Source organism: Mauremys reevesii, linkage group 2 (assembly GCF_016161935.1).
Source record: "Mauremys reevesii isolate NIE-2019 linkage group 2, ASM1616193v1, whole genome shotgun sequence".
NCBI lineage: Eukaryota > Metazoa > Chordata > Testudines > Geoemydidae > Mauremys > Mauremys reevesii.
The window spans coordinates 31174125-31245798 of record NC_052624.1 but is presented as its reverse complement, the minus strand read 5'-3'; the positions used below and the strand labels follow the sequence as shown (position 1 = coordinate 31245798).

Here is a 71674-nt window from a genome sequence, read left to right as displayed (position 1 = left end):
GGTTTGGGGTGCAGGAGGGTGATCCAGGTATGGGGGTACTCAGGGCTGGGATGGGGGTTGGGGCATGGAGATTGGGGGGCAGGTTTATCTCAGGTGGCTCCCAGTCAGCGGCGCAGTGTGGGGGCTAAGGCAGGCTGCCTGCCTGTCCCGGCAGCGCACTGCATGTGTCCCGGAAGCAGCCAGCAGGTCCAGGTCCTGCGGGGAGGGGTCAGGAGACTCCACGTACCCCTCTCACCCGTAGGTACCGCTCCCCGCTCTCATTGGCAGGTTCCCAGCCAATGGGAGTGTGGAGTCTGTGCTCAGGGTGGGAGCAGTGCGCGGATGCTGGGCCACCCCCCACCCCTCCCCGCCCAGGAGCTGGACCTGCTGGCCGCTTCCAGGGCACAGCACGGTGCCAGCCTGGACAGGTAGGGACTTACCTGCCTTAGCACCGCAGCACCACCGACCAGACTTTTAACGGCCCGGTGAGCAGTGCTGACGGGAGCCACCAGGGTCCCTTTTCGACCGGGTGTTCCAGTCAAAAACTGGACACCTGGTCACTCTACTTCATAGCCATGGGAGGCGTCTGCCTGGGCTCAGGGCTTCAGCCCCACTCCTGCTGAAGCCCCAAACCGTGGCAGGCACACCCCACATGGCTGAAGCCCCAAGACCCTCCTCCCCGCTGTGCAGAAGCCAGAAGTGACATATGGTGGGGGGCACATGAGTACACTTGTCCCCCCAGATTTTTGCCAGGTTTTGCTGACCCCACTCGGTCACATGGTGCCACCAGGCCCCCTCCCTGCACGGCAGCTGCTGGAGCGGGGAAGCTGGGAGCTGCGGCCATGGGGAGAGGCAGCAGCAAACAGCTGGGATCTGCAGGGAGAGCTGCTGCTTTTGCTGCTGCCTCTCCCCACAGAGCTAAAGTAGCAGCCTCTGTCATCTCTGGCAGAAGCCCCAAGTGCCCACCCCCCCATCTCGCAGGTGGAGAATGGGGGGACATGGAGGGCTCCGTGAGCTGCACTTTAACTATAAAAGACCCTCAGTTTGGCCACCCCTGATTTGTACAATCAAAACAAACAAATTCCTGCGAAAGCGACACAAGACAATAGATGGAATTCTGGGTAAACAATATTATAATTCATTTAAATGAAGCTGGCCAGAGCTAGCTTTTGCCTTCTGCCCTTACAGAGGGAGCAGAGAATTCCATCGCTCTAAATCTTCTGACCATGGGTCTTACATATGGAGTCAGGGCTCCACATCACATTGATTTTACCTCTCTGTTGTGATGGCAAACTGTGAACCTTGTGAACACGGTAGAAACAAGTGTCCAGGATCTGATATGTTTCTCAAGTAAACTAGAATATTTCACATGAGTGGCAATGCTGCTCTTTCCCCTGTTCCCATGGCTTTCAGTGTCTGGGAGTATACACAAGAGTTATTTCAGCCCAGGACCCAACTATTCCACATGCTTCTGAGGCCTGCGTATGACTAGGGTAAGTTTTGATCTAACATGGCTACTTGTGCACTTAAGATACACATGAGCTTTTGTTCCTTTGCATACTAGAATGTGGGTGCACATGAAGAAAAGTGCAGTTATGGAGAAGTGCTCTCCACATGCAATTGGTTCTGTGCAGAGCTCACCCCATAATTTAGATAATAGCTGAAGTTAATGCCCATATTTGTATTACAAAAAAATGTTTCTAGCCAGCCAGCCACTATTTACATGCAATTCAGAAGGAAGTGCCACATCTCTCTCTTTCTTTTTCTCTTTCATGTAACTTTTTATTTCCTGGTTCTTATCAAACACATGCAATGTCTTCATACCAAAAGGTTAAAAGAAAATTGTTTGTAGAGCAAACAAAAGTGCTGAGTGTGCTGCACAACCTGGAAGATGTGGTGTGAAAACCCCACTAGGAGTATTACATAGCCTGGCTTGCAGAGAGACCTATGGTCCTGCCGGCCAGTGGACAGCACTTGTTACAGGCAGGGAACCTGAACCAAAGGTACGAAGGCAGAAGAGAAAAGGCATCCTCTGTGGCTGCCCAGGCCACCGCGCAAACGAACCCCATAGAGTGTCACATGGAGAATCAAATTAGTTTCTTGAGGAGTCAGAATGAAAATCAATTGAACTAAATTATGAAAGTGTATACACAGACGAAGGATAATTCCTGTTCCACGTGATTCATAGAGCCCCCAACCCCATCATAGCTCTACAGCAGGTATCACATTGCATCAGCACAATATGCTCTCATTGGCTGACCCTGGCCTTGATTCTAAGCTGTACTAAACTCAGCTCAGTGCAGTGCAGTCTGGGATGGACCCAGGTGGCTGTACACCACTTTTGAAAGCTCCTGAATGCTAGGGCTGGCAGGGATCCAGTCCCAGGTGTAAGCTAGAGAAGCCAGAGGGCTGCTCTAATTTACATTTGGTTGCACTGGTCCTGAAAGCCTCCTTGGACATCAGGGGCAACCTGCTCCTCTCTGCAAGAGGAAACATGGTCACTTCTGGAATGTGAGTGGAAGACACTGAAAGATTAATCTGGCCCTGTGGGTGCTGAGCACCCCCTATTTTTTTCGGTTGGTGCTTGAGCCCCAGAGCATCCACAGAGTTGGCACCTTTGGACAGAGCAGTTAAAGACTTCCTCTTTGTACAAAACTCATGAGGGGTTGGGTTTTTTTGGGGGGCGGGTGGGAAGGAATCTAGAGTTGATCTTGAATTACTGTAAGTGAGAGTTAAAGAGGAAGGAAATCTTGCTTTTCCCTCCTATTATTGCTGTTTCAGCCTCCTCCCTGTCCTGTGACACAATCTAGCCACTGAGGGTGTGAGAGCTCTCTCCTCCCGCAGTTCCTGTCATCTGGAAAAGCCTTCCTGTGTATCCAACAGAGGGACTCTCCATCTCACTTCAAATGAAAGATTAATACATGTACCCTGTCCCCACCACACAGCTATTCTAGCTCTCTGAAATGTATTATTTCATTGTGTGGCATTGTGTTAGACAGTTTATATGAGAGACACTATCCAGAGTAAAGCTGGATTTTTTTTTTTTTTATTTCACACATCACAGTCAATTTGTATGGTTAAGGTTTTGCCTCTTTGCTCTGGATTAAAGAAGAGCTATCTAGGTAATACTTAGTGTTACAGCCCACTACTGAGAAGCTATGGAGGGCCATCTCCCATGTGTCACAGTTTCTTCACATCACCAGAACAGCAAACATCAATCCAAATCCTCCTCAGCTAACTATGTGTATCCTGAGGTGCAGATCAGGCTGCAGGAAGGTTTAGGAATGCCCTCCTCAAATGCATGGTCACAAGAACTATAGGTCTATTTCTGTGGCTAGATTTAAGTGTCTGCTTGTAGTATGACATGCTGTGTTGTGGATACCAGGCAGAGACCAGGCTTCCTAATTATTCTCCAACAGGAATGGTGGAGTGTGATCATTTGTGATGCTGGTGTTGGGTGAGACTGATGTGATGGGTAATGGATGGATTTACTGGAGATACCTGAATACATTTCATTGAAAAGTTTTGAGTGTGGTATTTCTAGGGCAGGGATGGCCATTGCTTTACTTGTCTGTACAGCTCCTGGCACAACGGGGCTGATTGGGACTTCTAGATGCTATTGCAATATAAATGATAATACAGAATCCTGACAACCATACAGTGTAACCCTGAGCTGTATAGAGGGCAAATATAAAGCAGGCATCTAACAGTAATGTAAACAATGTGGACTTCTGGGGCCAGATTATGATCTCAGCCACTCTGGTGTCATTTGGCCAAACTGGCAGGCTGAGGCAGCCTAGACAAAAGCTTCTGAGAGGCTCTCAGAACTTTGCAAAAGATCCACATGAAAGATACAGTGTGTGACCATAGACAATAATTATTTCTATCAAATCCCGCTCCCTCCATCCCAACCACCACAAAAAATCACCAATTCCACCCCCAACCAACCACAAACTCTGCACTTCCCCTACCCTGTCATGCACAAAAACCCATCAGCCCCCCAGCCCACCACACACAAACAGAACCATCATTTTTCTCTCCCCAAACAAATCCATCTGTGTCCAATCCCCCTTCAGACAAATGCATCTGCTCCAAGTCCCCAGCCCCCTTTCATCTTCACACACACACACACACACACACACACACACATGTGATTGAGGCAGGACTGCAGAGGAGAGAGTCACCAGGCCTGGGGATCCACATCTGGAGAATGTTTGGGGACCAATCAAGAATCAGGCTGCAGCTGAGGCTGCTGATCAATTGTTCTCCTTATGTGAGGAGTCACAGAGTGATATAATAGCAGCCAGTAGAGGATGCTATTTCTGTGGGTGCCTCCTGAGGCACTTGTTGGGGAAGAAGAGCCAGGGACTGCAAGCATGAAGTACACATGTGAAAGAGACTAGCATAAAGAAGGGAATGACCTATGGGGACATGCCTGAGCAGGGCCGGCTTTAGAAAGTGTGGGGCCAATTTGAACAGTTTCGACGGGGCCCTGGCAGGGATCACAAAAAAAACCCCCAACACATAAAAAAACACATGGGGCTTGGACTCACCGGGCGGTGCTCCGACTCTTCAGCGGCAGGTCCTTCACTCACTCCAGGTCTTCGACAGCACTGAAGGACGTGCCGCCAAAGACCCAGAGCAAGCGAAGGACCCGCCGCCGAAGTGCCGCTGAAGACCCGAAGCGCCGCCAGGTGAGTAAAAATTAAAAAGGTGCCTCTAGCCAGGGAAGAGATTCACACTGGGCGCGGGGCCCTCTTAGGCGCGGGGCCCGATTCGGGGGAATTGGTGGAATTGGCCTAAAGCCAGCCCTGTGCCTGAGTGGCCAGAGACCCAGTCCAAGTTGGGAGTAATTCCATTGAAATCACACTGGATTTACGATGGTGTGGCTAAAAGCTGAATCTGGCCCCAACCAATGGGGTTCACAAAGATATTGTTGCCTTGGCCTGAATGGTTAGCCACTATTCAGGCATTGCCAGGTTGTTTCTGTTAAGATGATGGAGTCTGGTATTTTCTTTGGTGCAACCCTTTTTATTTACAAAGAATGTACAAAGTTCTGTTTCTCTGAACACAGCAGGAGGCAGTTTCCTTGCTCACAATTTCCCAGCCAGCCCTCTGCCTAAAAAAAGCTCGCTCTCTCAGTTTCTCCCCAGGGACACATTCACACTGTTTCTCTCACTATCTGATCACTTTCTCTCTTCTTATGACACACTCCGACTCACAGGGCTTTATCTATAGTGCCCCAGTCTCTGCATTTGCAGTCTGTCCCAGGGAAACCCTTCTTATTCTTCATGAGTTATTTTTGTTCAGGCCCTCCCATGTAGTCCAATTATTTGGGTGGTAGCTTCTGTTGTTTCAGGTACCTGTCTCCATAAAGGAGCTTAATTGCTTCTTCTGTTTAGCCAGAACAAAAAGTGACTAGCACATCCATCAGCTTCAGCAAAGTCTGTGATTGCTCATAGATCAAAGACTTGCTTTCTGATAGGTAGCAACATTCTCCAGCATATGATGTTAGGAGAGTTTAATTTGCATTTTTACTGTAGTTCTTCCATAACTTCTCAAAATTAACCAGACAAACCTCCAGTCCTGGGTATAGCTCACTTCCCGACCCCAGAGCATAGAAACAGCAGTAGTTTTGAAAAAGGAGAAGGAACAAGGGTGTAACAGTTCTGTTCCCCTCCTCTGTTCTGGTAAGAATTTGCTTACTAGAATTTTCTGTAACACTGGGAACTAAAAATTTCATCTTTGTCAAACAAGGAGTACATACTCTCCAGCTTCACAGGGAGAAAGCTTTATTCCTTTATGCATAAAAGAGTGTAAGCACTATAAATCTGTTACAGGTCAGATATTTGGATAGTTGGGATTTGGAAGGCAGAATCAACACACAGATTAGGATCCAACAGAGAGAGGAGCTCACCTGGTGACAAAAAGAGCAGGAGTACTTGTGGCACCTTAGAGGCTAACACATGTATTTGAGCATAAGCTTTTGTGGGCTATAGCCCACTTCATCGGATGCACAGAATAGAACATATAGTGAGGAGCTATATATACATACAGAGAACATGAAAAGGTGGGAGGTGCCCTACCAACTCTAAGAGGCTAATTAATTAAGAGAAAAAACTTTTGTAGTGATAATCAAGATAACCCATTACAGACAGATTGACAAGAGGTGTGAGAATACTTAACATGGGGAAATAGATTCAATGTGTGTAATGGCTCAGCCATTCCCAGTCTCTATTCAAGCCTAAATTGCAAAAAAGAGAAGTGCCATCCCCTGCTATAAATTATGAGGGGCAACAACAGACTTTGGGTACTTTCATAGCACCTGAAGAAGGGGGATGGCAATGAAAAAAGGTGGCCCTAACAAAATTAAAAGATGGAATAGGGGATGATCGGAATGGGTGTTGCAAAGGGGACACTGGGAATGACCAAGTAAGTACGCAGGAGGAAAAAGTAGCAAACTAGACTTTCACTAAATTGGTAAATCAGAGGAGGGTAAAAATAGAACAGTTAACAGACCAAATTAGAAGACAGGACCTGTGATTTGATCAGAAGGGAGTGGATAAAAAAGAATGTCAAGGTGAAAAACCAAGAGTGAGAAGGTTAACACCTAGAATTGATACATTAACACGTGGCTTTGCCCAGAAATGGTTAACAGCAGCAGGGAAGGGCACTCCTGCAATCCGTTTGGCATGCAGACAAAAGCAACAGACACTAGGGGAACAAATTCAGGTTTTGCAAGAGCAGATAACAACCTCCACTCTCCTCTCAGAGCCATGATAAAAACCAGGAATAGAGGTTTCTAACCGCCTGCTTTCACCCACTGAACCCCCTTCCTAGCTCAGAGTTAATAATATAATCTTCTTTCTCAAACATTTTTACATACCAGTTAACTTTTCTTTTATATCCTCTCTCAGTTTACTAAATTTGCTTTTGCTGCCTGTACTTTAAGATAACTTGACAGAGTTCATTTCTCTTGGCTCATGCTTCTCTCCCTTCCTAGGTTGTACTTCTCCCTTCCCCCTGCTTTTTTCTTTGTTTTAAAAGTTAAAAGTGATAGTTATTACAGAAACCTCAACTGCTGAAAAAGAGGAAGCAACCAAAAACAAAATAACAAATAAACAAAGAGAAAACAAGGTAAAAACTTTACTTTAAATAAGCCCAGTGAATTAATTATTTTAACCCTTCAGGAGTGCAACAACTGGAAATGCTCCTAATTTTCTTGAAGATATGGTTGCCAACCAACTGAAATGTTAACTCTAACTCTAATCCTAATCCCTGATTTATATTTGAAATATGGGCTTTTCTTATTTCATTTAATAACATTTTTAAATAATTGTATGTTTGCTTTGTATGTCACATATGTTGTCCTGTGTTGTATATGTCAGATGACTATTTTTGTCTGTTTGTTTTAATTTTGTTACAGAAAAAGTCAGTTATCCTTTTTTTTAAATACAAGTGGTATTGCACTATTTTAACATGATAGTTGCAATATAACCATCATAATACTAATTAAATTTTTTGCAAACTTAAAATGGCCTCAGTTATAAATATATGTGCATATATTTTTGCCTCAACAAATAATGCAATTACAAACAAAAATAATTATTTTATTAATCACAGGTTTTTTTATTCAAAGTTAAAAATGTAAAGGAAAACCTCAACATTAATGCAAAGGTAATAGTAACAAAATGTTGATTTCTTGTTTGGCCTTTACTAAATATAACATTTTTATAACTATATTTTAATAACAAAAATGTCAAAATATAACAAAATATACTATGTCTGGTTATGTTGCAAAATGTTAAAGTTGACCAAACAATTTCAACAGGTTTCCACCTTTGAATCCCAAACACAACCAAGTGTTATGAAAGTTTAATACCTTCAAAGTGTTTGCATAGACCTGTATTTAAAATTCACTCTGATACAGAAACTACAGAACCCAAACCACCAAAAAATAAAATCAACCTTCTACTGATGGCATCTGACTCAGATGATGAAAATGAACATGTCGGCCCACACTGCTTTGGATCGTTATCATGCAGAACCCATCATCAGCATTGAAGCATGTCCTCTGGAATGGTGGTTGAAGCATGAAGGGATATATGAATCTTTAGCGCATCTGGCACATAAATATCTTGCAACGCCGGTTACAACAGTGCCATGCAAATGCCTGTTCTCACTGTAAACAAGAAGCCGGCAGCATTATCTCCTGCAAATTGTAACCAAGCTTGTTTGTCTTAGCGATTGGCTGAACAAGAAGTAGGTCTGAGTGGACTTGTAGGCTCTAAAGTTTTTACATTGTTTTATTTTTGAATGCGGGTTTTTTTGTACATAATTCTACATTTGTAAGATCAACTTTCATGATAAAGAGATTTCACCTCATACAAGTACGGTAGTGCATTGACAAATACTTTTTGTTATTTACAGTGCAAATGCTTGTAATAAAAAATAAAGTGAGTGCTGTAACTTTGTATTCTGTGTTGTAACTGAAATTAATATATTTGAAAATGTAATAAACATCCAAAAATATTTTAAATAAATAGTATTCTATTGTTGTTTAACAGTGCGATTAACCACGTGATTAATTGCGATTAATTTTTTTAATCGCTTGGCAGCCCTAATTACTGAGCAAAGTAAGTTTATTTGCCTGTGACTTTAAATCTTTATCACTGAAATATAGATTAATTTGGCTACTGTGTAAAAGCAACTGTATTATTGCTGTATATTTCTTTGTTAATTGATATACTAGGATCTTAGCGAGATTGTGCATAAGACTCAAGGGCTGGGGAAAAGTCTATAGTGGAGTCTGGTGTCTTTCAAAACAGGACACTCCAAAATCTAGATGGAAAATATTGGGTATATTGCAAGATTATCTGAATCGTAATATCCATTTGGAACAGGGGTGATATGAGAAACATGTTTGTATTTATGGGCGTGTGTGTGTTTATATACACACACACACACACACACAAACAAACATTAACTATTTTGACCACCAGGCAGCGGAAACTGTCTCTGAACCTGTAATTCATAGTATTAAGGGCTGACTAGCGAAGAAACAGTACACCATTTACAATGTGCATGAGATTGCCAAACTGTTTAGCTAAATACAAGTAAAAGATGATAAACTAATTGCAGCAAACAATATAAAGGCAAGGAAAAAAACAAATTGGTAAAGAAAGGTTGAAGGTTGTGGCATATACACAATACTGGGTGTTTTTCTAAGGCAAAACAATTGTACTTTAGAAGGCCCAAAGTGATTGGATATGTATGTAAATAAAACCCCTCTGTTTTGGTGGCAAATAATAACACCACATGCAATAAATAACAGAAAACTCCCAACCCGCCCTGAAGTAAGCACCTCTACCATAAACTCTTTTAAAGCGAGCCAGAAGGGACACGGTGGCAACCTCAGGCACTGACTTCCAATTTTCCCCTGGGGTGCTCAACCTCTGCTTAGCCCCTTCCCCGAAGACCCCACCTCGCCTCTTCCCTCCCTCTCCCCTGAGCAGCCCCTGTCCCTGCTCTTCTACCCGCCCTCCCAGTCTGCAGATGAAGGATAATGTGACAGAGGCTATGACAGACTGTTACCTGCACAAAATTATCTGTTACTTGCACACTCTAGGGGCACCCATCCTTGCCCTGTTCCTACGGGTCAGGCATAACCCTGTTAATTTAGGCCCCCACCCTTACCCTTCTGTGGGCTCAGGGCTTAACCTTACACTCTGCAGGTTTGAGGGGTCTTTTACCAGTGAAAGAGCCTTGCACAGTAATATCCTGATCCTCTATTTATTAACAATTACCAAGCAGAATACACATGCTAAGCATACAATGCTATACTCACCAATCCTGATCAGGCAGGTGGAGTTTCCCTGTGGGCCAGGCAAGGTCAGTCTCATCTGAATTCTGGTTGTTGCATGTCATGGTTGTGCAGAGGATTCTTAGCAGCTCTGATCTTAGGCTGTACCTTAGAGGTGAGTTTTTTTTCTTCTTCCAGGCCTTTCCTTCTTCTTATTCTTCTGTTCCTTCTGCTGGTCTCCGCCTTGGACCCCCATTTATATAGTGAAACTTGAGTCCTGCTTATCTGTACTTTAACCAATCATTTTACTAAAATATTACTAAACAATTCTCTAACCAATCCTACCATATTGTAGAACAATTCTTTAACCAATCATACCCCACCACCTTAATTGATTTACACCTAGCAAAATTAAATATGTAACAGAGAGAAACAATCAAAGAACCAATAGAGAAGTGGGGACCATAAAGACAAAACAATAATGAAATGAGGCTTTCACAACCACGGCTATTGATAAGTGATTCCTTGCCACACAAATGCTGTCAGACTAAGTTTTCTTTAATCACCCTAAGATCTGTTCCTTTGTCTGGTGATGGCGGGTGCTATTAGGACAGAATCACCTTCTTAACAGCCCAATATTACATTGTTTTAATGTCATTTAGATGGAATGTGAGGATGTGACTTTCTGCTTCTTGGCTAATGGCTGCTGCTCTCCAAATATGGCTGCAGACAAAGGCCTTAGGCCTTACAATATGGCTACAGGAAAAGGCCTTCTCCTTACAAGACAATACCGAATGGGAGTCACTGGTGACTAACCTTTTTTGCACCCAGACCTCCCTTGTCCATTAACATCGCTAATTTGATACAAAGGAAAATAGGGCAAATGGTGCCCATTGCCCAACTAATAGCCAAGCAACAAGCAATTGGGGATAATATTGTTTAGGGAATGGAGACACTCTGGTGGGCTGCACCAGAGGAGGTGAGCTTGCACATCCTGGTTCGTACTTTAAGCCTAATATTAATGGTGATTCAAATTATTACAACCACTGTGGTCTTGGGAATGTGCTGCTGGGTAATAAACTTGGGGGTCGGGGGGGGAAGCACAGAAAGACAGGAATATAATGCAAATGAAATGAATACTAATATAAAAAGAAAGCAGAGGAATGTAGCTGTGGCCTGGCCTGACATGAGTAATTAACACATGGTGGGAGGCCTCATTTTTTGGAAGATAGGATTAAGGAAGGAAATAAATGATTAGGCTGAATACAGAACATTTGTGTTAAATAAAAAAGTAAATAGGTCAGTAGGCTAAGAAGACAGAACGCCTGAGCCAACTCAGATAAGAAGGAGAACACCCAGGGGACTATTTGCTATAAATTCAATAACAAGGGACAAAGAATGTAGAGATGAGGTAAAGAGGAAGTCGAATCATGGTTACTGTGTGGACAATGCATTCCTGCAAAATAACCAAACCAAAGCAAAAATGTGTGATGCAATGTATACCAAATGCAATGAGAGATGTAACGTATATAAAGGGAGAAGGCTTATGTGTAACTTTAGAGCTGTGATGTACCCTGCACCCATCCCTCCCGTGTTTGAATTTGATCAACTCAGCATAGCACTGCTGTATGTAACTTGCCATTAATATAAACAGATTTCCTATTGGTTTCACTCAAAATTTGGGGTCAGTGACACTGCATTCTAACTAAGGCACATGTTAGTCAAAACAATTTTGTTCAGTGCCAGGTTACCAATATCGAATCCTGACAGCAATATTTGATAAATTGGTTACTGTCCATTCAGTAGGTCATCTGGAAGACAGCATCTACAACAAACAAATGAATCTACTTTAACTACTGGTGTATCAGAGAGCAATGCAAACCTAAAGAGCACCACACCCAGCTTGTTATACCAGGAATGTTGTTAACATTGCAACTCCAGTGTGTGGCCACAATAATTGAGGCCAATCCAATGGAACAGAGAAGCTTTCAAGATGGTAACCAGCAGTAAGGGTAATCTGTAACATGGAAGGACAGTCCTGTGTAGTAACTAATTACAATAAATTTATATATAAAGTCCTTATTTTTTATGTCACTATTCCCAATTCCTGTTTTACTTCTCATGTACCTAGAACTGTGGAACATATTGTACTAGTGCCTAGCCCAGTTTTTCAAAATGAATTTAAGACTACACCTCTCAACTAAAGTCTTGGACCTAACATTCCCAGGCCCACGTTATGGGACTAAGATTAAATGACTGAAGAAATCTGTCCACATGTCATATGAGGGAATGTGCAGACTTGGGGCATGAATGTATGGCTGGATAAAGCAAAATGGACAAGAAACAGTGTTTAGCCCACTGGGTCATTTTCAGTTCATGCATTATGCTTTTCTGGTGGGTAAATGTCCTGCTCATAAAAAAAAGACCAAAAAGCAGGGGAATGTAGTAGAGAGAAAGAGAGCCTGGAACACAGGGCCTGATGCAAGCTTTGAGGCCTGAACCAAAGGCTGTGAACCAGAGTAGGCCTGGCCTTGGCTAAATAATAACACTTGTAAATTTGAAATACATTTCAGAAGGCTTCTAGTACAGATACACCACAGTCTAGTACAGGATAAGATGGTTTGACAGAACAATGAGTAGGGAGGTTGTTGCCGAGATATCAGGAACAAGGGGAGGTAACAAACAGATGTCCTGAAACACCTAAGGTGGTATGTAAGTTGTTTATCCCAGTTCTTTATCTCAGTCTATAAATGTTGGGGTACCTTGCCTTGATCCTTTGTGTGGCCTAGGGCAGAACTTCCCAAATTTTTCTTATTGCATACCCCCTTCCAGATCTACTAGCTGCCTGCATACTCGTACCCTTCTCATCACTGATACTTTGTGCATTCTTCTTAATGCTACCTGTCTTTAGCTATCTATCCCTATTTCACAGTTAATACAGATATAGTTATAGTGCAACGTATACAACTGGGAAAAAAACAACCCTAAGTTCTAAACTCAGTTAGACTTGACAGTTCCTGGGCAACTGAAGCCATGCTGGACGGTGATTGGAGGTGAGGGTGCTGTACATCAGCAACTCTATGTATCTGTGTTCTCGTTGGTACATCCTGAAGTAAATTAACTGCCGTATTTTATATAATAAATTCCCACAGAGTTTTAAAGCTTTGTCTCAGTAGCTTATTATGAAAATGCAATAAATAAAATCCACCATTACACAATTTCTCCTGCATACCCCCCCAGAGCTGTCTTGCATATCTCAGAGGTACATGTACCACAGTTTGGGAACCCCTAGACTAGGGGACAGCAGAGACTCCTGCTGTTGACTGAGCCACTCCTTGCCACTGGGCACTCATGGGTTAGTGTACCTGTAACCACGGAGCCAGGGCACTAGGGCTGTGCCTTGAGAGCAAGAAATCTGGCCGAGTGCCTTTGTCACCAAACTGGGCCCGTGGTCTTTATGAGTAACATTGAGGTCTGATGAATTAGTAGGCTACATTATATCCTGTTAGTACAAAACCACTGAGCAGCCTGAACAGCGTCACCAAGGCAACGACATTGCAGCCTTCAGTAATAAACCAGTACTGGGCCTTGCCCTAGGACTTAGGCGAGGGACAGACATCTAGATGCCTATGGGGAGGCTGCAGTGTGCATGATCAGAGGCTGAAACGTAGATGTTTAAGGAACTTTTACTGCAAAAACTTGGGCTCTTAGGGACTTTGCGTGGCTACGAAGTTGAACGGCAGCTAAGCAGAAGTTTTGTGGATTGCAGTGATGCCTAAACAGGTGTTTGAAATAGCAGTGTTTTAATGCAGTAGTTCTCAACCAGGGGTACATGTACCCCTGGGTGTACTCAGAGGTTTTCCAGGGGGCACATCGACTCACCTAGATATTTGCCTAGTTTTACAATAGGCTTTTTGTTCTTTAGTCAAAATTAATCCAGTATTCTGAACTCTGTGGGTAACTCCACTGAAGATGGTAAATTATTGTATATTGTTCCCTTACAGGGTCAACATACCTTTGTTATCTGAACAGTCCAGGAGAGGGCTGGACAGTGCCTACAGAATACACATTCCTGGGGGGCAGAATTTGAGATTGGGAGTATGCTGGGGTCACCTTGCAAGTAATAACCCAGGCTGGTGGGAGCCAGAATTTGGTTGGTGTCTTGCTGACAAGTGTCTGTAGCCAGAGTTGCTGAACCAGAGCTGTGGTCCTACATGCAGGGTGTGACCTGCATGCTGGCAGGCTGTTTGTGAGTGACCCGGGAGGGAGCTACAACAGCAAAGCATTGTGAGGCACCCAAGCTCACAGGGCAAGGGTGACACAGCCCCTCGCTAGTCTGGATTGCACTTCAAAATGTCACAGGTTGTCACTGATGGTCATGAACCACTCCAGACAGCATGATGCAGAGTAGGGAAATTTTGCATACACCAGCAGGGTCTACATAGGCCAGTTAGTGCGCAGCACGTTGGTGCGCTTTAGAAATCACGCCCCTCTAGTGCATATAGCTGTACCGCACAGACAAGCCCTGAGTCAGTTATACCAACAACCTAATCCCTGTTCATTTTGTTAGCCACAGCCAATACGAATGGAATGCCCAAATGCCATCCGTGTACACGAGTTTATTAGTGATGTCACACAAACTGTCCAATGTTGCAGTGTTATTCTCACATCAACATTTAGACATTAGCAAAATGAACGCTGAGAGGGGATATGATTGTTATCTATAAATTCATTAGGGCGGTAAACACCAGGAAGGGAGACAAGCTATTTAGACAAAAGGACAATGCTGGCACAAAACCAAATGGATATAAAAACTGGCCATGGACGAACTGAGGCTGGAAATTAGAAAAAGGTTTCTAACCATCAGAGAAGTTAGGTTCTGGAACAGCCTTCCAATAGGAGCTGTGGAGCAAACAACCAACCTAGTTTTAAGATGAAACTTGATACATTTATGAACAGGGTTATAGGATAGGGTTGCCCTGCAGGGGACTAGACTTGATGACCCCAGGGCCCACGAAAGGGGGGGGGGGAAGCCGGTACAAGTTACCAGGGCCCGGCCGTCCGGGAGGGGGCCCGGCTTCCTCGGCCCTGTTTAGCCAGTCCGCCCTTGCTGTGGGGCCCGAAAATTTTTTTTCACCGGGGCCCAAACCTGCTCTCGGTGGCCCTGGATGACCCAGGAGGTCCCTTCTAGTCCTGTGCTGGACAGAATAAAAGGGAATGATCACGTGATTTTTTTTTTCCCCTCATGAAAGCTCAGAAGCCATGAGTTGAGAATTGCTGAGCCCACTACACGGCCTTTTCCCCCCTCACTGCTACTACCCCATTCATCGTAGCTCCAAGCAAAGAAGGGTGGGGTTTTTAACTACTCTGGAAAGTGAAAACAGGCACCTTCTTACCTAGCAGACCTTGTGCAAGTCCACTCAGTTGCAAAAAACACCAAGATTTTACCGCTTTCTACTCCCATTAGTGCTGCACAAACTGGATTTTGTCCAGATACAAGTTTGTGTTGTTCTCCATTATGGAAGTTCTATCATCAATTTGCCAGAGGTTTGTATTGTTAACATTGAAGAGTGACAAAATTTAGGTAAGGAGTTGGGGGATCTTGAATACACTTGTTATTATGAATGTGTCCATTAGCTGCAGAGACAGAGATATGCTTTTGTAAAGTGACAGTCTGCTGGGATAGTGAAAGGGCAGCTTTTTTCTATGACATCCAAGTGCCTCTGTGCCCCCATTTCCGCTCATTCTTGGGCAAAACCTTCCCTGAGCTAGTATGGAGATTTGACTCTCCAGCCAGTTCAGAATTCCTCCATTTCTGGGGCAAACAAAAGTCCAAATGATGAATCACAACTATCCTGAGTCAATCCTTGTCTTCGTGGGGCAGGAGTATCCTCTCCCCACTCCAGGAGGGGCAGCAGACATTTGGGGGAGGCCATAGCCTCCCTCTGCCATGGGCTGCAGCCCAGAGAGCCTAACTAATGAAGCAGCTGTCCAGTTCAGTCTCAAACACCTGAGTGAGTCACTCTTCCTTTGGGGCTACTTCTTACAAGGGAGGGCGGGGATCCCACACCAATTTGCAGCTGTAGGGTGCAGTTCTGCCAGTACCGCCACTATTGGCTCTAACTCCCTTCCAACTGACAACAGGCTGTCTCTGCAGCTGAGCTGGCTCCCAGGCTGAGTAGCCAAAATGGCTCCGTCCCAAAGAGAGAGAATTTGATAATGAGAGTAGGCTAAACACAGGATTGAGAGCCACAGACTCCTGGGTTCAATCCCAGCTCTAATATCAACTCCCTTGGTGGCTTTAGTTAAGTCAACGCCACTGCCTCCAATGTACCATGTGAGAAACCAGAACACAATTCCTCACATACCAGCCCTTGGAGGGGCGGGGTGACAAGCAGTTAATGTTTGTGAAGTGATCTATACAGATGCCTAACATTCACCAGAGTGCACGCAAAACCCTCCACTGATTGGAGGCTTAGCACTCCAAGACCTCCCCTAGCCTCATCCTCCACCAAAGTTTATTTGAAAGTTGGTACCTCAGAAACTTTTCTAAATGTTGGCAACTATTGATAAGCAGATGGCAGGAGATGGCATGAAGATCACTCCTTTTTCCCTGGTAGTTCAGAGAGGTTTGGGAGCACCCATACAACTGTCACACTGATCTTCCCCCAAACCCTCACGTTGTCACTGGACAAGAGTAATTTACATTGGCAGGGGAAAGTGTAAACAGAGTTCCACAAGCCCACTGTAAGCTCTCCCAGTTGGCTCTGCAATTCAGCCAGAACTAAATATCCCGAAAGAACTGACAGAATGAACACTTCCTAGCACATCGGATTTATTCATCCAATCATACTGGTATCAAAGTGAAAATAATCAGTTTAAGATCATCTCCTGGATAGGCGCCATCAAATAATTTACATCTAAAAACGAGGCCTTGCTTCATAAGGGAGTTGCTATACAACATACATAGTATGCCATCTTTAACAAATGCTTAACAGAGATACGATCCTAAGCATTGAAGAGTTTTATAAAAGTTTACATTCTCATCCCATGGGATGTACAGAACTATGTAGTTTACACAGTTTTACTATCATCCAAAACAACACGTTTTAGATACATTAGGCATAGTGAGAACAAGATAAATTGTTTCCATAGGAACATAAACACAGCTTGTCACTATTGACATGCTTTCCCATACATAGTTATTAAGTCAGTTCAACATGTACAGTTTTAAAGCATTCTGTTCAGCTTATTAGTGATTAATACAACAATCAGGAATTCTCCCAACATTGCTGGCAGCAAACTCATCACTGCCCTAGATATACTTGCATTGGCTCTAATGTACAGAACATTCAGAATCACACGTAGGTTCAGGGCCAGGATGTTGGCTCGTGAGGGGAGTTTGCACTGCTCTCATAGCACAACGCTGGCCTATAGCCTGTGGAGGATTCTCCCTTCCCAGAGAACCTCCATGTGCTGTGGAGCCACCTAAGAAACTCCTACATACCCCCCCACCTTTTTCGTGGTGTGGGAAGGACAAAGACAGAGTGACCAGTACACCCCCGTGATGCATAGCTCCAAGGCCCACTGGTGGCTGGCATGGTTCACATCAGTCTGAAGGCTGCCCTAATCTGCCCTGAGAGACTGGCCGAAGGCTGAGCCAGTTGAAGATTGGATAGGATTGCCAAAGATAGCCCAAATTCTCCCCAGCCAGACTTACAGCGAGTGCAGCTCAGTCACGCTGGAGGATCTGCCCCAAAATATTCAATTTTTTTAAATGAAAGGATTTTTCTACTTGTATAAAATTTAAATAGCCCACAGCATGTAAAGTGCATGTACAAAAAAACCACACAGTGCAGGGAAAGTCTCCAGATAACAATATTCCCAATAAGGTGTTCTTTTCTCCTTCGTATTGTTGGTTTGCTGTCAGGGAACATGTTATTGCTTGCTTGGGATACATTTACTAGAGTCCACAAATTGGTTAGCTTAATCATCTGTGCAGTTAAAAGCAGTTCACATTTTACAGCTCAAAAAGGCACTATTTTATAGACAAAATTAGCTTGAAGAGACAGATTTCCAACTCTGACCAGCAGACACAAGAAATCACTAGAGTCAGTCGTACTCTAATGTTGGTGGTCCCCTAACAATGTTAAAGTAGCCAGCTAAAGCGCCAAGGTCTATGTACAGTGACCTTTGCCTTTTTAACAGCTCCGATTCCTCCGAACTCCCCGTACATGAAGATGAATCTGAAAAGGAAAGAGGTGAAACGCGTCAATACCTTAGAATCTAAGATAAAAACTCATTTAAAATACTGCCAACATTTTGAATGGCCTAATTTTTATTTTTACTTTTTTTGGACTTATTCAAAAAAGCTTAAATTTTTAAACAAAATATTGCAAGTCATCAGCATCTCCAGACCAAAAGGGCCAGATTCATTCAGTGGAGGTGGGGGGACTGGAACCGGTTACAGCTCCTAGGTTCCCAGAGCCCGGATAGAGCAGAATGAAAATTGTATCTAGTCTCTAAAGGCCCATACACCAGCTGGGAACTGCCAGAAGGAAGCAGAGCTCCATCATCTCCTGACATGGAAAGAGAAATACAGGCGTTAACAGCTTGCCGGTGCCAGATCTCCCTTCGGACCTGATATTATATTCTTGAACCCTGTAAGATTTTAACTGGTTCATGCCTCACCCTTCATAAGCATGTATCGCACACAGTATGGTGGCTTGGTATGTGCGTAATCATTTGCATTTTGTTTTTAAACAGTCCCTTTCAGAGACCTTGCATGTCAGTGCTGACACTCCTCAACTTCATGGTCAAGGTATAAAGAGTTTTTAAAATAAAACAAAGTGATATTTAAAAAACTCCCAAACTAATACCTAATAATAAAATGGACTTTTACTGAGCTCTCTTGTCAAGAGGCCCTGGATCCCTTTAGCTTTATCTGTTTCAGTGAATACAATGTAGATGGGGAATAGAGTATAAAAGCACAAGAGTGGGATGCTTGCTATTGTACCTGCAATGTTTTCTGGCAACTCCAGCTCCTTCCTTGTCAGCAGCCTTTTCCTTTCAAACAGAGCCGAGTCCAGACTTTGGCATCGTGGCTGGTCCTCTGGTGGAGGATGCAAGGCCTCATGTTTTAGTAAGTCTGCAGCACAGAGTCTGTGATTAGGGTTCCTTTCCAGAGCGGCTTCCAGCAGCTCTCTCATGCTGGTGCTGCAATCCTCTGCAATGTCCTCTAACGGGGGCGCTTGCTTGTGTATCTAGCAAACAAGAAAGAAAGATTTCTCAGCATTAAGATGATAACTTCCTCATTGCCATTGGCAGTTTCGACAATTGGGAATTCCCCTCTCATAACTCACAAGTTATAAAAACTTGCCACTCTGGCACTGTTCTGAACAGTCACAATGGAACAGGTAATCATGCAACCCTAACCTGCTTTCAGGTTTAAATGTAAACCAAAGATTCAGACTTGTTCAGCCAAAGGCCTGTAAACCTTTTAAGCAAACTGGAGCCCATTTAAGGCATTGTGCATGAGAAATTCACCAGGCTTCAGTGCAAAACTGGGTGAAATTGAGAGGTTTTTAGTTAATTTCGCTCTGGGATTTTTAGGTTTGTTCAAACCCCATAATGGCAACAAATGTGAACCCACGTGCACTTGAAATGACTGAGCTTTGCATAACTCTAAGCTCATCCTCACAGAACATCCAAGTGTCGTAGAACTGTAGCCGTTTAATCTTAATATTGGCACTTTCTCAGTCTCCTAAGTTATCACAACCTGCTTTTCTGCTTTATAATATTTCTTTCAGAGCTGGGCTAATGGCATCATTTCTCTGGCAGCAAATACTTTCAGACTCCCCTGGAAGGTTGGGGATTTACCAGCAAGAACCCAGCGGGGTCTCTCTCTCTTTGGCTGGCTGACCTAAGCTGTTCTATGGATACTTACTATATAGAGGTACGATGGATATGAGGTGCGAGGGTATCGATTCACCCACGGTGGGCTGCCAGTCTGCATGTGAATGATGGTAGCCCCCATGCTGTAGATGTCCGCTTTCGTCGTGTGGCCTCTGCAGAGTATCACTTCGGGGCTCATGTAAATCTGGGAAGGGCATTGAAAGGAAGGTGAGCCTCTGCTTTTGCCTTCCCCCTAGGTTAGGCACCACAATTGGACAGTGACATGCCCCCTCGTCATTTGTTCAACTGTACACCCTGCATGTCCTCAATACGCAGCCATCACACTTTCCAGTTCAGCCTGGAGAGAACTTCACTTGGAGCCATCAGCTCCATTCAGTAATCAGCTGGCCAGGCTGCCGGAGGCACTCTCTCTTGCTGGGGGATGAGGATGCTGCCTGCACAGCACTCCCAGAGCTCATGGGCCTGGGGAGCTAAATTTCATCAGGCCATTGCATTGTCCACCCATTAGGTTTGCAGGCCAGTATATTTGCTTTAGTTTACATTTCCCCCTCATCCAATGCCCTCTGAACAACTGGTAAAACAACTGGTATTATCCGAAATCACCCTGCAACAAGACCTTAACCTTGGAATGCTCTATGTGGCAAGTCACACACAGCATTACCACTCAAATAACAGAGCTGTGATTGTAGTATAAATACCTGCCTAGACAGAGACTAGCAGTAACCATCCCTCTAGAGCTTTCAGAGGTGACACAGGTGGGTCACTGGCAGCTAGGCCACCCACTGATGGCACAGCAACCTTGCAAGCCAGGCAGGCACTGCTGAGGGTGGGGTTGGAAGGAGATGAAGGCCAGCAGGAAGCACAGCATGAGTCTTTCCTTCTAGGCTCTAAAATTCATGGGGTAGCCTGTGTGTATTCCCACAAAGCTTTACCTAAAGTTTGAGTCTCCCCACCCCCATTCTCCACAATCCCACCTATGTCTCTTATGAGGCTGCAATGCATCAACAGCACAGCAACCACCGAGGCCCATTGCCCTCTGAGTGTCTTTCTCCCCCCCGCACCCCCCCCCAGGAGGTGGAAGATGTGTCTATGCACTAAGGGACTAGATGAATTTGCATATGCCTTGTGAAGGTACAGGACTGTGAGCACTTAACTGGCTTCACAATACAGAGTCGTTTAATCAATCCTACATAAATAAGCAAGTGTGTTTTTCTCACTAAGCAGAACTTGGCTCATGCACTCTTGGTCTAATTCCAAGCAAGCCTATCTCCACCTTTCCATGCCACAAACCTAAATATTCCCTATTTACACACATCTTCTCCCTCCCTTGGAAAGTCTACCTCAGGATTTCACCTCTTTCCCACCACACAGCTCCATACCCAACACTGTCATACAGAATGAAAAGGCATTTTGTCAGCTTAACGGCAAGGAGCTAGTTATTTTTAGTAAGGTAAAAGTATCTCAGTTTTGAACTCTTCTGACTGGAAAGCCAGAAAAAACATTCCAGCATCCTCCTGAAACAAAATGTTCCCAGAAACATAAATTGCGTCTTTGAAACGTACTAGTCTGTGCTGCCCTTGCAAGTAGCACGTCACTCCTCTGGAGAGGGTTATGTAAACGTCTCCTTTAAACACATACTTATTCTTTGCTCGGAAAGGCTATCAAAATGACAAGGGAGGCAGCATTCCAGTGAAAACATTTCCTGTAGCACAGCCTCTTTGGCAGTACTAAGCAAGGCCATGCTTTCTTCGTCCATCCAAGCCAACTGCCGCTTCTCGTTTGCTAAGCAAGACCCCAATCCTGGAAAGACTTAAACCTGTGAGGAGCCCCATTGGCTTATCCAAGAGCTTACAGCTGTGCGTTATTGGGGCCTAACATATATTTTAGAATCAGAGGGGTAGCCGTGTTAGTCTGGATCTGTAAAAGCAACAAAGAATCCTGTGGCACCTTATAGACTAACAGACGTTTTGCAGCATGAGCTTTCGTGGGTGAATACCCACTTCTTCGGATCCATTTCCACCACTTGCATCCGAAGAAGTGGGTATTCACCCACGAAAGCTCATGCTGCAAAACGTCTGTTAGTCTATAAGGTGCCACAGGATTCTTTGTTGCATATATTTTAGACACCTATATGGGGGAACATCAGGTTTGAGGATCCTGCTGGGGCTTAAGCGAGAGCTAGGCACCAGGTGTCAGGATGGAGGTGGATTTGCGCGTGCTCACCAGCAGAAACTTAGACACCTAGGGAATTTAGACATCTACAGGATTGGCTGCAGCTGAGCAGGGGGTTTGGGATCCAAATGTTGGATTTGTGGAGCTATCCCTCGGAGTGAAACCCGGGCCCTACTGAGGTCAATGGGAGTTTTACTATTGGCTTTAGTGGGACCAGAATTTCGTCCTTGGATCTGGATTTAACCATAGTTAATAAATTGACTAGTTTGAGGATAATAAATAAAATTTACAAGATAGAACAGTTACACTTCCCCACTCACTAATCTAAAAAGTCAATTGTAATTAAGTCTATGTCACAAAACGAATTAAGTGTGAGACAAAAATGATTTTTAAAAAATAAGACATTAATTTCACTCAAGTCTTCTGGAAAGTCTGAGAATCATTACAACGCAACAACGATGCAATCACAGGGCTTTCCTTGTGCACACATTCTTACCTCTGTTCCTCGGAGGTCTTTGGGGTAGTAGGTGTCATCTGTCATTTGAACACTTAGACCAAAATCCACCAAAACGGCCTTAGTTGACATGAAAACAATGTTGCTGGCTAAAGGCAAACAAACAAAAAAGACAGGGGTTTAGGGTCTAGCAAGCTGGTGCCATTTATTGTGCAACATAAATGTCTCGTACAGAACTAGAATGGGAAAAGGGAAGACAGTCCAAGCTCTAGACGTATATTCAGCCTCTATGTCACTTCACAGATCAACCCCATCACCGGCAGTAAGTTATTTAGCTCTAAGTATTACATGGATCTTATAGGTCAGACTATTTTCAAACAGTGAAAGCCACAGGGCTGGCACTACCAATTCTACAAGGGTCACCTCGAGGTGTTTGGGCTTCATGGAGCCGGTAAATGGCAGAGCCGCCAAATCCTTAGGGGTCCTAGGATTCAGAGCAGAGAGGGATTTCACACCTAGGGTTTTTCTCTCTGCAGCGCTCTGAGCCCTCAGCCTCATTGGCAGCTGTCATAATTCAGTTGGCACAGTGCCACTGGCTTCCCTCACCACCCCTGTGCCTCACTGCCTCGCCCGTACATCTTAGCAGTGCGGAATCGAATTGAATACTGTTCAGACCAATAACTTCTTGATGGTTTTCCTAGTACAGTAACTCCTAGCTTAATGTTGTAGTTACGTTCCTGAAAAAATGTGACTTTAAGCAAAACAATGTTAAGCAAATCCAATTTCCCCTTAAGAATTAATTTAAATGTGGGAGGGTAGGTTCAAGGGAAATTTTTTTCACCAGACAAAAGACATATATATATATACACACACACTATACACAGAGTTAAACAAACAATTTAATACTGTACACAGCGATGATGATTGTGAAGCTTGGTTGAGGTGGTGAAGTCAGAGGGTGGGATATTTCCCGGGGAATGCCTTACTGCTAAATGATGAACTAGCAATTGGCTAGTTCAACGGTTAACTCATTGTTGTTAATGTAGCCTCACATTCTACAAGGCAGCACGAATGGAGGGAGGGAAGATAGCATGGGGCAGACAGACACACACCATGTGTGTGAGAGGGAGATGTGCATTACTCCATTAAGTACGCTGACCCCACTCTAAGTACATTGCCTTTTTAAGTAGATCAGCAAGCTGAGACCGCTGCTGCTGCCAGGAAGCTCCCTCTGTCCTGAGCCCTGTCATGTGTGTCCCCTGCTCTATGGAAGATGGGGTAAGCAGGGTGCAGGAGCAGGGAGGAGTGGGACACCCTGACATTAGCTCCCCTCCTCCCCCTCTCCACTCCTCCCCCGTGCACAGCAAGCAGGAGGCTCAGGGGAGCAGCTCCAAGGCAGAGGGCAGAAGCAGCACATGGCAGTGAGGGGAGGGACAGCTGAACTGCCGGCAATTGATAGCCTGCTGGGCAGCTGCCACACAGGAAACTTAGGGGAGCAGGGCGCTGATAGGGGGAGCTCATAGGGGGGCTGCCGGTGCACCCTGGTTCCAAGCCCCCACCAGCTAGCTCCAATGGACTGCTCTTCCTGCAAGCAGTGATCAAAGGAGGCGGCTGCCAAACGACATTAGAAGGGAGCATTGCACAACTTTAAATGAGCGTGTGCCCTAACTGATCAGCAACATAACAACAAAACAATGTTAACTGGGATGACTTTAAGTGAGAAGTTACTGTAAAAATTATTGGGAACAGAGCATGCACGAAGTGGCTATTCCCCTGGCCACAGGCCTGCTCTGAGTCTATTTCATGGTTTCCTACATCCATGCAGAATTGTCTTTTAAATCAGAGTGCAGGTAATCCAAGTAATCCTCAGAATCACATATTTATTATGTAGCTGTATTTTTCAGGGTAGTGAACATCATAGTTTAAGTTGCAAGAAAAATCATTAGTGTTGTTTCCAATTGCTCATAAACTTAAAATAAATATATAAATAAAATAATAAAATAAAAACACCCAACTCTTTGGGGGATGAAACTTTCCATGTTTAAAAACAACCTATGGGTTGAGGTTGTTTGTTTGTGTGTGGAAAGTCTGAGCTAAATCCTTGCAGCCATTCTTCTTTTCAAATGAGTAGTGGAAGATATTTGTATTTTAAAAAGGGGATTTTCTGCTTGCCCAAAACTCAAAAACCAAAACCGCATCCAACCTTGTGGTCCCTGAGAATCTGCCCTTGTGCAAGTTGAAAAATGAAGCAGACTCGTCATTTTGCACCTTACTGGTTCTTCAAGTGAGCTTTCAGCTGTTTTTCTGGTTATGAGTCTGCTCTCTGGTTTCACAGATTTATTAACAACTGTTAGCACAGTTGTGAAGACACAGATTAATATAGTATGAAAGTGAACAAGAGAGTGACCCTGCTAGAAACACAAGTAGTAACTGAGATAGGTGCCTGAACCGGCACTTATTGTTCCCTAGAGTAGATTACAAAGTTTGAGATACGTGCTTGAAATCTTATCTGGGTAAGCTCTAGCACAAGACTTCCAGTAACTCCTCATTTTGGAAGGGCTGCAAATACCAAGGGCCTGATCCTGAGCTCACTCAAGTGAACGGAAGGACGTCTATTGACTTTCATGGGCTTTGGATTGGGCCTCAAAAGAGCAGTTTCTTGATATCACAGCATCTTAGCCAAAGGTTAAAAATAAGGAGCTCAGAGAGGTGCAGCTGAAAGCCAATGGGGAGTTTCTCCTCCTGGCCCTCGCCTGGTGGAGCTTTGCTCCCCTGAATTTCTCCTCCACTGAGGGATGGCGAAGGGAGGATTTGCTGGTAGGGGAATCTGAAGCGGATCCGGGAGTTTGAGATTTCCCCACCGACAGAATCTGGAGGGGAAAGAAATATTGTCCCAGTTGGGAGTCCTTTTTGACCTCTACTCCCTTAAAGTAAGATTCATCTCTTCCACCAATGCTCCCTCTCTTCTACCTGGAAGGCAAGAGGGAGACACCCACTGCAACCTGCTCCTCCTCCAAAAGGAGACAGGAGACTCCATTGCCAGCTCCAGAGATTTTACATAAATTCACTTCTGAAATTTCAACTTGTAGAATGGATGAAATATCTAAAAGCTCCAGGAACAGTCTCCAGGACAGTCTCCTACTCCCCCTCCATTTCCAGTTGGTTTTGCACCAATACAGATTCTCCACCATGGTCAAGCTCTTCATTCAGATAGAAACAGGAGGAGGGGACATCCCTCTGCCTCACTCAGTACACTGCACACACATGTGCTTTTGTCTAGCTAGCTTCAGGCTGCTTGGCTCCTTTCAGACAGAATTCTTCTCTTATCCCCATTCTCTTGCCAATGACACATCCCGTCACCACAAGATGATACAATGCGTCATCACCACACAGCATCCAGGCCTGTGGGGACACCAATCAAAACTGGTGCTCTCAAACCCGTCTTTTGATCTACCTAACCAATGCTCCTAACCCAGCCCAAACAGGGAAGTGAAAAGTTGCTGGAAAATTGGGGAAAAAAAAAAAGTTTAAATTCTTTCAAACGTCAAATATGTGGTGTTTAGAAAGACTTTTAATTAATTCCATTGTTACGGTCAATGACTGAACAGCTCTGCAAGATATTTACTGGAAAAAGACACAAAATGCAACTAGGAAAAAAATGATTTAATTTAATAGTTGCCACTGTTTCAAAGTTTACTTGTAAGATTGAAAAAAAAAAAATCATAAGCACAGATTAAGCAGCTCTTGACAAACTACTGGGGCCACCATTTTGTGTATTGTTACTCTAACAGTAAGTTCAAATATTCAAGTCCTACGTTTAAATCCCCACGTTTAGCAGAATCAGCAGCAAAGTAAATATTAGAGACCAAATATTAATTAAGACCCATGCTTCCCTGAGAAAGCAGGATTTGACCTCTGTGGTGTTGCTGGGCAGAAGTAATATTTATGGGCTCTAGCATTTACAGGTGCCTTGATAGAAGGTAAACTATAATCCCCAATAAAAAATTAATGATATGCCTAGTTCAATTACAGAGTGGGAACAAAGTCTCAGAAACAGCAATGCAAAGCCACAACACAAACACCAACAATGTAAAACTAAAACAGAAGGGCAAATTGTTCAACCCTAGGACAAAATAGACAGAGAGAGGCAAAGTTTTGGCCCAATCAGAGTGTTTGTTTGAACTCTTCAGGTTCTTTTTTTCATTTTGAGTTGGATTACTTAAAGGGCTCTAACGTTTCCCCCCGGAACAAACAGTGATGTTTCAGCGCACAAGAATCATTAAAGAAAAGCAGTAAAAAGATCAGTTTAAATAGCTTCTATTCTGAGGGCCTGATATTGTGAGATACTGAGTGTCAGTCAGCCAATTCCCCTCTAAGGCCAATAGGATTTGATGGTCCTCAGCACCTCAAAACTGTCCTCTAAAGTAGAAGCATTAAAAAAAAAGTGTAAGTATTCCATGTGTAACAAGGAAAAGAAATAGCTTTTTAAAGAATGAAAGATACATACGTTTTATATCATGATGGATGACTCCTTTTGAATGAAGGAAATCAAGTCCTTTGAGGATATGCTTTGTCACCCAAATGATCTCAAATTCTCTCATAGGCCCACAGCTCTCCAACTTTTCCATGACAGATCCTCCCTCTCCTGCTTCCATAAAGAGATGGATAGTCTCATCCCACAGAATAGCACCATATAACTCTGCAATGTTCTCATGGCGGAAGCGGACCTGGATTTCAACATCTGATGGTTTGAACTGTTCTACTGGGACCTAGGAAATTGAGACAAAATGAAGACAGATCAGCTTGAACAAAACTTATTCTGAAGTTAGCCATTCTACGGCTAGGTTTTCTATATGTTAACTAAAAACAAAGGCAAACACAACTATTTACTCATTAAAATAGGCTTATTTTTGCTCTTGAATTGTTCCTCCTTTCTGTTTCAGACACATCCTGTGTAAAACAGACACAGCTTTTGGACTTATGCCCAAAGGGATTGTAATGTCCCAGACAAAAGCGATTTAGCAACATCCATTCCCATCAAAACCTAAAGGAGTAGGCAAAATTCTGACCAGACTTCCTGGCTCAGGAGAAAAAAAAAAGAAAAGCTCCATTTTCCCATTAGCCATCTGAAGTCTCATCTATATGCTGATAATCACCTGCTGCTGCTAACATCTGTCTGAACAGGAGTGTCTGCCCCTACTTACACTTGCAGCTAAACAAACAAGTGCCAAATTAAAGAAGCCCTGGTTTGGGTCTATGGGGCGGGAAAGCGCATGTGAGTCCCTCCTTCCAGGTCTTCTGCACAGGGGAAAGCCAGGTCCACGTTCCCTGAGCAAAGGCAAGGAGGGCACCCACTCTTGGCACTGTTACATGGCCCGTAAGGGGGGGATGGGAAGGCATGGAGCATGGCTCCACCTGAGCCTCAGTTGTGAGCTGGAGCCAGTTCCCACCGGTTCGCGGGAACCGGTTGTTAAATTTAGAAGCCCTTTTAGAACCGGTTGTCCTGGTTCTAAAAGGGCTTTTTAAATTTAACAAAATCTCTGGCAGCTCCCTGCCCTAGCTCACCTAGCTCCGGCCCCGACTCCGGCCGTGCAGTGCTGCCCGGCTCTGGCCCAGCCCCGACCCTGGGCCCGGTCACGGCAGGGGTAAGAGGCTGGGGCCGGGGGAGGGTTGGATCGGGCAGAGGTTCTGGGGGGACGGTCAGGGGATGGGGAAGGGGGGGGTTGGGTAGGCGCCGCGTGGGAGTTCCGAGGGTCTGTCGGGGTGGTGGTGGATGGAGTCGGGGCAGTCAGGGGACAGGGAACTGGGCAAGTTGGGCAGGGGGTGGGGTCCTGGGGGGCAGTTAGGGTTGGGGGTCTCGGGAAGGAGTGGTCAGGGGACAAGGAGCAGGGGGGGGGTTATGGGTTGCTGTTTCTGAGCGGGGCAGTTGGGGGAAGGACATGGGTGGGGGGGTGTACTCACTGGGCAGTTCCCTACTGGGTCTTCGGTGGCGGGTCCCTCAGCCGCCGGAGCCGTGCCGCCTAAGACCCGGTAGGGAACCAGTTCCAAAGATTTTGGCAGCTCATCACTGCTGAGCCTTAGTTTGGCCTGACGGGTTTATTACTAAAGACAATGTCATACTTTGAAGATAAATGCAGAGTTGTTTTCATACAAGAGATGGGCCTGACACAAAACCCCAGGCTGTGGAAAATCATGGATTTTTTTTTTCTACTTATCCTTACAATACACTCAAAGCAAATATGGAAATAGCACATATTTAGTCTCACTTAAGCTGATATAGGAAAGCATTTATACATGAGCTTAAGTCCCAGTGAAATCAATAGCATGTAAGTGTGCTGCTGAATTGGGACCCTAATGCAAGCATTTCCCATTCAAAAGAGAGTCAAGATGAAATCCTGGCTCCATTTGAGTCAGCCAATGAGAGTTTTGCCATTGAATTCAATGGGGCTAGGTTTTCATCTCCAGTGTTGTGTCATACTGATGGCTTAAGATTTAATGTAAAGACTTCAAGAATACTAGTTAGGCAACAGGTCTGCACAGCACTGCAGTAACACAAATCATTGTATGTTTTCAGAATGCTGAAGCCATTACCTCTTACATCCCCAAAATGAGGGGTTTCCTCTAAAGAGATGCGCTTTCTTAAAAAATGCAGAATGCAACATTTCAACTTTTTGCTGACAGTACCGCAGGAAAAAAGCCATGCTTAGTAATTCAAACGCTAAGCACTCTTGAAAAATATTTTTATTAGTGCAAATGTTAATTGTAGAACATTTCTTCTCCCCCCCCCCACCATCTAATCCAATAAAACCAACAGCGTTTCCCCAACTGGCACTGAAATTAAATGCAGAAGTATCCTCTTTTAATGTGTTAAATATATCACATTGCATGATATTTACTTGGGGAGAAAAGCACCATACTAACATACCAGCTTGCATGCCATTCGCTTTTTTGTCTCTCTGTCTTGTGCCAAGTAAACTTTCCCAAAAGCTCCACGAGGAATAAAATCAGAGCCAATATTCCTGTAAGTCAGCTTCCATGGAAACAAAAGCACATCGGAGTCAATTTGATAGCGTCCGTTTTTCGGAGTGATCTATAAAAGAAAAAAAAAGCAAAGAAACAAATGTTAGAAAGGTAGATACTTCAACTTCAGAAAATTCTACATGTGCAGTCATCACATCATTACTTAAGTCTACTTAATTCAGCATTTCTTGATCAAACACCTTTGCACACATGTGATTCCTATGATATATTCAGTAGTCTTTATTTAGAAACATAGAATGAGACTAGCGTGAGGCCTACTCATTATTGGCAGATATATTTACATTTTTATCCAATGATTAATCTTTTATAAGTTGCAATTAATTGCCTGGCAGCACCACCACATTTACTGAGACTAACTATGAGGGTTGTGCAAGTTTACCTGAAGGCTTGTTTGTTCTTTACTGGAATCTGATAACCTGTTATGCCACATAGCTATTACTCACAGAGTATGTTACTGAAGATGAGTAAGACTTTCTGCATTTCCTAACATCACATGTAGTGCAGGGGAATAAGACTTACACATGATAAAGAAATGAGATTATCTGCAGCTTACTAAAAGGCAGAAATATGGCTTAAACTTTGCCATGTGTCCTTACATTGTTTGAATTATACCATGAAACAAAGTTCTACATGATTTTATAAATCTGTAAATTTTATTGATGATATACTAAGCACTTCAGTTTTTGATGCTATTATACTTCCAGTGAATAAGTTTTCAATTAAGTAAGTCTTATTTTACTATAAAGATATATTCCAGATATGGATAGTCTGTTTTCTGGGATTTAACAAGGTTCTGAATTCACATAAAGAAACAAAAATGGACCAATGCAGTACAGTAACTCCTTACTTAAAGTCATCCGGGTCCCCTTAATAACCTTGTTTGGCAGCTGCCTGCTTTGTCCACTGCTTGCAGAAAGAGCAGTCTATTGGAGCTAGCTGGTGGGGGCTTGGAACCAGAGTCAACTGGCAGCCCCCCACCCCATCAGCTCCCCTAAGTTCCCTGTGCCCAGCAGGGTATCAATTGCTGGCAGTTCAGCTGTCCCTCCCCCCACTGCTATGTGCTGCACACACACACACACACACACACACACACAGAGTCTCTGTCTGCCATGCTGTCTCCCCTCCCTCCATTCGTGCTGCCTTGTAGAGTGTGAGGCTACATTAACAACGAGTTAACCCTTGAGGGCTCAGTCAACTGCTAGTTCATTTAGCAGTAAGGCATTCCCTGGGAAATATCTCACCCTCTGACTTCACCACTGCAACCAAGATTCACAATCATCACTGCTGTGTACAGTATTAAATTGTTTGTTTAAAACTTATAGTGTGTGTGTGTATATATATATATATTAGTCTTATCTGGTGAAAAAAATTTCCCTGGAACCTAACACCTCCCCCTCCTCCCCATTTACATTAATTATTATGGGGAAATTGGATTCGCTTAACATCGTTTCACTTAAAGTCGCATTTTTCAGGAATATAACTACAACATTAAGCGAGGAGTTACTGTACTTTAGTTTCACACCTGTGATGCAAGGTGTCTCACATACTGTATTGCAAAGCATCTCAGTTGCACACTACATAAAATAGCATGTTGTGGAGATTAATGTTTTTTTAAAGTGTCATTCAGGTAAAAACAAATCTGATCTATCTATGCTTGAAATAATAGAAGATGTTTTTCAATAACAAAAGGATTTTCTCAACTGACAAAATTGGTATTTATGTATTGCACCTACCTGAAAGAATGAGATTGTACATATTTAATATTAAACTTGCTTCAAGATGTTAAAATAATGAACACTTTTTGTTTATATTTTGATGATTATGAGCAGACACAAAGACCAGTTGTTATATTTCAAATTACACTACACACACACACACTGCGGATAGTGGAGCAAATACTGATGCAAAGAAGCATACATTTAATGTCCACCTCTCTGTTCATTCCATATATTACTAGCACAGAGGCTGAAGAATTTCATATTTCTCAGGAATTTTTTCATCTTTTAGAAATTAGCAGATACATTTGTAAGAAACTATTATGGCCTCTCCTTCTGCCACAGATCAACCGTGAGTTTTCCCCTTATAAAATTTCTCACATTTTCCGAGACAACAAGATATCATCAGAAGGTTCTCTCCACTTCCAGAATTCTGCCAGAGCAAACTTTGATGACTCTGTCAAACGGTGCAAAAGCAATTCTGTATTCTGGAAGACACAGGACTTTTTTATCTTGAAGCCCTAAAAACATATGAATGGCTCCATGGGGAAACCAAAACCAATGGAGCAACTGGTAATTTCACTTTTGTTAAATCTAGCTATTGGGTTGTTTAGAAAATGGAGATGCTTTGAAGTAATCTTCGGGGTTCAATGTAATTTAAAAAAAACAAGATGAAAACTTTATTAAAAATAAACTAAGAATAGAGGCCTGAATCTGTCAATCATCATAATTTCTTGGGTGCTAACCCAGCAAATTTTGTGAGGGCAATTGATCTCTCACCTCAGTGGAATGAGAAACTGAACATGTGGCAAAACATGTTCCCTAAATTATGATCACCGTAGGATAATTTATTTATATTTAATTTAATTTAAAGTGGCTTGAAAAATACACAGGTAACTTGGTTACTAAAACACTGGGTATGGTAGTAACTAAAAAACATAAGCCCTGTAGCTTTTTCACTAAGAGAATTCCTGCATCCCAGAATGAAGTCCTTGAGGCCAAGCTATGTAAGTGAGTGCAAAGGAATGGGATGGAGGGACATCTGTCCCACCACCAACTACATGGCAGGGGAACCACTTTGCTTCCACTGCAGCAGACCAAAGATGACAATCATTCTGGCACCTTCCCCACTTCTCCTCCACTTTTCAGGGGGCAGAGACTGGTGGATCCACATAGAGGTGACCTGTTGGCAATACCCTGGGCTCCACTCCTCAGTTGCCTAACTGGTTGCGTGCACCCACACATCTGTTATCTGTATAAATGATATGCACACAAAATAATCATGTACCTAACTGAAAGTCTACCCAGGTGCGTCTCAAACATGCAACACAATATTTTCAGTAGTTTCTATGTATAGGCTACATAAGCAAAGCCACGTTTCAGTGACATCTAGTTTAAAAAGTGAACATATGTTCACAAAAATACTGCACAGTTTGCAAAACTTAATCCCAATTGTCTCAAATGTGTATGATTGCACTAATGCCTTGCCAACACAATGGAGAGAACACATCAAAAAGGAGTGTTCTGGTGATGGGGGCCATGCTAATATTTAGATTAGGACAGAGAGGGAGAGAAAATTTTGAACTCAAGAAAAGAAATAGTCACGGTACAGTATACAATAAACAGTGCACTTGAAGGTTTAGATTCATTTGTTTTTCATTCAGGTTTAGAACTAGTCTCTGTTATTTATATATGCTCAATCTTTAACGTGAAGGTCTCCTGACAGCTGGAAGACCACCGTATTAGGAGATTTAAGGATGAGAAGAGCTTTGAGTCAACAGACACAAGTTCTTCATACCCCATCACCTAAAGTCAAGAATTAGTGAAATCACCAACCCTCCGTTTTAGATTTCCACCAACTCCCAGTGAGCTTTTAATTTTGTATCTTAGAACATGTAATAATAGGACTGCTCTGAAAGCCATCACTCACTAGTTATCATTACTCACGGCTGTGTATAAAAGATAGGCTCAAGTCCAGAGTTCAAATGTTCCCAAAGTTCAGATCCAGGGTTTTCAAATTGGGGGCATATATCGGGATAACAAACATACCTCTCTACCTACCAAGGGCCAAAATGTGGGATGCAAAGTGTGGCAAAGATCCAAAATGAGGGAGACAAAAAAAAATAATTCCTGGAAACTTTAAATGCTCTGGGATTCATTTGTTTTGTGTGCATAACTCTTTCTACCACTCTGTTCCATGACGGTTTATTTATGGATATAAGTAGTTTTCAACAACAGATTTCTATGGAATGCAAATAACTTTGGGACCAAAATGAATGATGTACCTCAAAATGAGGGGCATTTGAGAGTTACGGTAACAAAGCATATTGTAATTCATAAACATTCACTGCATTGCTAACCATTCCTTATTGTAATTTTCTACAGTCTGTAAATAGACTGTGTGTATATCAGATTATCACATTTTGTACCAGTAAGCACTAAGAGGGAGAAGTAATTCTATTGAGAAACACTGTTCCAATATTGAATTTAATCAAAAAGCATCCCCCCCAAAAGTCAAGTGGAATAATCTTATTGACCACTCTTTTCCTACAATTATAACATACCTCCTACTGTTATTGTTGGATGTCACTATGTCAATGTGTGTTTAAGAATTTGTAGGTTTGTTTTTAGTTTGCAGTAATTACATTCAAAAATTTCTATTCTCTTTTTCATGCAAAATGACATACCATGTTTAATAGGATTCCAGATTCTTGTTGTCTCTGTCCATTAATTTGCTTTGCAGTGTTGGACACCTGATTTGCAAAAGCGAGCAAGTCTTCCTCAGTCCCGTACCTGACACATGACAGCAAAGAAACCTCTCTTCCATGGAATAATAAGGATTCTTTACATCCCCCATTTTGATTTGTTTCTTGGCGCATAGTAATCAGACTGTCTTCATAAACTGCCAGCTCTTCATTTGGGTAAAAGTTCTCCATAATGTCTATCACATCAGACATATTTAAGTGCGTTAGCAACAAGTCAATCTCCTTGTCACTATCAGTGCTCATATACTCCATTACTATCCGGTTTTCTAAACTTCACCTGTAAAAGGCAAACAAAAATAAACGTTAGAAGCATTACTAGCATCTAAACAAATAGTTTTGGCTAAATAGGCACTTAAAGAACAGGATGAGGAATGTGTATTTGTTATACTGTTAGATTTTAAACTGAAATCTTTTTTCCACATATAATTAGTAAATCTGCACATAATTAGCAATACACTGAAATGTTAATAATATACCTTGTTTTTATATCAGAAGCGAACAACAGCTTTATAAAAAAGTGTCATTTCTCCTTCTCCACTATGACTCCCAAAGAACATGAGATGTCCCATAAAGCATTCAATAATCAAGGATATTGATCAGCAAACAATGAGAGAAGCAAAATGCAGGTTGTGTAACACCATGGTACAAATTAAATGGTGCATCACCACTAGTGCCTGCCACAGGATAATCTATACAGTATAAAAAATATGGGGTTTGACTTTAAGAGGCAAGTATATATATGCTACAGAATGCTCAGTATTCAAACCTGTAAGAGCATAAGGGGATCCAGAGGAGCCAATAAAATGCTACAGTTCCGCAATCTGAAAAAAGTACGTCTGTCCTTACCATCCTCCTCTTTATTCCACGTTTATATTTTTTCTTCATTTGTTTTTCAATTTATATAGAGCACTTTTCCACTAACAAAAATTCTTAGCATTAATTTTAAATTTTTGTATTTCAACCAAATTACTCCCCAACACACAAACACTAAGAACCTTCCTACTCAAACTGCATCCACACACCAGCCTCCTTAAAATCCATGTTAAGTAAGACTAGGGGGCTCTCTTTCATGCAGATTTCATTAGCCAATGAACTCTTACCTGAAATTAATTCTGGTTGCACTGCACAAAACCATTACAAAAAATCCCTAATATAATGAGTTCAATCAGATTTTTCTGTATATTCAGTCCCTCTTCACAGTTGACTGCACAAAATTCTGCACTTGTTTGTTCTTTTCAAAACACTCTGCAAACCTGTCCAGAAGTGACAGACATCATAACACTGAATGACTGCCCCATGCTCATATGATCATTCACTCCACTGGTCTCATGGAAAGAAAAGCAGAAGATCATAAGGTTCAGATAAGGGGAATTTTTGAAGAAAAAAATATGAGTGCACACCAGAATCAAAAAGATCTAGATTTCCGAGTAAGGTAGGAAATCAGTCCTGCAGTGTCGATTTCCACGTTTTAATTTCTATGCCTGCCATTTGGAAAAACAAGAGAAAGAGGATCCTGCCTTTCCCCTAGAATGGAGTAAAGTGCATCCCATTCACAGATGTTCTGTTTGCCTTTTCCATAATCTACCCTGAGTACGGGGTTGTATTAGAAGAGGAAAACCAGAAAGTGACACCTAAGCGGACATAATCTGCTAAGACTGTCAGGAAGTGCAGTATGCCTAGCTGTAGTTTCTGGTCAAGATGTTATCTTTGTTTCCCTCCCTGTGAGGTCATGGAACCCTTCTGGCACATATTTCTCAAGTCACGCATAGAGAGCATTTACGTCAGAACCAGCGTTGGAGAAAAGTAAAGAAAATGACGTGGCTGACTTGGCTGATAACTTCAGACCGCATGCTGCAGGTCTGAGCGTAGGTCAGGAAAACTCAGCAGATCTGGACCACGGAAAGGGAAGTGGCAGCTCTGCAACATGCTCCCCTGCTTCTCTGCAGTCCCTTCAGGCTCCATGGCTAGAAAGAGAAGGGGGCAGAAAGCAGCAGCATTTCCCCACGCCCACATGCAGCATAAATTAATGTTGCTGCATTAACCTAGACCAGTTCAGATCACCCTGTGCCAAGTGAATGCAAGCACATATGCCCTTGGCCTTAAGAAGGGGGCTTTCGGGGAGCGAGGAAAGCATGGCACTAGCAGGAATTACTAGCATTATAAGGGTGGGAGGGACACAAAAAAACCAGCATTTTGTAGCAGACACCGACTAACCAGAGCCAGAGGAAGATATGAAAGAGGGGAGAGAGGGCACATACCAGAAAGGCAGGAGGTAATGCACTGGTATGAAGTTTACCCCAATTACTACCCCAGCCGTTGGGGGAAAGAAAAGAGCACTGGGATTTCTACCACAGTGCTATCCTTAGACCCTACTTTGGGGTCTTTCTTTTTGTATCAGACACTGGCAAGTAGATGTATACATTCCAATCCTCTCTCCCGCCCACCCTTAAACCGCTAGAAAGGAGAACAAGCTTTCTGATCCTTTCTCCCTGCTCAAAGCTTGCTGGCTGCTACAGATGGGACAGGTCTTCTATTGTAAGGCCAGGTCTTTTTTACAAATCTGTACTGTGTCTGAACACACTTGCCAATCATGTAAACTGGCATTCAGCTAAGACAATTATTGACAGCTATCATGTTCAGCTATCATGAAATCTTATAGAGTAGATAAGACCCACCTCTCCAACAGCCTCGGTTAGAAGTAACTCCACTGCCTGACTTCACTGCTGTTTCTCAAGACTTTCCCTAGCAGCAGCATTTTTCGCACATTGACAGTTCTGCTGTTGCCCACAAAGGTCTGAACAGCAATGAAAATGGCCAGAATATTATCTATGGCTTGGGAAAATGCAGACTGCATCAGAGACTTGGGAGGTTATTGCAGGTGGGGGAAAGCAATGAACGACACTTTTTTGTATTTGGAAGATGATTTTCATTACAACAAAGTTTAGAAAGTTTTTCTTTTAAAAAAGGAAAGCTAAAATTCTGCAGAAATTATCATCTTAAGCACCACGCAACAAGGATGGCTCCCACTTGCCCCTGGCGAATTTACTATTTTCCCCCAAGCCTACTTAGTACTGCATATATTTGAATGTGCAAAATTGGGATCAAATCACTGTCACTTTAATTCAGCGTTGTCCAAATATTTGTAGAAATCAAAAGTCTGTAAATTGGTTTTACTCATGTTTTTAAATAGAATTCTGCTTTCACCTACAGAAGCCAAATAAAATAAAATGTATGGATTCATGTGAGCTGACTAAAGTTTAAGCATGAGACTTCCTTTATCGTCTGTCATCACTTGATCACCACCATCATCATCACATGAACAATTAGATGATTTTTCAAGAGCAGTTTTTAGTCACAAGCCTCCTCACAAAACAAAAAAAGGAAAAAGGAAAAACTATTGCTTTAACAACTTCTGCATTTTCAGTCTTAAAAAGAAACCCCAAGCCCTACATATAACTGGAGGTCTCAATTTTCTGAGTCCCCGGGGCACCTGCATCCATGCAGGATTCCTTGCAGAATCAGGGCCTGAAAATGAAAACTAATTGACTCAATGAAAACACATCTACTTATCTTTTTCCTCATTTAAAAAAAAAAAAGCCATGGTGTTACTGTAGTGTGACTGGCCATCAGTTATACATAAAAGAGTAAATCCTGTATTTTTACTATAAGTGCTTTCAAGGAAAGATTGACAGGGCTTGACAAGTACACTCTCCCACCATGGAAGAAGAAGAAACTTTCCCTGCAGAAAAGCCTATGCCGTTTATTTCTACAAAATTTAGGCTCTCAACAGGAAAAAAAAACGTTGAGCCCTAATGATTGTAACTGATAACCTTCCAGATGTGAACCAACACAACTATATCTCCTTTAGTCTGCAGACAGACAGCTCCCACAAAACCGGAGGAAAGACACCTGCAGCAGTGTAAAAATCTAAATGACTCTAAATTGTCTTTAGGGCTGTTCAGATTGGGGAGAGGAGCCATGAAATTGACAAGAACCATGTCAATTTCAAGCTACAGTTTAAGGAACTCTAGAGGGGAATTTTCAAATTTAACAGACTGCTGCTAGATACAGGCTAATAAGTTAGACAGAACCCCTGAATATGAACAGAGTGCTTTGCTAGGAATCCCAGCACCTTCTAAGCAATGTCCCTAGGCTTCTTATCATCACATATTTCCTGGACTTTGTTAATACCAGGTCATTCCCCCATTTTTATATTTGCCACTAGCTACTGATAGTGGGCCAAATTCTATGCTGAGTTCTGTAGACAGACAGTTGGTGTTACTTCATTAAACTCTGTGGAGCTACACTAGACTTATACCCATGTAATACAAAGCAGAATTTGTCTGTGTCTTTATCCCATTAACTGAATACAGACAGTGTGATGGAATATTTTCTGGACAGTAATCTTCATTAGGAGACAGGGATCCCTTGAAAAGGGTTTTCACCGGCAAACTAGAACATGCCTGCACCTCACTGCCACTTATACAATGTCATTAAATAAATATGACCTGCTACACCTGTGGTACCTTGAACAGCCATTTGTTCTATCTATATTTAAAGTGGACCCTGTCTAGAGTTTATTATGTAGCCTTTAAACAAGGATGCTTTATACAGTGCTTAACTAATTCAGTGGGAGGTGGAAAAGGTTCCTGGGTATCAGGGCTTTATCAGCTAGTTAAAACACAATCCTGGCCAACTCAAGCTTCAAGTGTGTGAGCCACAGACCCATTAGGAGCATACACAGGCATACCTTCGAGCATTACATCAGCTGTGTTCCTCTTTAGCAGGGACATAGCCTAATTTTGGAGGAATATGTTTTCTGACTACATCTTTCCAATACCTGACCTAATACAATTCACCATAGTAAAATACATGACCAAAGCAGATAGTTCATGGTGGGGCCATATAAGGACCCAAAACACATACTTCAATGTGGGTCAAAGGAATATTCTTTTTTCCCTCTCCAGACGTCCTTAAAAAAAGCCTTCAGACATTGCCATTTTCCCCTCACAACTGAGGAAAACGGATGTGTGCTAACATGGTGTGACTGGAGAATAAAGGAAGAGATGTATTTCAGTTGTTTACAGGAAAAGTCTTTCATGCGAATTTGGTTTTGAATCCCCATGCTCGTAGCCAAGCAGGCATCGGGCAGGTAGTGCTAATTTGTGAGCAATGCCCCTGTTAGAGCCCCAGGGAATAGGTTGGGTTACACTAAACATTTCACTTCAATAGAGAACAAGGTCTACACTACTGCCTGCCACACTGTCTCACTCACCACTTCTTCTATCTTTACATGCGTGCGTCATTAAAACCCACCAAAAGTGTCATGGGGAAAAAGCGAATACTCCATCCACTCTCCTTCCTTAACTTCCCCTCCTCCCCAAAATTCATATTTTTACACGTTTCCATTCTACGCAACATTTCTTTCCCACAGCAAGGAGCATCCCACTCCAATACAGTGACCAGCTTGTGCACAGATCGTTTCCCCTCCAATTCTGGCAACAGCTGCCAAAGCATTTTACAAACAATACCGATTAACTGCAAATTGTGTTTGCACAAGTGACATCCCATTGGCGGAGATGGCAGCTCCAGCGACTCGCAGCGTCTGGGAAGCCCCGGTCTCATCTCGAGAGCAGTTCCTGGACCCGGTGTGTATGGAGGGCGATATACAGGAACGCCCACCCGAAGAGCAGTTACATTCCCTAACACGGGGGCAGATGCTCTCGCCATGTGGGTCGCTATGGGGAGCTCAGGGCGGCCCCTGAAACGAGAGGCTCCATCGCCCGAGATGGGGATCCTCCCCCCCGCGCCCGCACACATCGCCTAGCCCCGCTCCCAGCCAGCGTTACCTGCCACTATGCGCCCCCGCGGGAGGCAGGGCTCCAGGCAGCGCGGCGCCAGCCGGGCGCATCCAGCGGCGCAGTGACGGGCGCATCGGCAGCGCCGGGCTCCAGCTGACAACTCGGCGAGAGGCGGAAGAGCAGGTAGCTCCGGGTGCCTGAGCAGCCGCCCAAGGGGCGGTGACGCACCCGCGGGGAGGGCCTGAAGTGGTTTCTACTTCACTTGCCGGAACCCGAAAGGGAAAGGCCGACGCGGCGCGAAACTGGCGGAAAATCCGCCGCCTCCCCCCTGAGCTCTGCTGGGGAAGGGTCTTTCCTAGCCCTGAAGAGGGGTCCGCGGGGCCACAACGCCACCCCTCCTGGGCAACGCATGGCAGGAGCAAAGTCTCCCGTCCCCTCCCGCTGTATAACGAGCAAGGGAGCTGGAGTGGAGCTGTTTCTCTGTGCGCCCCCAAGAACATTGTCCCGACCCCCACCCCGGTGCAATGCGAGAGAGCAGATGGGAGAGGGGGGGTATTTCCCTGACCCTCAGCCCGGTGGATCTCATTCCTGACTCCCACCCCAGTGCAGTGCCAGGGGACTGATAGGGGGCTGTACTCCCTATCCAAACCCCCCCCATGCCATGCCATGCCATGCCATGAATGCAATGGAGCTGATTGGGGGGTATATTCTCGCCCCCGAGCCTGGTGCATTACAAAGAAGCTGATGTGGGTGTGTAGTCTCACCCCAGTGCAATGCAAGGGAGCTGATGGGGGTATATATCGGGCCCCACCCCCGTGCAATGCAAGGGAGAAAGAAAAAGGCTAGTCACCCTCCCCCATCCACAGCGGAAAGTGCAGATTGTTCTTGGCTTTTGCTGACCTACTTACCAGAAGTCCCCGCCCAGCTGCCCGGCCACCGGCCTGACCGTTTCGCAATGCCCGTCCCGTATGATACAAACGAGGAGGGGGAGGCCTTTCGGAGATCCATCATATACACGGGGACCAAATAGGCCAGGGCTCCTGCCTGGGGGAGCACCTAGGTCTTCACAGCCTGAATAGCATAACCCAGCAGCTCCTCTCCAGCCCCCTTAGCTCACAGAACTCCACCCACACCTCTTAACGCAGATTACTAATTAAGTCTCACAACCCCAAATGTTCAACCATCATGAATTAGGCACACCAAAAACCATAAGATTGACTTTAAAACAGGGCTTTGGAGCTGTGCTCTGGCTCAGCTCCTGCTCCAGGCAAAAACCTGCAGCTCCACTGCTCTGGAGCTGCTCCAGGCTCCGCTCCAAAGCCCTGCTTTAAAATAATAGATTTGCTGTTCTTTTTATTTGCCTTCTGCTTGTTGAGTCCTTAGGGTGCACCAGGGTCACATTTTAAAGCTTTCTCCACAGCCATGAGGGCTAGAAACTTAGTTTCTCTTTAAGAATGAAGGCTGAAATTATCACATATCCACTTGACTCCAGGAGCGGGTGCTTTAAGGAAAACAATAATTATCATGAGACTCATGACAAAATCATGAGAGTTGGCAACCATTTCACTTACCACTGAAATGCAGTCACCTATTGGTGGACCAGAGGTACCATTTAACAGCAAGACACTGGCACACACAGAGCAGGAAGTGACTACCCTCTTTAGCTGAAACTGCTGGAGGATTTAGGCAGGCAGTGTAAATAGCTTAGAATTTGGTGGAAGCCCTGGAGTGAACTACCTTTACTCTTGGAAATCACTCCAAATGTTCAGGATTACAGTTTTACATCTCATCCAAACATAGCAATGCGTAGAGGGGCCATGCAGCATCAAGTGCTCCCCAGATTTCTGCTCAGCCTGCAGGGGGGAGGCAGGAAGGGCTCTGTCCTTCTGCTGCGCCTCCCCCCTGGCTTGTTCAACTCCTGTCCCTGGCAGCTGGGCCTGGGCAGGGAGCAGGACCAGCCACTTCTCAGGCTGCCTAAGGGCGGCCACTGCTTTCTGCTGCATGGCGACTGTCTGCGAGAACCCAGCTGGGGAGGCAGCTTGGGCCTGGCTGCCGGGGACAGGGGCCAAGTGAGCCAGAGGCCTCCCTTTCCCCCCCACATTTTTGGCTTGCTCAGTCCGGACAGGGAGTGTAGGCGGTGGGCTGCTGCCGCCTTCCTAGCCAGGCGCTCTCCTACAGCTATCACGCTACACAGAGTCAGCGACCTGGAGCGGCCATCTTCAGCCGGCGTAAGAAGCGGCTCCCTCCTGTTCCCCACCCAGGATCTGCTGCCAGCGAAAGTGGCCAAATATGGGGGGAGGAGGGCAGGGCACGACGGGAGAAGTACAGAGCCCTCCTCCGCAGGTAACTCTGGTGGGGTGGGGAAAGTGCAGCAGGCCTGGGCTGGGTGCAGGGGTCGCTGGGGATGGTACCAGGAGCAGGTTCCCTGGCTTCTGGACAGCCGGACGTAGGGGCATTGCCCATGCCCCTCCCCATGCTGAGGTGTCCAAGATTTCCAGGCAGACCCTGGTGCTGAGTCTCCCCAGGCCAGGGCTGGCCCCAGCCGGGTGCAGAGGCACATGCTCCCCACTCCTGTGGCCCCAGCTCCAGAGGAGCTGGAGGAATTGGCAGCCCTGGCCCAGGGTGGTGGGGCTGGAAGTTCCCTCCAGAGGCGACTTGGGGGGGTTACATGTTCCCCTCTTTTACATTGTGCCCCCCCAGTTACCAGGAGGCACCAGTTGTCTATGCATCCTAAAGGCAACAGCTCCAGCAGCATAGCTCCATCTAACACTCTGTTCCAGGTAAGTTAGCACTTGGTTAGTGAGAGGGAAGAGAGATCCTCCAGAATTACAGACTGCCACCTAGCGAGCACCTAAACCACTTCCTGCAACACTTAGGTGTCCTCTAAGACAGTGGTTCTCAATCAGAGGTACCTCTGGGGCACACAGAGGTCTTCCAGAGGGTACATCAACTCATCCAGATATTGCCTAGTTTTACAACAAGCTACATAAAAAGCACTAGTGAAGTCAGTACAAACTAAAATGTCGTACAATGACATGTTTATACTGCTCTATATATTATACACTGCAATGTAAGTACTGTACAATATTGATATTCAAGTTGATTTATTTTATAATTATATGGTAAAAAAAGAGAAAGTCAGCAATTTTTCAGTAATAGTTTGCTGTGCCACTTTTGTATTTTTATGTCTGATTTTGTAAGTAAGTAGTTTTTAGGTGAGGTGAAACTTGGGGGTACACAAGATAAATCGGACTCTTGAACGGGGTACGGTAGTTTGGAAAGGTTGAGAGCTTCTGCTCTAAAAAGTGAGAGCTGGGGTACCGAAAAGGGTGGAGTTGCACAGAGGCTAGAAGTTGGGAGGATGAGTTTGAATAACACAGTTTTACTGGTGGGTTATGTACCAGCTATCATGCAGCTGGACCTTAGCTATTATTCAGGAACCTGGTGGGGTTGTTAGTTTTCTTACACCCACAATTAATTTTAATTAGATCATTTTTCTTTTAGACCAACCTCACAGGAAGAAGAGGAGGAGTTTTGCTCTTAATCACCTCAGTGAATTTATGAGGAATGTGTCATAGTATTCCAGAGGAAAAACACACAGTTGCTACATATAGGTGGAGTAAATTGAAATGTTCTGGTCACATGGAAGAACAATCCTAGAAGTAATCTTTAAAAGATCTTCTTCCCCCTGTCCCGTGTCATCCTAAAACCAAGGCTAAGATTACAAAAGAATTATTTACACTGATATGAATGTTCATCCATGAATTTCAAGGTACTATACAAAATCAGATATTTCCATTTGATAGATGGGGTAACTGAGAATGAGACTGGTGGTGTGACTTGCTCAAAGTCACACAGTCTTATCCCAAGTTTCTGATCCTACAACCACTCATATGCTTAACTTTATATACCTGTGCAGGGCCAAATGAACCCTCCAAAGAGACCTCTAAAAGATATAACCAAGGGGAATGAATAGCTGTAACGTTTCACTCTGGGTACGTGTAATGGTACGGTTATGCCACTGACAAAGGTAGGCATGTTGTCATGGCTGTACTGCAGTAAAGGTAGAGAGTGTGTATACTGATTTTACTGCAGTAGCTCATCGTGTGTTTACATCAATAACAAGAATAGGGAATATGCAGCATTGTTTCACCTTATCAAATAATCAGATCACTCACAACGGGGTCCTCACTGCACCTTCCCCCAGCCTGGCTGCTTCCCCAAACCCTTGCCCGGCTCGTCCCCTTTTCTTCGGCGTCTGTCTCGCACCCGCCTTTGCTTTTATGTCCCGGGAAGGAGGAGCCCGTGGGCCCGGTCACACTAGGCAGTGACAGGCTGCCCTGCCCCGCCCACGGGAGGGTTAGCACGTGGGTTTGTTTGCAGGACCGGGACCTTCTCTTGTGCCTCCGGCTGGGGGCTGGACTCCAGCGAGGAGCCCCTGGGAGCGCCTCCTTCAGCCGAAACGCCTCTTTCCAAGCCCGGCTCACGCAGCGGCAGCAGCGGCAACGCGCCGTGCATGAAAGGGGGGGGGGCGGCGGCTCTTTGCCGGGGACCCCGCCCGCGGGATGCTGAACGCCCAGGAGAGCAGGGGCTCGCCGCGCCCTCACCCCGCAGGAGCAGGCCCGAGCCCGCTGAGGCGAATGGGTCCCGGCCCACGGGCGGGGGCTGGAGGATCGGATCCCGCTCCCGCTGAGCCCGGCTGGAGGCTCCTAGGCGCCAGGCAGGGCTGGACTCCGGTAGCCGAGCAGCAGAACTAGGTGCGAGATTTGACTCTCGTGCCGCTCCGTACAGCGCGCGAGTTCGCGCCTGCGCACGGCGACTCGCCCTCACCTCACGTTCCGGTAATGGCGTCCCGCATGGGGCTGCTGCTGTGGTGCCGGCTGCGCTTCCTCGCGCGGGGGACAGGCCGGACGCGCCGCGCGCCGGGGAGGCCGCGCCTCAGCCAGGTCCGGCTCAGCTCCAGCGAGGCCGCGGCGCAGAGGGCCCCTGGCCGAGAGGAGGCAGGTGAGGCGGCGTCTGTGGCGGGGCAGGGCCGGGCCTGGCTGGGGGGCGGCTGCACTGGGCCAAGGGGGCGGCTCCGGGGCTGGGCGCTGCCGGGCAATGGGGCGAGAGGCTGCTGGGCGCTGGGGTTGCGCCTTCGCCCTTCCGCGGGCCAGGGGCGTGGTAGCCCCGAAGCCGGGCGGGGCTGTCGTGCCCCGGCAGCTCGGGGAGCCCCGCGAATGGCGCGCAGCGGGCTGTGACCCGGCTTCTCTGGGGAGCGGCCGTGTCCGCCCCGCCGCGTGGGAATCATTCGCCAGCCCCTGTGGCTCGGGTTAGGGCTGGGAGGGGCCAGGCTCTGCCCGCTCCAGTGAGGGGCTGCGTTGGCAGCTTGTGTACAAACCGGGCGGGTTGTAGCCTGGCTCCGAGCTACCGTCGGGAACAGTGGCCCGCAGATGCTACAGGAGCTAGTAGCCTTCCCTCAGGCTGAGGTGTGTAGGGGCTGGGGGCTGCCCTGCCCTGTGAAATGAGATCACGTTGCAGAATTCCTAGATTCCAAGGCTAGAGGGGACCACTGTGCTCATTTAGGCTGACCTGCTTAACACAAGTTAAACATGCTCTATGAATTATTTGGAGGGAGATATCATTTAAAAAAAAAACTAACCTTAATTAAAAATTCCTAGTGATGCAGAATCCACCATGACATTTGTCAAATTACTCTAGTGGTTGATTGTTCTCATTATTAAAAGTTTGATGCCATATTTCTAATCAGTGGGCTGCATTCTGGGCACGACTATGTTAGAACGTGGCAGAGCTGTCACTGTCTGCCATATACCAGTTCCTGAATATGCATCACTAAGATCAAAAGAGAATAACCATCCTGTTTTTGTCAAAATGGGAGTGGGATGGATGTGCCCAGGAAAGATGCAGTACTAAGCGTCTAGTTTTGAAGAGCATTGTCACGTGCATTACTGTTTGTATTGGAAATTCCAGTGTTCTGTTTCAGACTGTCTAATCAGGACTTAAATTGTATCAGCTTATATTTTAATAGCTTTTGCCTTGCATACCATGCAAGTTAAAATATCTAATTCTAATCTCTGCAAACCAGAAACAACCCATTTGAATACATCCTATCTTGACTTTTTCCCTGGAATAGTCATGTTAAGAAACAAAAGTTTAAAAACTGAAATATACTATTTTCAGTATCTAGTGGTTAGGTTTTTTTTCCAAGATTGACCTTTTTTCTCATTAAGCATATCAGTTGAACTTGTGTAAAGGTATTTTTTTTTAAGTTAAATACAAAAGACTGAAAAAGGTTCAATATACTTCTTCATAGAGTACTGCCAGTTATTCCTAGAAAATTGTTCAGGAATCATTGGAAGTTGAGTTTATGGAATCTCTGGGATTCTCAAAAGAGATGGTTCATAAGTTAAAAATAAACAAAAGTCCATACTAGGAATAGCTTTAGAAAGCATCACATAGAATGGACAGTGATCATATTTGTCATGTGTTTGCACAACACACATTAACAGTTACTGTTAAAGTTCAGTGCCACTTTGGTACTGTGTAAACCTGATAATTTGTTTTTAAACCCAGCTGCAGTGCTGCAGATAGTGACAGCAACTCATCCTCTTTATTTCTGTGTGTTTTCCCACCAGCTCGTCTTCAGGTGACTCTAAATAGCACCGTAGCCTGCCAGCTCTGTCTAACAGACACAGACAGCGTGTGAGGAGCAGAACTCTCTAGTGCAGTGGTTCTCAACCTTTGGGCAGCCCAATCAACACACAGCTGTGGCCCATGTGTCATCTCAGGCCATACAGATAGTATATATATTGTGTGGATGAGGCCCACATAACACATAGAGAGCTGCATAAGCGGCCCACAATGGTAAATAGGCTGAGAACCACTGATCTAGTGACAGAACCTGCAACAGATAAAAGGTGGGAGAGAAAAATAAGCATAAAGTAGTTGGGAAATGAGAGAGAAAAAATCCCGGGGGCGGGGAGAATAAAAAGCAGAAAGCAAAACTGAAAGAAAGACAGAAAAGGGAAAAAACAAGGACGGGGGAAAAGAGAAATAGTTGGGGCATGTCAGAAAAAGTGAGATGAGATGACTACACTAAGACACAGGGCTTGGCTACACTTACAAATTTGCAGCGCTGCAGCAGGGTGTGAAAACACACCCTCTGCAGCGCGCTGTGCAAAGCGCGCAGCCCCCCCCCCAGTGTAGCCCCAGCGCTGCCCCAGCGCTGGCGCGCGCTGTCCAGCTCTCCCCAGCTGGAGGGGAGAGAGCGGACAGAGCGCTGGGTCTCCTGGCTGCGCGCTGGCGCTGACGCGCAAGCGCTGCCGCGCCGCGCCTGCCCGCGCTGCGGCAGCGCGCAGCGCTTAAGCCATAGTGTATTAAGAGGGAGTTGGCATGGGTTTCCAGACCCAGTATCGTTGCGTATTCTGTATAGAGTTTAATGATCAAGGAAGGACAGGAGCTACTGGTCTGGGCTGAAGAATGTGTCACTATCTGATTGTTGTGCGTTTGTATCACAGCTGCTCTCAACTGTAATATGCTCTGGCTCAGTTTAAGTAGATGTTTTACATAGAAAATATCAAGCCAGTCGGTAGTGTCAACATAACAGGTTCACTATAGAAATACATTTTCTGTGGAATGGAAATTCATTGTTGTGGGTTTCCCCCCTTATCTGACTTAGTAAAATTGTGGAAGAATTGCACTTACACTTTCATATAGCACTCCTGTGTTTTCTGTTTGGTGGTGGTTGATTGGTTTTGGTTTTTTTTGTTCCCAGTTTCACTGTGGCTCCTGTCAGTGCCATTGGGGAAATACTGTGTGCTGAAAAAGGGCACCAGTGCAAACCTCTTGGGAGTGCACACATGGGAGGAGAAGGAAAAACTAGTGGTGAACAAGTAAAACAGTAGGGAGGTGAAGAAAAATAGATGCAAAGGGGAGAAAGAAGTCTCTTTTGGGGGATTGCCCATTAGTAACTTAGTTTTTAAAACTGAGTTCTGTAGGTTTCTTAACATCAAGCTACCAAAATCTGTATAAAACCTACATTTTTTTGCAGAATTTTTTTTCTACCCCCCTCACAGATTCTAAAGTCGGTACCCGAAAGAAGACATTTCCTGAGGTGCAAGCAGAAAGGCTAGAGCAAGCACAGCGGACTGTTTTAATTAACTGCCCAGCCAAGATCAGTGAGAAAAAATTTCTCAAGTATTTGTCCCATCATGGAAAAATTAACAGTCACTACTTTTATGAAAGCTATGTACGTACTTGGAGTATTTTAAATTAAAATCTTTTGTTAAAAGCTGTATTTCGGCAAAAAGACATGTCAGTGACTGGTTTGCAAGAAACTAGTTTTTGTCTCTCTCAAAAGCTGGGCATCTTTCTTTGACAAATTACTTGTGTGTATTTCTTTTCATGTTTGTTAAATTTTACAAGATATTAAGTAAATCAAGAATTTTTATTCCTGCTTCTCGATGTTTCAGTCAAGATTTGTTTCTTTTAATTGAATAGTGACACCCAAAATGAGTTGAAGAGCACACATTTTTGGGCGGGGCTAAAGCTCTATCAGTAACTTTCATGCCACTTGTTTGCTTGCCTAACAGCAGAACATATTTATTTGCACTCCATTCACTTCCTAAATCTAGCAGTAGTGGAAATAAATATTTTCATTAATTTGATTACTTTCTAATGCAGAAATGTGCTCATTATGTCAAATGGTATACAGCTTAAATTCTCTTTTTGACAGCTTGTGAAAGAGTATAAAGGTGCTGAGGTGTGAATTAGTGTGAAATGCATAGGATAAAAATCATATTGTAGCTAGACAGCTATGATTACTGTTGCAACAGTAATATCAATGTAATTGTTTATGCCTTGTACCAGCTATTTTACCAGGTTTCTTCACTTTTTAATGCTTTTAGGGTACCTACGCCGTGGTAGAATTTTCTGAAAAAGACAGCATAGCTTCACTACAGGATGTTATCCGAACCCCAGGCATTGAAGAGGAATGTGCTGTTCCATTTAAATCTAGACTTTTTACTTTAACATTGAAAAACCCATCAACTCAAGCTGCTGATCAGGCACCAGTTCACTGTCATAAGCAATCCACCATTCTAGTCAATGATCTTGTTCAGAAGCTTTGTAGTGCTGACAGTGTAAGTCTTTGGCAGGGGTGGGCAAACTTTTTGGCCCAAGGGCCACATTGGGGTTGCAAAATGGTATGGAAGGCCGGGTAGGTAAAGCTGTGCCTCCCCAAACAGCCTGGCCCCCTCCCACTTCCTGCCCCCTGACTGCCCCCCTCAGAACTCCCAACCCATCCAACCCCCCTGCTCCTTTTCCCTTGACCGCCCCCTCCTGGGACCCCTGCCCCTAACCGCTCCCCAGGACTCCACCCCCTATCCAACCCCCCCTCTGTACCCTGACCGCCCCCTCCTGGGACCCCCTTCCCCTAACCACCCCCCTGGGATTCCCCATCTGGAACCCCCCCCCCCCACCCCCTTTCAGAATGTGGCCCTGCGAGCATGGGCGGAGGACTCAGGAGGAACAGGGGCAGCTGCGCAGCCGGAGAGAAGCGGCGGTTTCCCCTTTAAAGTGCCGCTTCTCCTTGGACTGCTGCGGCTTCCCTGTGCTCCTCCTGAATCCTCCGCCCGTGTTCCCGCCACCCGCACCGCCCACCTGCTCCCCTGAGGCTGCAGGTGAGCCTCCCTCCCTGCTCTCCCCTGCCGCAGCACAGTGAGGTGAGTCTGCGGGGGAGGGAGAACATCAGGGGAGGGGCCGGGGGCTAGCCTCCCCAACCGGGAGCTCGGGGCCAGGCAGGACAGTCCCATGGGCCAGATGTAGCCCATGGGCAGTACTTTGCCCACCTCTCATCTATGGCTATAGCTCTCTTAAGGGTTTTTTTTCTTTTTTTTTTAAATTTTGTGTATGGAAATGTGTAATTATCTAAAGTTCCTTTTGGGCTTTTACAGCTTAATTCTACTGATCAGAAATATTTATCTGAGCTATTAGGGGTTGTCTTGGATAAATGCATTTCATAAATTGAAATAAATATGTCAAGTGGTTACTTTATTTGTTATGATCATTAGTGTGTATTAAGATGGTCTACTTCTGTTTAGTCTTGCAAATCTTTTTTAGCACCAATTTGTATTAAACAGTTAACTCTTCAACAAACTGATATTTATTTCCACTATTCCCACACTTTATCTTGAGGTTTGAGATTTCTGAATCCATCAGTAAAAACAAGAAAGACTTGGCCTTTCTGATATTTCTAAGCTTTAAAAAGTAGAAGAAAAAATGGTGGAAAGAGGTGGAAGGGAGAGGGAGGTGAATGTTTAAGTAAACTACTGTGACAGTAGGACTGATACCTTGAAACGTAATGTCTGAGTAATGCAACATATCAGGCTAAGACAAGAACATAGAGGACTTGTACAATTTCACTGCAATTTTTGAAGAAAAAAATTGTTTTCAGAAGTCTTACAATATATTCATATTTACCTTTTTTGAGTCTTAGTCCAGAGCACATTTTTTTTCTCTTTATTTATTACTCTAACTCTAAAGCTTCAATTGAAGATAATATGAGTGAGGGCTCTTGGAATATTACAATATGGGACCAGGTTCCCAGGCTATAAGTAAAAAAAACGCCACTTAAATGTATTTTAGTTTAAAAAAACCAAAACATAAAAAAGTGGATATATGTACTGATCAAGTCAGAAGTGACTGGTGTACTTAGGATTCCATGGAGGAAAATTGTAGAGAGGGGCAATGTTCCCTATATGGTAGCAGCAGAATGCCTGCTTAAGCATTCTGTACTACCCCATCCCAGGAATGTAGGCAGGCCAGTGGAGTTACTCAGGATTTATACTGGTGTAAGAGTGTAAATCCAGACTAACTCCATTGACTTGTGCTGAGTTACTTTGGATATACAGTGCTGTAACTGAGATTGACTGCCCACTTTGGTTCATATATGGTGATTAGATTCTTGAATGGTGGTGAGCAATGAGTATGCTCGGAGAGCCCCAAAGAAGAAAGTCTTAGCCATAAGCTAAGTAGGACATCACTTACAATGTTAATGTCTGAGAGAACTATGGAATACTACCAGTGTTGTTCTACAGCTGAGGAATGTATCCCTCTACCTTTCTTCGTGCTCCTCTTATTTACCTTTGAATTTCTCTTTGATGCACTACTGCTATCAGTACAAAGATATTTGGGATACCTTTCAGAGCTGAGCAAATGGCACCCACTGCAGATGACTGAACAGAAATGGGGGCACTCTCCTGCAGTAGGAAATTGCACCAGTAATGGACTGGATGGCTTGATAGGATGAAGGGATCTGTGGAGGTGAGGGGCACATTCCATTTCTTCTTCAAAACGAAAAAACACTTTTTTTTTTTTTTTTTTGAAAAGCCATTACCAAATTGCAACACCACAGGAGAGGTACTCTGGGTTAGAGCTAGATTAACTCCCAGTGGTGAGTTGAATAGCCTGGGAATTGGGACATTCAGGATGCATTTGCATCATTTATGGTGAATACTTTGGTATCTGATAAGAGTCAAAATGCTGAGTATCATGGCCAACAGGGTTCATGTTTTCATTTGGATCTATTATCTTCTTTTTTTCTTTCGGTTTTACTTTGCTGCTCCATAAGGAAAAATCCTCAATGATATCTCTAAATGTGTTGGGGGTGGTTTCTGAAATGAAGGAACTGGTATTTAAAACTCTAGAGGGCATCTTAATTTGTAAATATTTTATTTACTTCTATAGCAATGTAAGTGACATAGCACTTGACATTCATTTTAAGAAGCTGAAGAATAGCCTCTGAGGGGGGTATTAAATTAGGTCAGAAAGACTGGATGCTGAGCAAAGAAATAAATAAGAAAATGGAACTAACATATTTTGATGTTTGTTTTTTCTTCATTAGGTAAGTAATCAGCTGTACACTCTACTGGATGAATATCAGCTAACAGAGGAGAACATTAAGCTCCGGTTTCTAGCCTGTTCTCTGATTCAGGAAATTGCATGTGCATATTTCCCAGAGTGCACAGTGAAGCCATTTGGCTCCTCAGTGAACACCTTTGGCAAATTAGGATGTGATTTAGACATGTTTTTGGACCTGGATGAAATTGGGAGGAGCCCTATAAGAGCGGTAAGGGTAAACTGCATGTCTCTAACTTGTAGGAATTTTTTGACAGATTTAACCACATAAAGATATAAGTAAAACTGGATACGCTATACTGAGGTTTTCAAAAGATTTCAAATAGTCTCTCACAAGAGTCTGTTAAGATGATTTGGTATTTTGCGGGGGTGTACAGAGCTAGAGACTTTAATGAATTAACAACTGTGATCTGGAAACAGAGGAAGAATAAACAGGTTTTTCTCGTCATGGCAAGAAGTAAACTGTAGTGTCCCCAGGAGTGTTCACTGTACTGTACAGCAACTGCACTCCATAGTTAATGCTGAGGCATTCAGATGCCACGGTGACAAGCACCAGGACAAAACTCTTATACTATAAATCTATACTTTAAACCCACAAACTGAACTTGCTGAGTGACGTAGCCAATTTGTTTGCAAGTTGGCTTGTTTAAAATAAGACACAGAATTTTTTTTGTAGAATTTGGAGAATTAAAAACTTGTTGAATTTTCCATGCATGTCCTAAGTTTCTAGGACACCATATTTTGTCTATAAGACTAGGACTATGTTTACACTTAAATTGCTACAGCAAGGCCACTGTACTGCTTCAGTGCAGACACTCACTACAGTGAAGGGGGGGTTCTCCTGTTGCTGTAGTTGATCCACCTCCCCAAGAGGTGGTAGCTGGGTTGATGGAAGAATTCTTCTGTCAACCTAGAGCTGTCTACCCCAGGGGTTAGGTCAGCTTAACTATGCTGAGCGACATAGCTGTATCAACCTAACTTTCTAGTGTAGACCTGGCCACAGTTTAATGACCCCTCACTTCAGCTCTCCAGCCTTCCTTTGTGACCCACCTCCAACGTATGCTACTGTATTTCACTGCCACGTGGAAGTATATGAATGAGTAATGCTTATTTTTCCCGATTATTGGCACTTACCAGTGGCAGTTGGGGAAGTTTATACTGGGTTTGTATAACTTACCATACTTTACTGCACTAACTAACTTCATTAATCAGAACAAATTGAGAAGACATCTGCCAATAAAAATGAATGCAGTGAATGTACTGGACTGTTGGCAATTTGCATTCATAGTCCCTCTAAATACTTTGTTAGTCAGTTGAGTTAAACTCAAGAACTGTGTTCCATAGGTGAACCTCCTTCTGTTGAAATCTGTCTCAGCCATTACCCCGGATGTGAGTAGGTCTGAGATGTCTTACTCTGGATTTTCTTTAGTAAATCAGTCCAGCTGGCATCTAGCACTTTAGTGTAATAGGGTAGATTGATTTAAATCAGCAAGCAGGAAATCTTGATTTAAATAATTTAAATCTGGTTTTGCATTTGTACTTAGTTATTTTCCTTAAAAAAAAGTTGATTCTTCATTGCTTGGTAACCATTAAAAAATGTTGATTTGCAACTAAATGTAGCCTTACCATTAAAACTGATACTGCTTCTTGCTAACCAGGAGGATAGACTTTATCTATGAACATTTATTTAAGCAGTTTAAGCTTAGCGTATGTTTATTCATTCTTAATTTTTACATTTTGTATTATGTTAGAAAATTGAGAATTATGTATTTCTTCTTTACTAGATTTAATGTTTTGCTTGTGATTTGTCTCAAGCTCTATTTGGAAATTGGAATTTGCATAAAAAGAGTGGTTTTTCAAATGGTTTTATTTAACTGATAAAAATATTTTAAATGTGCTGGATACAAGAGGAAAAAATGTAAGTTAAATTTAAAAAATATTTTGATAGAAACCTAACTGATTTTGAAACAAAAAAAGTATATGTAGTTAGGGAATTGAACTGACTGTTTCTGTTTGCCATGTCCTTCAGGATTTCAGAACTGTAGATCTCATCTCACAATTATTTTTTGTTCATAGATTGGAAGAGAAAAATAAGCTTTCCTAGTTCAGCTACCAGTCGGTTTCTTAAATTTTAATGAACTAGTCATTGAACTGAACTAGTGAAATAAACTGAAATTAGGAAAATATCTTTCTGCACCTGCAAGAAGGCTGTCAAAAGCTGGTTTATATGTGCTTAGCCGTTGACTTCCACCAGTTCAGTGGTTGTGACTTTCTTTAAAACTTTGGCCACAAACATGTCCTGCCTAATATTTTTTCTAATTTAAATGATTTTTATAGATTATCAAAATGTATTTAATTTGAAAAGAGTTCCATTTAAATGGAAATCAAATAAAAAAAAATAGCAATTCAGTTTTGTCCACCCTGTATTGTAAAATTAAAGCTACAGGTTATCTTGCTTGTTTTCCCTAACCCACTCTATTGTTTGCTGATGCCATTTAGTAGTGCTCTAAAGCCTCTTTCTTTGGCAATGCTGTTATTTTAGTTGGCGATGTTGACACAAATTCTCAGTGGGGCTCTGAAAGCCATTTTGGGTTTTCTCATTGAGCTCATCCTGTTAGGATATTGTCAGATTAGTAGCAACAAGTGGACTTGAAGATAAAAACAGTGTCCATATGTAATGATGTTGTGTCAAAAGAAGGAAATAGTACAAAACTTTGTCGTCACTGCATGTAATCATGGGGTAAGTAATCGTGTGGTAGCCAGCCCTGCTGCTGTGCGACCACATTGTTGATGATAGCAGGTTGCTGTCACACCCCTTATCTGCACTGGCTGTGACAAACAATACAGCTGTCTGAGCTTGTAATTTGGGATTCATGATGCCACAACTCACTGTCGCACTGTGCTCATATTCTTGGGTTGGTGTTGTGCAACTTGTTAGTTTACTGTTTGGATTGTTGAATGGCATGGTCTAGGCCCATGAAATTCATTTCCTGGCAGTAACCTAGTTGGTGTAGTGTTGTGTTGCTATGTGCTGGCCAAAGGTATGGATCCGCCTATCCCTAATTACCAGAGTCTAAAGCTACTGCTTTTTATGGAGGCAGTGATTTTTTTTCGTGTGCCTGCACCATCTGCTACCAGAAGACATTGGCAGGAGTTTCAAAGGCTATTTTGAGGCTAGAGAAGACAGAGGCAGCGAATTGCTGTTAGAAGTAGCATAGCAAGAGCAATTCCAGAGGACCATCTGGATGTGGAGGCGTGAACTGAGCAGGTATTGTTTGTAATGGCAGATGACCCCTACTCAGACCACTGCTTCTGGGCCAGGAATACAAACATTCGCTGGTGAGACCTTTTTGTGATGGAAACATGACATGACCAGCAGTGAGCCCAGAACTTTCACATGAAGACACATTCATGGAGCTGTGTGAGGACCTTGCCCTTGCAGAGAGCATGAGAGCCGGTAATGGTCCTGAATTGTGTTGCTCTTTGCCTTGTGAAAACTGACAACCTCAGACTGATACAGATCTGTTGGCAATCCATTTGGGTTTGGAAAATTTACAGGTAGTTCAGTGATCGTTGAAGTTTGCAAGGCACGTAATGATGTATTGTCCTCCAGGCTTGCCAAAATTGGAAATATTCCTGAAATAATTGCAGGGCTTGAATAGATGGGCTTCCTGAACTGCACAGGTATGATTGATTTGGACATATATACCCATCCACCATCGCAAGCAAGCAAGTATAGTAATAGGAAATGATACTACTACATCATTATGCAGGCTCTTGTGGATCTCCAGGGCATGTCCATGGATACCTACATCAGATGCACTGGCTGGGTTCATGATGCCAGGGTGTTCTAGAGATCTGGCCTGTTTTAACTTGGGCAAGCTGATACGTTGTCTCCCCCCTGCTCCTCTCCAGGAATGGACCAAAATCATATACAAAATAAACTGCCTGCACTGGTGGCATGGGGTCTGAACATACAGGTGTTTGGGATAGTGGTGAGTGCCTTTGAGTACAATTTTATGGCAGTTTATATTTTGGCCAGGATTTGTCCACAAACCTTTACACTTTTTAATGTTAGATGCTTTCATTAAAAAAAAAAAAAAAAGCTGCTGCCTTCAGCCACTGTGAAGTTCCAGTTTGCATTCTTTTTCTTTGCCTATACGCCATTTTGACGCATGATTGGAAAAGAGGGATGGGGTGGAAGATATTCAAGCATAATGGTGCTGCATCCACCCTTAACTGAAATCAAAATTAGGATTATAAAATAATGTATTTATTTTGTAATATTCTGCATAATAACAAAGATGACAACCTCCATCTTACTGGCCTGAGATTCTGAGTCCTTCATTACTTCCTCTGCCTGGGATGCCTGTACCATGTTGTGACTTCCTGGGATGTATAAGGGAACAGCTCCTGTAAATTGGGGCCAAGGTTGCCTCCCAGGCGAGGGCCACCTTCCTCTTTCAGTTCCTCTGCTTCATCTCCTTGATGGTTGTCCAGGAGAGGTTGGGTTGTATCTTCACAGACATGAAGGTTCCAGACTCCCTCCCACACTGGCTCTAGAGATGAAATGGGCTTCTCTGTTCATGAGGGTTCTCAACACATCATAAAATGGACAGGTTTTGGGGATTCTCACCAAATTTCTTATTTTTATTTCTGGCCTTCCAGTAGCTCATCTTGTGTCCCATTTATTTTTTCCCTGTCCTGCTGTCCCATCTGGTCAATCTCATGATCAACCAGCAGCTATTTAGATACGCCTTCGTACAGTGTGATATTTTTTCTCTGGTATTAAATGTGGATTTTTCTCACTTTAGCCCAAAGCTGCACCAAGATTCTGGTGTGTTCATATGGTCATGTGGCTGATACACTGGCTTAGGGGCTGCTATTCTGTTGTTTCAAACACCAGAGGTGGACAAGTATGGAGAAACTCCAGATAGGGTAGACCATGGATGCTGAGCAAAGGGATATGAAGATAGACCACTTCCAGTCATGGGTGAGAGCACCGGTAGATGGCAAAGTAATACATAGGAGTGGTGCCCAGTGAGTTTATGGAAAGGTATTGGAGGACCATGATATCTTGATTTGTTATGAGTGTTCACTTCATTAAACCTCGTAGTAGCAACACTCATTAAAAGCTGCCTTATGGCTTAGCGTGTGGTGGTGGCCTTGTGGCAGACATGGATGTGTGAAGGCATACCATACTAAGGAGGGAAACAGGCTGACCATAAGGTTAGCGTGCAGTGAAGACAAGGCCTGAGAATTTTTTTTTAAATATGCTAGAACAGTTATTTCACAAGTGTGAATAAAAATTTATTACTGTAACCTAAACTAGACGTGAATTAGCAGGTATGAGGACACATTATAGGAAAATACCCATTGGCTTGGTTAGAATACAGCTATAGAGAATTGTGCTGACTCTATAAAATACGTAGAACATTAGCTTTCTTTTCTGAGATAATGAATTTAAGAGTCTTCAAGAAGCTGGGCTGCATTGTGAGGTAATGATAAACCAATGTGCTGAAACTCTGGGATTTTCCAAAAGCTAAAAGGAAATGTTCTTTAACAAAGAACCTCACAAATGTGGTTTGTACAAGCTAACAAACACCTTGGTCAAAAGAGAGGAAATAACATGTTTTGTAGCTTGGTTGTACTTCTTGTTTCTAGTTTTTTTTATTAAATTAGGTCACTAAAACAGTGTGCTTCATCTTGACCTCTCTGTTTTTACATTACTGAAAAAATCTTGGAAATTACTGTACTACTTACTTGTATACAGTAGTGAGATTACAGCATTCATATATTTATCTAAGCAATTGCATTTCTAATTTCCCAGTTGTTAATCTGGAAAAAATGTAAGAGGGGCAAAGATAAAGTGATATTTTAAAATGTTTTCTTTTATTGAGTCCTAAAAACTACTTGCAATGTGTGTTTTTAAAATCTTTAGTCACAAACCATTCTTTGCAAGTGGTTCCAGTTGTCTTTCAGAAGTGTCCCAGAATCTTATGTCATTTTCAGAACTGGTAATTTACCTTCATCTTTTTTTGTATTAGAAAACAGGTCCCTTTTATATGGAATATCAGATGAAGAGAGTACCTTCTCAAAGAATAGCATCGCAGAGAATCCTCTCTGTGATTGGTGATTGCATTGACAACTTTGGCCCTGGCTGTGTGGGTGTGCAAAAGATACTCAATGCTCGCTGTCCATTGGTGAGATTTTCCCATCAACCAGCGGGGTTCCAGTGTGACCTGACAACTAACAATAGGTAATGAAATGGCAATAGCATTTAAAAAAATTTAAATAGGACAATAATATGTATGTGGAAAGCTATAATGAAAATTACTTATATACACTTCTCTGTGTGTCTGTTTATCAACAAATGATAAATTTGAGAAGTTTTTTTTCCTTTTCTACATGAGCCTAAAGCACGAAATATATTTGACAACTCTTTTAAAAATAAAACAAAACAAGCACCACATTTTCGAAGACTAATTTTGAGGACTAGTCTTATTTAATTTAGCAGTAAAAATACAGATTATAAATACTTTTTCTAAAACTAGAGACATAAAACTTACAATAATAGATGGATACAAAACAATATAATAAAATGGATATGAAATCAGAACAATATAATAAAATGGATATGAAATCAAGAACTTACGGTTTTTCATTAACTTTTCAATAACTTTTTTGGTTCTCTGTTGCTTTTAGGACTAGGCAATTGTATAATACCAACGTTAATTTATATTCCTGCATTAACCTGAAGTCTGATCAGTGAAAGGCAATTTGAAGTTGTCTTTTTCTTGGACTGAACACAAGCAAACAAAGAATTATTTTATATTAGCCTAGCATTCAAGATATATTGCCACCTAAGCAGTGCAAACAGGCAGTTGTTTTAAAGAGAAAGGAAGCGAGACTTGATGTTTCTGTACTTAATGCCTTTCGTGATGATGCCCAATAGGGGGAGTAGATTTCTTAAAAATAGCCCTATGGCCTGCCACTTCTCTTCCTAGTTTTGCTTTAATTTTTTGATTACATGTACCAAATAGCCACATGATTGCCAGTGAGGCATGTAAATGTTTTGTTTTTATTGATCATGGGTTGGGAGAGACCTGGTGTGCTGTAGAAGACACTGCAACAAGCTCCTGAGTTATGCCTGTAATTAATTTTGGTGTTCTCCTCTTTACTTTTCTGACTTTTCCTGAGACTGTTGCATCACCTACAGTATTTACTTGTGATATCTTGTACATTAGTGATAAAAGTGATTATACAAGAGAGGAAGAGGAGAATAGCAAAGCAAGAAACTACATTTAATCACTGACTATGGGCCAAAATTTAACTATACTGTGTGGGCAATATTGTTGTAGAACCAGATGAGGTTGTCTTCTCTTGGTAACTGCAAGACTTAGTGTCGTTTACAATTAATCAAATCTATCAGTTTTTAAAAAAAAGTATGCTTACTATTATTTGTATTACTGTAGCTAATAACTTCTTGAAAGCTTCCAACTGAAATCTGTTTCTTTACCATTTCCCTGCTGTCCATTGCACACTTGTTTATTTTAGTTACATTTCTTTTGACTTATGAGCTGCTGTTCTCTTTTATGCGTATAAAGGTACACACCCAAACCCATAAAACACAGGAATATGTCCAGTGACAATGGAACATTTGGAGAATTTAGTTGCCAAATTTTTGCAAATCTCTACTAAGTATGCGAACAGATTTTTCAAAAGTTTATAACTTTGGCCACATTTGGGTGATATTTCATGGGAACAGAAAAAAAGCACATCATTGACATAGTGCAAACCCCCTGCCAAATTTCAGGTCCCAACTCCAAAGCACAAAGGCACTAGAGATGCTTAGTGGAATGTGAATTTTAACATAGGCAAAACGTGTTTTTTCCCCTAGTCCTGTTCTGGGAAATGGCTGAGCCATTTTCGCTGAAACGTTCCAAAAAAATGTATCATAAGGCATACACCTGGCATGGAAAATTTCTGCCTGTTAGTTTGGCAACTGAAAACAGGATCTTAAAAATTGCCTACTACTGTAGTTTGTACGCCACTTAATTCTTTCACTGCATTATCATTTTTAAGTCAGAATTAAACACATACCCTTCCCTGCTCCTCCGATTCTTAACACATTCTACTTGTGGACACCCATGTGAAAAAGGGAGAATATGCTAACTGAAGTGTATATGTCGACTGATTTTTTTTTAATAGCATGATCGTAATCCCCCTTCCTTTTTTAACTGCGCATAAACTTTAGAGAAAAATTCCTTTGCATTTTTTTAATCTTGTACTCTGCTCAGAGGTGAATTTTTTTTTAAAGTTAACTGAGTACAATGTGTGCAATTATTGAAATTTTGACATGCTAAGGGTATGTCCACATTGCATTGTAAACCTGGGTCTGTGAGACCTGGACTTGTGGACTTTGTTTCCAAGCCTGCGCTTGAGCATCCACAGTGCATTGTAAATTTGGGGTCAGTATAGCTGAGAGCCAGGTCCAGTAATTGTAACACATCCATTCTGTGCTACGCAGACCTTCTGTCTTGGGTCTGCAGCTTAAGTTGCAGTCACCATGCAGAATGATAGGGCTTAGACCAGAGGTGGGCAAACTACAGCCCGGGGGCCGCATCCGGCCTTCCAGACGTTTTAATCCGTCCCTTGAGCTCCCACCGGGAAGTGGGGTCTGAGGCTTGCCCCGCTCAGGTGCTCCAGCTGGGGAGCGGGGTCGGGGTCTTGCTCCACTCCACATGGCTCCCAGAAGCAGTGGCACGTCCCCCCTCCGGCTCCTATGTGTAGGGGCAGCCAGGGGGTTCAGCATGCTGCCCCCACATCAAGTGCCACCCCTTGCAGCTCCTATTGGCCAGGAACCGCAGCCAATGGGAGCTGCAGTGGTGGCCCCTGCAGACAGAGCAGAGGGGGGAGTCAGAGGAGGGACATGCCACTGTTTCTGGGAGCTGCTTGAGATAAGCGCCACCCGGAGCCTGCCACCCTGACTTCTTCACGTGCCCCAAACCCCTGCCCCAACCCTGAATCCCCTCCCGCCTTCCGAACCCCTCGGTCCCAGACCGGAGCATCTTCCTGCACCCCCAGCCCCTCATCGCAAGCCCTCCCGCACCCCCACCCCCAATTTCATAAGCATTCATGGCCCGCCATACAATTTCCATACCCAGATGTGGCCCTTGGGCCAAAAAGTTTGCCCACCCCAGCTTAGACCTTAGTCATGGTGGGACTCTCTGACCCACTCCACTAGCAGGGTCCTAGAACTTTGGTCCTAAGTGCTTACTGACCAAAGCCAGGCAGATTTGGGTGTGGATGATAGGTGGGCTTGGGCTCAAATCTGAGTCAGAGCTTGGGTTTAGTGTGCAGTGTAGATATGCTCAATGAGGCTGTGGAACAAGCTAAGACTGCAAAGTGTGGTTCAGTAGTTTTGCATGTAGAAAGCTTCCCCCTCCTCTTTTGGTGCATATACAGATGGAGGAGGAATTGTCTTCACTTTTGCTTGTTTTAAAATAGCATAGAACATTGGGGCTAGTGTAAAGCACTTCAGCACAGTCTAAATTTTAAAAGAAAAGTAACTTTTCTACTCCCAGAATCTGACTTAGACTTTACGAAGCTTATGTTTGTCCTTTTGAGGTGGTGCTGCATAATCTAGAGGAGTACGTGCAATGCTGGGAGCGAGTAACTCGTGTATCCGTACCTGCCACTTGTGGTATTAATAGTTTGCTTTTAAAAAAAACTTTACACTGGGCTGTCATAAACTTGGGGATGTTTCACTTTAAACCTTCATAATTTGAAAACGGCTGAATTGACTTTCTTCAAATGTGGCTTGTTTTGTAGATCTCACTGAGACTTAGTAGATCTCATTGAGATTAAGGTCTTTAGATTTTACTTGATTTTTGAATGCATTGTATTGTAACCCTTTGTATCCAAGGTTATCTAAGAAATTCCAGATTGTATTTGGTTTTGTATTAGATAATTTATGACAGATGTTGTCTATTAAGATACTCAGAAGCATAAGAGTCTCATTTAAGTCTGCACTTTCAAAGTTAATTTTGCATTTTCTGACTCTGGAATGCTTTATTTCTCCTTTTGTAAGTTTGTGTTAATTTTTTTATGGACATTTTACACAATGCAAATTCCACTTCTAAAGCGTATTGATAGTATTTCTCTTCCACTTTACTTAAGTCTCTAATTATAGGGCCATCCAGAACTTCATCTTAGACATTTTCAGGTGTTCTCTCCTACTCTTATATCATAATCAACAATTTGGAAAAAAGATCCTCTTTCTTTATAATTATTACGTCTTAGAGCAGCATGAGTTATGGTTACATTTGACAGTTGGTGATTCTCTTTAATATTTACAATTTGGTCCTTGGACTTGTGTCTCACAGAGTTGCCATGAGAAGTTCAGAACTCCTTTATATATATGGTAGCCTTGACTCACGTGTAAGAGCTCTTGTGTTCAGTGTGCGGTGCTGGGCCCGTGTACATGGCATCACAAGTACCATTCCCGGTCCCTGGATTACGAACTTCTCTCTAACAATGATGGCCTTGTTTTTCCTTCAAAAGAGAACACCACCTATCATTCCAACACTAGACCAACTTAAAGATCTAGCAGGTAAGAACATTTCCATTTTGGAGAAGGACTGAACTAGCTCTCATGTGTTTTCTCTCCACTCTGGTTTCATTGAATTTAGTGTGAATCGCAATCACTTTTGATGGTCCAAAATAATCTTGCAAATGCCATATATTTGAGAGAACATCCAAGTCGTTGAACATTGGTACTGATTCACTGTTGCAAGGTGAATATTTTGGAGAATCAGAGACTTTGATTTTGCCTTTAAAATAAATTTTCCAGTCACAATATTAAATTCCATTGACAACATTAATTTGATACTAAATTATTCATTTAATCCCAGTAGGAGAGCTGCAGTACTTATAGAAAAGCTTTATTTTTCTGGCTCAGAGAGTGGGATTGTTCTGTGCATTAGGCAATTAAAAGTCAGCATTTTCTTAAAAGTCCAGGTTGTTGTTTCTTCTGGTTTGTTGATCTTCTGTTCCTCAATAAATTAACCATAAACTACCATGTAATATTATCTTTTCACTGTCATTTGGTGTGATATGTTATTTTGTAGTCATCAACTTTGACATCAATATCAAACTTTTAAAGATATTAAAAGCAAAAGAGATATTTCTGACTGATAGCTTTTACCGAAGAGGGCTCAGCGACTTGCAAATAATTCTCACAATGTCCCTGTGAGGTAGCTTTTACTCATTTTATAGATGGGTAAATGGATTAAGTTTTGCCCGAGATCAAAGAAGGTATGCCAGTGAAAAAGTGCGGAATAGAATCCAAGAGGCCTGACTCACCAGTCATCTGTTCTAACCTTTAGATGTGCTCCCTCCCAGGCTTTGAAGTGGAGAATAAAGGCTAAGGTGCATGCTGAATTTTAGTAGTTTTGAAGTAAAAACAACTTTTAAAAGCTTTCAAAATCAGTTTACCAACAAGCTTTATTTTTTAATTCCCTTTGAAATTTCGAATGTGGAAATTTGAAATGTTACAAGAAAAATCCCAATGCACTGTGGTAAGTATCCGAGAGGAAGGATACGATCATGCAACCCTTCCTTGTGTCTGTAACCCCACTGATTTGTGATGGTACAGGCCATAAGTAGGGCCTCCTTGTGTAAGTGTCTTAGTGGCTGATTTTCAAAGGAACAAATAGGAGTCATGCACGTACCCATTTGTGCTTTTAAAAATCTCCTGTTTACTCCTAAGCACTTTCCCTCCCCCATCCACAAATTTAAACCATTTAAATCTTTAACTAATTTAATTGTAAAAAGTAATTTACCTTCTGTACGCACTTGCACTGATTTAAGGTACTGCTTTCTTTTTGAAGAGGATGTCTGAGTAATTCTTAATAAATATGGGGGACTTTTTTTTTTAAACAGTATATCACATTTAAACACATTATTCATAACTTGTCATTTCAGAAGCAGAAGATAAGCATATAGTCGAAGGTCATGACTGTACCTTTGCTAGCAATCTAAACAAAATTAAGCCTACAGAAAATACAGAAACATTGGGTAAGTGGATCTTCATTCAGTGGTTTTTCCATTTCTGTGAGAACCATATCACTTTCCTTATTTTACCTTTTTCCTTTCAGATGTGCTGCTGAGTGACTTCTTTGAATATTTTGGGAATTTTTCTTTCAACAAGAACTCTATAAATATTCGAAAGGTAAATGCATTTTAATCTCTTCCCATTACTCTTTAACTGTCACAGATCTCACTATATGAGAGAGGTAGAAATATGCAATACTGCATAAAGGGCCAAATTCTGCTGCCCTTATCCATTTATCCTACTAATTAATACATGACTAACTGTCTAATGTACATTTCTTCATAATTATAAAAAAATAATTTTCTTATCACTTTCCTTATTTTACCAGTGACAGTTAAGTGTTTTGTGTCTACTTAGGAACCTATACTGGCACATGCATTTCTTCATGTAATTCATTCAGCACAGTTGTTTGCAATGTTTACAGGACTCCCTAACCATGTTTATGTAACTGGCTTAACCAGCCCTGTTTTACTAGCTCTTTGTGAGGTAGGAGATCCCAGAGTATATTGTCTCATGTGCTGCTATGTGGGTGTACCCTTTGGGCACTCAATTTCCTGCTCACGCACTAGGAGATACCTACCCAGATTTTCGCAGAAGACACTGGCACAAACACTGCTGGATGTCATGGTATGTGTGGACTTATTGGTTGGTTGAAATGGCAGAGAAGTTATTTTGCAGATACAACTGAACATTGTTAACTTGTGACTAATTAAGATAACCCTTTTTTAGAATTTGCATAAATCTAAATAAATAAGATGGCCATGCTCCAAACTGCTTACCTAGATCACATTTAAAGGTTGCTATGTGGATTGGGCCTTCAGCTCATCTATGTTGTTGCTTTCTGTTACATGTATAAGGACTCCCTTGCCTCTTTCTTTCAAATAAGAGAATTTGTTGTTTGCATGTTACCTATTACCTATGTGCAATAGGGTAAAATAGACAGGTAAGGGTTAAGGGCTACCTTCCTGTCCCATGAACCAGCAAGTGATTTAAAGGAAGGGTATGTTCTCCTTTCAGTACTGAGAGAGCCAAAGGAGAAGCCTTCAAGGACTGCAGGGCATGGTTGGCAGGAGAATTGCTTGGTTTTGGTGTTACTCATGAGTTTTCTGTTAACCAATAAATTGTGTCCTAAGGCAAGGACCTGAAACAGACTCTGGCATGGCATTGGTTCCTTCCTTAGTTTGTGAGAGAGCCCATGAGCTTTGCACCACAGTGTGCAGCAGTTGGTGTTGCCCAGACAGCTCACAAGAGCATTTTATAATAGTGAAAAGGCACTCGGGAATACCGATTTAAAAATACACTTCAGTTTCGACAACATGCCCAGCATTGTAGAAAATACAAGAAGGCAGACCCTGCTGTGAAAAGCTTCAAATCTGAGAGAGATGTGCAAAAGGCAGGAGGCACTGGGGGAAATCCAGGGGAGGAAATAACTTACCGCTTTTAAAAAAATTATTAACTCTTTAATGGGCATTATGAAAGAATGGAGTGTTTTGGAGGGATTTTTGTAGCCATGTTGGCTTAACAAATGGAGCCATAGAAATCATTCCATGCATGAATGACACCATGGGAGAAGGTATTCATTCCATGCATACAGGGCACAACGGAGACAACAGTGGAAGGCTGAAACTTGTCTTGCTGGTGTAGAAGAGAGAATGGGAGAATTGCATCAGAGACAAAGTCTGAGATGTGGAGATGTGCATTGCCTTGAAGGAGATGAGACATTTAAACGTGCTATGGTGAACAAGACGTAGCCATTGAAAGGGCACAAAGAGTGGGAATGACATGGTCAGATTGACAGGCTAATTAAGTTGATGAACATCTACTTTCCTTTTTATGAAAGGAATTCCTTATTAGGTCAAAGGACCTTTGCAATCAAGTGATAATATTTAATATTGCTGTAATAACTTAGCTGAACTGTTCTATTTGCTGTATGTATAATACCCATGTGAAATATTTGTCTTTCCTATCTTTAAAATATCTGCAGGGAAAGGAGCAAAATAAGCCTGAGCCTTCTCCTCTCTACATCCAAAACCCCTTTGAACAGGCCCTCAATATCAGCAAGAATGTCAATCAAAGCCAGCTGGATAGATTTGTAGCTTTGGCCAGAGAGTGTGCCTGGATTTTACAGCAGGAAGATAAAGGTCATTCTTCATTGAATAATAGCCAGCCTTGGGGACTGGCAGCCCTACTGCTACCATCTGTAGCAAGTAACTGTATCAAGGGCAAGAAGAGAAGGAAGGGACCGGCGGCAAGTGAACGAATCAAAAGCCTGTTGGACTCTTTGAAGATGAATAATGCAAACAGTTTGGTGAACAATGGTGGGAAAAGGACCTTTAGCAATCAAACACGGTAGCTGCTACTCTGTTGTGAGAATTGCTTGTGGTAATAATTGGAAGAACATTACTTGAACTTAATTTCTACTTGAGGTGAGATGGAGAAAATTACCTCCTACTTCCACTGTCCTAAACCTTGTGCAGGACTATTTAGTTTCTCTGGGCATTATCTCCTCTAAAGCCCTCCTCACTCTTCCACCTGACCTATGGATGAAGACCATCCAGACATCAGCTTTCATATCCACCTTCTTAGAAGCAGCCTTATTCTGGGTACAGTTCAAAAAAGCAAAATAGATTGGGCCTGGGAAAAGGTCTTCCGGAATCCTGTCAGCTAATGGACAAACAGTGCTAAGCAAAGGAAGTGTCAGAAGCAACTTCTTTCCAATGAAATCATGGCTTAAAAGATGATGCAATGCTAGTGCAACCCCCACCCCCACACACACACATCAATGCACTAGAAACTATTTTAAGTCAAAGTACTTGTATGCCTTTTGTAACCGTTTTTCACACATGTAAACAGTGCAAGATATAATAAAACGACTGGAACTTGTTAGTATAGTTAACATGTAATTTCATATAGCAGTGCTCTCAAGCCATTTCTTAACCATTTTAAACTAAACAAACAAGGGTTTACTGCAGTGCAGGTTTTGTCAATCCATGGGTCATGACACAAAATTGGGTTGCCTTAATGCATCAAAAGATCACAGGGCTGCTCTTCATGATGACAGGAGAGCGACTGGACCAAATTTGAGTGGTACTGCAGTCCCATGCGCCAGGTCACATGCCTCCTCTCCACACTCCCTCCTCGGTCAGAGGTGCCAGGGTGGTGCTGTGACCCTGGAGGTAATGCTTGGAGTGGGAAGCCAAGCCCACCTAACCCCCCCAGGATAGGAGCTGGGAAGGAGCAGTTGGTGTCATGTTTTCCAGTAAATACTGGCCCTCTGATGTATCCCTTCCTCCACCCCAGGTGACTTCCCCTGTGCCATACCACCCATCCTGGTCCCTAGCACCCTACTTTACCCCCAGTACCCCCAAATCCTCCCACACCTTTACCCTCTGCCGTCATGAGTTGTGTGGGGAGGAACTGTGGTTTTTTGGGGAGTTATTGACTTGCTGCCCCTTACCCTCTGTATCTTTCTCCCAGAAGCCCCAAAACTTCTTCACTGTATTTTCAATCTCCCCACTTCACCTCCAGGCCTCCAAATTTCCCCCACCCCTTACCTTCTGTTCCCAGGGGCCAAGAGGGGGAGGGCTGTGTGATTTATTTGGGAGCTGTATTGCTCTCTGTCCATCCCCCCACAATTAGTGGGGAAGGTTCCCCAGCTGTTCACATCTGGCTGGAGCATCTTGAATCCTAGCTCTAAGCCCCTCTCCTTCCCACAGACATCAGGAGGGAGAGGCATCAAGTCTGGGGGTGTTTTTGGTGGGGACAGTCTCTGGGTTGTGACAGGTCCTCAAGGTTTACAAATGGGTCTTGAGCGCAAAAAGGTTGAGAACCATTGCTGTACTGAACACCAAAACTAAAAAGTAATATTGACAATGACACTTTGATACCTTCTTTGCACTTCAGAGAAACAGCCATAATTTGAGCATCATATAGCCATGATATTGAAATTTTTATTTACCATTTATTTTTAATATTTCAGACTTTTCAGAGTTGCAGTGGTATGGCTTAGGCTTGGTTTTCCTTTCTGGAACTGCAGTCTGATCTGGTATTGTAGTAGTAACTGCAGAGAAATGTACTTCCTCTTGCCTGAGGTGTGGTGGCTGAAAACAGCACGTTCCTGTAAAGTCGTGCACATCCCACACAGCAAGGAATATTACTTTTCAACAGACACCACTATAATCTGTTAGGTTCTTCATGTGAATTAAAAGTTCTTTATTAGATAAATTTCATATTAATATAGTTTTTAAAATAGTAACATCCATCTGCACGTATGAATTTGATTCACAAATGCTTTGTCAATAGAATGACTTTTCCTTTATTCATCATCTTAGCATTAAAAGTTAATTCCCATGTTAAAAAGCGGACTTGATAAGGATTTGATATTAATGTTCAGAAGCTGTTAGTCTGTGGTTGAAGGTATGGAGTCCACTCAAATCATATTTTACCGGTGTAATTTTAAACATTACTAGTGTCAACGTCTTATGTGAAAATGTGGTTCCTTGTGCCTAGGCATGTAAACTACTTCATATTTGGTCTGGTCCTTAAAAAAGTTTGTAGCCCTGGGCATGGTAACTATGTAGCTATTCGGGCTGTCAAGCGATTAAAAAATTAATCGCGATTTAAAAAATTGCGATTAATGGTGTGATTTTAAAAATCGTGATTAATCGCAGTGTTAATAATAGAATAGCATATTTAAATAGTCTTAGATGTTTTCTACATTTTCAAATATATTGATTTCAATTACAACACAGAATACGAACTATACAGTGCTCACTTAATATTTTTTATTATTTGCACTTGAAAAAAACAAAATAAATGGTATTTTTCAATTCACCTCATACAAGTACTGTAGTGCAATCTTTATCATGAAAGTTGACCTTACAAATGTAGTATTATGTGCAAAAAAACCCATTCAAAAATAAAACAATTTAAAACTTTAGAGCCTTCAAGTACGCTCAGTCCTACTTCTTGTTCTGTCAGTCGCTCAGACAAACAAGTTTGTTTACATTTGCAGGAGCTAATACTACCTGCTTGTTTACAATATCACCTGAAAGTGAGAACAGGCATTCGCATGGCACTGTTGTAGCCGGTGTCGTAAGGTATTTACATGCTAGATGTGCTAAAGATTGATATGTCCCTTCATGCTTCAGCCACCATTCCAGAGGACATGCGTCCATGCTGATGATGGGTTCTGCTCGATAACCATCCAAAGCAGGGCAGACCGATGCATGTTCATTTTCATCATCTGAGTCAGATGCCACCAGCAGTAAGGCTGATTCTCTTTTTTGGTGGTTTGGGTTCTGTAGTTTCTGCATCGGAGTGTTGCTCTTTCAAGACTTCTGGAAGCATGCTCTACACCTCCCCTCTCAGATTTTGGAAGGCATATCAGATTCTTAAACTGGGGTCGAATGATGTAGCTGTCTGTAGAAATCTCACTGTGATGGGTTGCCCCCTCCTTTCGGGCTGCCATTTGAAGTACTGGGTTCCCACTGAGCCTGCCCACTCCACCAGTCTGGGCTCCCTCACCCTGTCCTGCTGGGCCCAGCCCTCGGGCCTTTTCTAGCACACATCGGTAGGGACACACCCAGCTGTAGAATCACACACAGTCTGCAGTCAGCTCTGTGTGGGAAGACTCGGCTCAGGGATTGCCCACCACTCAAGTGCATACACCCTCTGGAGTGTTAACCCAAAATTATATTGTCTTGTATTGTATAGAGATCTATACAATTCGCTCCCTCTCTCAACGTGGAGGAAGATATACACAGCTTTTTACCCCCCAGCCTCACCCCAGTTATGAATTGCACAAACTGAGATTTAGAAAACAAAACAAGTTTATTAACTACAAAGGATATATTTAAGTGATTATAAGGGATAGCAAACAGATCAAAGCAGATTATTGAGCAAACAAAACACTCAAACTAAGCTTAATGCACTGAATTGACTGGTTAATAGCAAATTCTCACCCTAAATGTTATTTTATGCAGGTTGCAGAGTTTCTTGAAGCTAAACTGCACTGCTTGCAATATAAATCAGGTATTCCTTCTATAGGCTGAACCTTTCTCTCCTTGTCTCAGCTCCCCCCTTAGTTCCTTTGTTTCTTCAGGTGTTTTCAGCAGTCTTTCTTCTTGAGTGGGGAGGCAGTGGAGAAGAACGAAGATTAATTCATTCCCTAGCCTTAAATAAGATTTACATCTGGCAGGAATCCTTTGTTTCCTAGTTTGATCCCCACCCCCTTCCAGTGGTGAAATACCAGTAGTTCAAGATGGTATCCTGTACAGGTGACATGATCATATGACTCTGCAGTGTGAAAACAGCATCCCGTTCTTCCTAATGGCCCATCCAGGCTGATTGCCTAGTGTCTGGTGGGTGTTCCCCAGCTGCAAGCACTTTTGTAAATGATACATAATCTGTGTTCCTAACTTCAGATATAGAAATGGTACATGCATACAAATAGGATAATCATATCCAATAAATCATAACTTTTCCAATGATACTGCACACAACCCATCTTGCATAAAATATATCTTAGTTATGCCATATTCATATAACAATATTTCTATGAAGAATATGGGGTGTAATGTCACACTCACATTGGTACCTTCTTTGTGTTTTGTCAAATCTGCAGTGAAAGTGTTCTTAAAATGAACAAAATATGCTGGGTCATCATCCGAGACTGCAATAACATGAAATACATGGCAATATATGCGTAAAACAGAGTAAGAGACATACAATTCTCCTCCAAGGAATTTAGTCACAAATTTAATTAACACATTTTTTTTAATGAGCATTATCAGCATGGAAGCATGCCCTCTGGAATGGGTGCCGAAGCATGAAGGGGCATACAAATGTTTAGCATAACTGGCACACCTTGCAGTGCCGGCTACAAAAGTGCTATGGGAAGGCCTGGTCACCTGAAAGTGAGAACTTGTAAATAAGAAGCAGACAGCATTTTCTCCCATAAATGTGAACAAACTTGTTTGTCTTAGCAATTGGCTGAACAAGAAGTAGGACTAAGTGGACTAGTAGGCTCTAAAGTTTAATATTTTTTGTTTTTGAGCAGTTATGTAACGAAAAAAAACTACATTTGCAAGTTGCACTTACACAATAAAGAGATTGCGCTACAATATTTGTATGAGGTGAATTGAAAAATACTGTTTCTTTTGTTTGCCATTTTTAAAGGGCAAATATTTGTAATAAAAAAGAATATAAAGTCAGCACTGTCAACTTTGTATATTGTGTTGTAATTGAAATCAATATATTTGAAAATGTAGAAAAAATGCAAATTATTTAATACATTTCAATTGGTATTCTATTGTTTAACAGTACAATTAAAACTGCAATTAATCATGATTTGTTTTTTTAGTTAATTGTGTGAGTTAACTGCAATTAATCAACATCTCTAGTAGCTATACAAAGCTTTAAAGTGTTGCAACCCTGTTACCCTTGAAACCCTGTATACCTTCAGGGAATAATCCCAAATGATTGTTCTGGCTAATGGTCACTTGTGATAAAGAAGATGTAAAAGGCTATCTTCTTAGTATTTGCATGTGAACATAAAAAAGGCAGTAGTAGTTTGCTGTAAAGACAGGTGCACTTTGGCTTAGACAGCTAGTGATCAGATCTGTGGTTGGCGGCCCATACCCCGATTGGGGTGACGGGCATGAGTGAGTGAGTGAGTGAGTGATCAGAAAGCTGGTAGGCCATGTAGTGCTGGCAGCTTCGCCTTGCTTTCAGCTGCTCCTTGCAAAGAGGAACCTAGATGCCTGTAAAACATCTGGAAACAAGAAGTCAGCCTGTTTCCACAAGGGGCAGCTGCTACGCAAGAGGAAGAAAGGAAAGAGTAGCTGTCATTAGGAACTGAAGCTGGAAACAGAAGGGGAACTACATTTTAAAGGGAGTAAAGCTACTTGTGAGAAGAGAAGCAGGCAGGGAAGAGGAGGGTGAACTCTCAAGGGGCATGTGTGCCTGGGGAGAGGAGGGCAAAGCAGCATGTGTA

At 43.1% G+C, this 71674-nt stretch overlaps 2 protein-coding genes across 6 annotated transcripts; one reads left to right on the top strand and one right to left on the bottom strand.

The window, feature by feature from the left end:
• Positions 1–16599: 16599 nt before the first annotated feature.
• On the bottom strand, positions 16600–44493 carry MAP3K8 (mitogen-activated protein kinase kinase kinase 8). 4 transcript variants are annotated; one of them, XM_039522349.1, is made up of 8 exons: positions 44475–44493; positions 33766–34120; positions 29248–29412; positions 26830–27091; positions 22365–22471; positions 19728–19880; positions 18798–19044; positions 16600–18027 (listed from the first exon to the last, which is right to left on the bottom strand). In XM_039522349.1, exons 2-8 carry the CDS (start codon positions 34093–34095, stop codon positions 17894–17896), a joined length of 1398 nt encoding a protein of 465 aa, XP_039378283.1. In that variant the 5' UTR covers positions 34096–34120; positions 44475–44493; the 3' UTR covers positions 16600–17893. The 4 variants fall into 4 exon arrangements, with proteins under 4 accessions (XP_039378283.1, XP_039378280.1, XP_039378281.1 ...); XM_039522346.1 differs by lacking the exon at positions 44475–44493 and adding an exon at positions 40553–40706; XM_039522347.1 differs by lacking the exon at positions 44475–44493 and adding an exon at positions 39693–40013.
• On the top strand, positions 43380–66569 carry LOC120397004 (mitochondrial poly(A) polymerase). Of its 2 annotated transcripts, none has more exons than XM_039522345.1 (9): positions 43380–43416; positions 47720–47892; positions 48551–48784; positions 51547–51771; positions 57608–57819; positions 61949–62175; positions 63549–63641; positions 63722–63795; positions 65663–66569. In XM_039522345.1, the coding sequence occupies exons 1-9, from the start codon at positions 43395–43397 to the stop codon at positions 66029–66031; spliced, it is 1629 nt and encodes a 542-aa protein (XP_039378279.1). In that variant the 5' UTR covers positions 43380–43394; the 3' UTR covers positions 66032–66569. The 2 variants fall into 2 exon arrangements, with proteins under 2 accessions (XP_039378279.1, XP_039378277.1); XM_039522343.1 differs by lacking the exon at positions 43380–43416 and adding an exon at positions 44410–44648.
• The last annotated feature ends 5105 nt before the right edge of the window (positions 66570–71674 follow it).

What these genes read in the sequence shown, in the direction of transcription:
- LOC120397004 (XM_039522343.1), top strand. Translation starts at nt 44,489, where the DNA reads ATGGCGTCCCGCATGGGGCTGCTGCTGTGGTGCCGGCTGCGCTTCCTC. An exon ending in AGCTTTGTAGTGCTGACAGT is followed by an intron (nt 48,785 to 51,546) that starts GTAAGTCTTTGG and finishes TTTCTTCATTAG; the next exon opens with GTAAGTAATCAGCTGTACAC. An exon ending in ACTCTATAAATATTCGAAAG is followed by an intron (nt 63,796 to 65,662) that starts GTAAATGCATTT and finishes AAATATCTGCAG; the next exon opens with GGAAAGGAGCAAAATAAGCC.
- MAP3K8 (XM_039522349.1), bottom strand. Translation starts at nt 34,095, where the DNA reads ATGGAGTATATGAGCACTGATAGTGACAAGGAGATTGACTTGTTGCTA. An exon ending in CTGGAATCCTATTAAACATG is followed by an intron (nt 29,413 to 33,765) that starts GTATGTCATTTT and finishes TTTCTTTTATAG; the next exon opens with ATCACTCCGAAAAACGGACG. An exon ending in GTTGCCAGAAAACATTGCAG is followed by an intron (nt 18,028 to 18,797) that starts GTACAATAGCAA and finishes TTTCCTTTTCAG; the next exon opens with ATTCATCTTCATGTACGGGG.